Source organism: Symphalangus syndactylus, chromosome 5 (assembly GCF_028878055.3).
Source record: "Symphalangus syndactylus isolate Jambi chromosome 5, NHGRI_mSymSyn1-v2.1_pri, whole genome shotgun sequence".
NCBI classification, from domain to species: Eukaryota; Metazoa; Chordata; class Mammalia; order Primates; family Hylobatidae; genus Symphalangus; species Symphalangus syndactylus.
Window position 1 is genome coordinate 4,780,471 of NC_072427.2, and position 56,084 is coordinate 4,836,554.

Genomic DNA, 56,084 nt, shown 5'->3' on the forward strand with positions numbered 1-56,084 from the left:
ATTGTGATAAGCACTTAGAAATGGATACTAAAGAAAATCTCACCACCAAAAATGGTTGTAAAGTATAGAGAAGCTTTAAGCTCCTTTGGAAATCTGGGAATACATAAGGCATAACAAAAACTGAGGCATAATACAAGAGGACCTTTCCATACAAGGCTGCCAAATCACTGTGTCTTCCCCAAGGTCTCTGCCAATCATCCCTATCTCTGTTTCTGTCCCCTACCCCATCTCCAGACAGTTAAAAAATAAAAGCTCACCCAGTAACCTATCATAGATAGTCTATAAAGGTATCCTAGATTCTGTTTATTTAACCTAAGACACAGTTCTTAAATTGTACTTTCCATAAGAAGCAACGTTATGATTCTAGCACTGGAGTTGGAACAGAATAACTTCATCCTCAGATTAGGAGTAGTACACAAGGTCTTCGAAGTTACACAAGGTCTTTAAAATTACCCAATGGCAGGATTCATGCAGTTGACATCACCACAGATCTGGTTTTGCTGCTGCAAACAGGCTGACCTTAGCACAGGATGACTGTGTCTCGGATCCTGCTCTACATATAGCACCTAAAAGCTGTAAGAGGGAAACTTTAGGAAAAATGATAGGAAATCATTTTACCTCTCCAGATTCTCTTTTCTAAGTGAGGGCATAACAATGACTGCCCCATATAATTTTTATGTATACATTAGATAGTGCCTGGCACACAGCACTTAATAAATGGTAGCTGGAAGGAGGAGTGAAGCCCTACTGGTTAAATATACTAGCTAAGGAGGAAGGTTTTATATACACCAGAAAGAGCTATGCTTGAAGCTTAGTGTTTTTTTCTTCAAGCTCTTGTTGGAGTACTTTGGACATGTCTAATGGTGTAGAATCAAGAAGCAGTGTATCATTTGTTCAGTCATTTCCAGTTGTCAATTAGACAGTCATTAAAATTGGCTTATCCTCTGCCTGGACTAATGCAAACTCTCTTGTTCCATGAGAGTGAAGGAACCATATGAGGTGTTCCTGAGGCTTCATTCTTTTCCTGCAACAAAATTACTCTATCATGGATTAAGTATCTCCAAAGCACAAACGGTGCATTGTCTTTTACTTATGCAAAATTGTGTTTGAATGTGATAAAGTTATGAAATTATTTTAGTACCTAAGCTGCTTCTGAATCTTAACTCCTTTGAATAGCAAATATATGGATATTTTAATGATACATTTAAATGACAGAACACAAATCTTGAATAGCATTATATTTTATTGAGTTGATGCATATTTTATGCTACCATTTTACGCTATTAAGTATAGAAAGGAAAAATGTGTTCAGATTTTTGAAGTTCAGGAGAGAGGGTCTTTGAACCATCTTGGGAGGTAGCGGAGTGTGGTCATTAGGAGCAAGGATGTTGCAGCAGGAGCTGCTTGAATGTTTGTCCCAGCTCTACTGCTTACCGGCTGTGTCCCCCTGTGATTGTTACTGAATCTTTCTGTGCATTAGTTACCTCATCTGTAAAAGAAGAATGAGAATATTACCTACCCAGTTGCTGTTAAAATTAAATGAGTTAAGGTATGTAAACAACTTAGGGTAGTACCTGGCACATCGTAAGTGTTCAATTAGACAACCCTTGGTCAACAGTTAATTTTACTAAAAAGAAACATCTCTCACTTGGTTAAGTTAATGTCTTAGCATATATTTGTCCTAACAAATGTTTTACAAGGGAATTAACAGTTTTAAAGAAGTTCAAAATTTTAAAAAGAAGAAAAGTGAATATAAAAGAGTAAAATAACTTCCTAAAGGAATCTTGAAATATGTCAATGCTTTAAGAAGATGGATTCATTACAAGGTTCTACCAAAAATCACTAACTTACAGGGATATATGAGTATATATGTGACATTTTAAAGAATCTTTAAAGTAAGTAGGTATTAGTGTAATATCATCATAGTTATTCATTTATAAATCAAAAAGTGTGTTTATAGAACAGAAAGACTTTGTCTGTGTCTTATATTATTTTGGGGTCCCAAAAGTTCTAAAGTTCCCAATATTTCATTCAAGGAAACCATGATCCTCTAATACAAACAAAAAAGGAGTAATATTCATGCCTGAAATTCTTGAAGCTTATTTAAGATAACTAATAGATTTGGTAGCAATAAGAAAAGTGATGGCAGGCTGGGCACAATGGCTCATGTCTGTAATCCCAGCACTTTGGGAGGTGGAGGTGGGAGGGTAGCTTGAGCCCAGGAGTTTAAGATCAGCTTGGGCAACATAGTGATACCTCATCTCTACAAAAAATCAAAAAATTAGCTCGGTGTGGTGGCACATGCCTGCTGTCCCAGCTACTTTGGAGGCTGAGGTGGGAGAATCACTTGAGTCTGGGAGATTGAGTCGTGATCGCCACTGCACTCCAGCCTGGGTGACAGAGCAAGACCCTGTCTCACAAAAGAAAAGAAAGGTGATGGCAATGCTCTCTAGAGTGTTCAGCAGAGTAGAAAAGCAATATAGACAGAGGAATACTATTTAATTGTGGATTTTTTTTTAGTAAGTGACACAAATAAAAGCCATGGATGAGACCAGACATGAGTGATGATATAATCATGCATTTTGTAAAATAACCACAACCTGGTTCAAGAAATTTCTTGTTGGGCCGCAAATAAAGAAGGAACTTGGAAACAACAAATAACCATATGAAATCAGTGACAATGAAAAGAGTGCCATGCTCACTAGCTGGGTGATGGGATCAATTGTACCACACACCTCAGCTTCACGCAATATACCCATGTAACAAACATGCAAATGTACCACTGTATCTAAAATAAAAGTTGAAATTTAAAAAAAGAAAGAATAAAGAACTCTCTTCTGCTCACTGGTGTCAGAAATAAAAAGGCAGTAGAAGGGCAGAGGTACAGTTTGTTAGTGGAAAGCTCAAGAATCTAAATCAATAAGTGGGCTTAATTTTTTTAATCTAAAAGTGAGGAAACCAAATTCTCATTCCAAATCTATCATCTAACATCTGTGTCTGAATATAATCATCTATAAAATAATAGGTTGGAACAAATGAACTCTCAAATTCCAGTTCTAAATTTCCATACTTCTGTTATACAATCAACAGTTCTCTAAGTAGCCAAAGGATACAGGAAGCAAGCAGATACTAAAGCAAGAGTGAGGGAAATGAAAGCAATTAGGCATTATGACAGTTTGGTAGGTAGTTTGAGAAAAGGACATTAAGCAATTCAAAACAGGGAAAGTATAACAGTGAAGAGGAATAATACACTAACTTCCAACACTGAATTATTGAACATTCTCTGTTTGGCAACTTTTGACAGAGAAGATTAATGAAAGTGGGAAATTCGGTGAAAAATAGCTTAGGTTTGAAACACTTCACATAGTAATTATAAAGAGAATAAGCAGACAGTATGTCTTAACTTATAAAAAATATTATGGAGGTAAAAATACACACTGCACAGAGTTACCCTGAATATTAAACGATTTATATTAAACCAGCATAGGGTCTGAAACACAGACGCCTCCAATGTTAGCTCCCTTTATCATTATTGATTGGCGTACTAGAGATACACAATAACGTGGTAAATGCCTAAATGTAACCTAGTACACAAAAGTAATTGAGACATAAATTTCGATGACCTTATTTTTTCCATTGTCTTCGAGTGTGGAGCTACATTTTTGTTTGTCTTTAGCATAGCTAGGACTTCTTCCTGTAACTTACAAGTTGATGGCAAAGTTTCTTCATTGCTGCCTTCATCTCCTTGTTCCTGAATGTATAGATGACTGGATTCAGAAAAGGAGTGAGAACTGCATCAAAGATAGCAAGAAATTTGTCCAAATGTGATGAGGGGAAGGGCCAGATGTAGAAGAAAATTAATGGTCCAAAAAATAAAACAACCACAGTGACATGGGCTGACAAAGTAGAGAGGGCCTTGGATAAACCACCTGAAGAGTGCTTCTGAACAGTGACCAGAATGAAGATGTAAGAAATAATTAATATGGAGAAAGGCCCCACAAAGATGAGTCCACTGTTGGCTGTGACCATGAACTCCAGTCTACTGGTCTGTACAAGCAAGTTTAATGAGCTGAGGGAGATCACAGTAAAAGTTGTCCAATACATTATGGCCACAGAAGGGCAAGTCTATGACAAAAGCCAGTTGGGCCACTGAGTGAATGAAGCCAAGGATCCAGGCAGCAGCCAAAATTAAAATGCACATTCATGGGTTCATGATGGTCAGGTAGTGGAGGGGCTTACATATGGCCACATATCGGTCAAAGGCCATGGCTATGAGCAGCACCATCTCTGTGCCCCCAACAGCATGAATAAAGAAGATCTGAGTTATACAGCCCCCAAAAGAGATGGCTGTGCTTTTTCTAAAAGGGTCACAAATCATTTTGGGGGCTGCAATAGAGCAAACTCCTAGGTCAAGAAAAGAGAGATTGGCCAGCAGGAAATACATAGGGGAGTGTAAGTTAGAGTCAGAAGTTACAGAGAACACAAGGAGGAGGTTTTCCACCAGACTTGCCATGTAGAACACAGAAGAAAAGACGGAAAGAAGAAGCTGGATCACCCATGAGTTAGAGAGTCCCAGAACACAAACTCAGACACCACAGAGAGGTTGGCTCCATCCATTGCCTCTGTGAGCAGAGCGGACTCTCACATTACCTGAAAAGGAGAGTAAAGAGAAAGTCAAACTTTGTGGGGAGTCTCTGATTGCATGAGTTTCAAACTGCAAGGAAAAAATATTGCTTTAACTCAAAAAGCCAAAACATCTCTATGTAACTCCCTTAAACTGTAGTTGCAGAAAACAGGCAGTAACTCATTGTCACAAAGCACTGCTTCTGATTCCCTAGACTCCCTAACAATCTCCATGTTTTGATAAAAGAAGATCAGGCTAAAACAAACGCTAAATGCACTGGAATAACATGAGGGGAAAAAAGAGGACACGAAGATGAACTCATTGATTTCTCCCTCACAGTTTGTTATTCCTGGCCATAGTGCTCCCCAAACCTCAAGCAATTTCTGATGACCTTTATTTTTCTTACCTTTTTTATTTCTCCTATGTGCAATATATTACCGTTATTCATACTCTCTCATGTTCAGCCTCATGCTATTGCAGTTTTATCAGAATATATTCACCTTTCCCTCATAAGGAGAGAAAATAATATAGAAACCCTAAAATCATCCCACTTTTGTAGCCCAGCCCAGGGAGTGGAGGTGATCACAAAGCCTGAGCTGTGACAGCATATGGTGGAGAAGGACAAGGCCAGGAAAGAGATGTATGCTGCAGGATCTACACATGAATAGAGCTCATGCAACATAGCCAAAACAATTCCACATAACTGATATCTAAAATTCATTGGCCATGCTAACTTTTCATGGTTCATGGAATGGTGGAAAGACATTGCACTTGGAATCAGAAAAGTATGATCAAGTCCTAGCCCTAAGTCATGGAAATTTGACCACGTTCTTCCTCCCATTCCCTCTACACTTGACACACTTTTTCAACTCAGTTGTATTATTTATAAAATAAAGGGGTGGAGACAATCCTTCCAAGTCTGTCATTTCTATTATTTTATAATCGTATGCTATCCCAATATGTAATAAAGTTTACCATAATGATGGTATTTTCTGCATTGAGTAGCTCCCATATTCACCATTTCTTTCTCTTGTTTGTGGTTGGTTATAAGTCCCATATCCCATACAAGACTCTCCTTCACGTAATCTCCCTCTTATCTAATTCCCTTTATGACTCAATTAGCATGTTATATAAATCTATGATCTGCTAAACAGCAGATATAAATCTGCTGCATCATTTATTTTGCCCTTTATCAATAAACATTTACTAGATGCCTCCTGTGCACAATGGACACTATTTACTTATAGAAGGTTTAAAATATTGACTACTGTTAAGGATTTTACATCTGAGCACACACAAAAAATATAAACAACAAGAAATGTATAAAAATTTCTAATATAATATGACCCTAAAATTTTTGAAGTAGAAAAGATACTCATGGGCCAGGGTGATCAGAGCTGTCTTCAGAACGGAAACAGAATCTATGCTGCACTTGAAGAGATGGATCTAATTTATTTCAATATACAGCTTCATGTCTGAGCTTCAAGAATTACTTAGACACTATCAGGGAATACTCCCAGTCTGGAGCCTTGTTTGATGACCTTTCTGTGGAAATAATGGTAACCAAGGTAAAATGACAACAGTGGCCACCATGTGCAAGACACAACAATTGCTGCTTCACATACGCTATCTTGTTTGATATCTACAGAAACTATTGGATCCTTTTTACATTTAGGGAAATCAAGACCAAGAATGGAGAAGCAACAAGGTAGAACAATAAGAGGTAGAAATGAGATTGATACTCTGGTCTACCTCTCAGCCAGAATGGAGAGAAAACTGCTTCTTCTTGATGACTTTCTGATTGTATGATATATCCGTCCATTTCTGAATGTCCCATGTTCTATCCTCAGCACCCTAGGCAGATCTAAGTGAAAGAGAAGGAGATAGCTTTGTCCTTAAGTATTCAGGGCATCTACGTTTCTTCAGCTACTTCAAATGCATCCATAATCTATCCCGGCTTTTTTAATAAACATAGTAGCAGAAGGTGAATTTGCATAATACCTGCAGCTCAGAGCATCCTAGTTGAGTTCCCAGACTGCCACTATCTTGATCCACATAAAATCCTTCAGCTTTCCATAACGACTCAGTTTCTCCTATAATCTAATGAATGAAGAAAATAAAGGTGTTCTGTCTGCATGTCCAGAAATAAAGTAAAGCCCAGAACTGGAGCAAATCAGATTCTATTCCCACTTGCAAGCTTGCCTCCTAGCCGTGCTAACTGCCTTTTTTGGATTGCAACTTTAGATAGCAATGAGGTTTTTTTTAAAAAAGAAATAAAAGTAATTTTAGATTCTGATTTGATGTCCTTTTTCTTCTCATTTGTATTGATTCTTGCTCATTAAGCCCATCTGAAGCTGCTTCCTTTGTAAAAGGTACATTTAATTAATTTCTATACAAAACAAACCTGTCATCAGAAACATCTATTCAATACTGACCCTTGAGGACTTGAGCGCTATAAGCCAATACCCCTAGGCCATTTCTATATTTGCCACCAGTGTGCTTACTTAAAGACCAAAGGTGTGTCTATTTACAAAGATTTAACCACATTCAACTGTGGTTACAACTACCACTGCTTCACGCACAAACTATAAAAATGCTATAACTGTGAAAGATATGGCTAATTGGCACACAGGGAGTACTGCCAAATGATACTGTGGAGACTTGGGATCACCAATGTCAGTTCATTTATCCAAAGGAATTGTCACCCAGAATCCTGGCAAGCCAACAGAGAAAGCTAAAAATGAATTGTAAATGGTGGGAAAAAGAGATCAAAAACATAAGGCTAATATAAAAGGCCTAAAGAACATAAGTAATAATGGAGATCTAAGTAACTTCATACTCTGTAAAACAGATTATTCCTTTTTTTCAAGTATCCACAGAGACCATATATGTGACTATATATTATACCACAGGAAATCTCAAAAATTGGAAATCGTACAAATAACACACTCTAATCACAATCCAAGAAAACTTGAATTTAGTTTAAAAAGAGGAATAGAGGGGAAGAAATACAAAACATGAAATAACTGTTCATAGATATATCAAAGGTAAAAATAAAAGCTATAAAAATATCCTGTGAAAACTTGAAAATGGACTGTGTATCAGATGGTGTTAGTGACTTCATATGCGTTTTGTTAGACAAAATATTAATTTTTAAGATATTTGTAATTATACAAGATTGGAGAAAATGTTCATCAATGAAGAAGTAGCTAAACAAATTATAGAATATATAACAGAATAATTTGAAACAACAAGAAAAGCTAGGGAAAGCTCTCTTTGTACAGATATGAAATGCCTCAGAATAGTAGGAAATCATTTATATTTTTTAAAATGAAAGGACAAAACATAATATTTTATATATGTGAAAGCAATCAAATATAAAGAATAAAAAAGAAAAAATTACAATGCTTACCTCTGGGAAAAGGAATTGGATATCTGAATAACCTCTTACAATTTTTGAATAGAAAATTTTTATCTAAAAATTTTTATTTTAAAAATACAAAAAATGAATACTCCAAAGAGCTTATTTTATGATGTCATCCTCTCTAGTTAGTGCCAGAGCACTAGTATTTGAATTTAATATTTTCTCCAAACATTTGGAGGCCAGTTAGGGATGGAAGTAGACTCCAGAAAAGTCCCAGATTTAAGCATAAAATTTTAAAATGGGAAACATTTTGGAAAAAATACACACAAAAAAGCAAGAATTAAAAGAAAAATACAAAAGTGTGAATTTTCCGAGGGTTAATCTCTAAACTTAGCACCATTCCATTAAAGTATCATCAAGTTTCTTTGAGGCACTAAATTGATTATAAATTTCATTTGAAAGAACAAGTAAGAGCTGTGAAAACCTGAAAAGGGAAATCGATGGGGAGGAAGAGGAGGAAGGAAGCCTCAACAGATAATAAAGTATTTTAAAGACTCCTATAATGTCTTTTAAAATTACAGGAATAAACAAATGGATTACTGGGACCAAATAGAAAATGTAGAAACACCCCAAATTGCCACTGGAAATTCAGTATTCAATAAAGACAACCTCTTATATCAGTTGATATGGACATTTTAATAAATGACTTGAGGATGCTAGAGAACTATGTGTAGAAAATGTTATATTAGACCAACTCCTGGCACTACACCAAAATAAATTCCAAAGGATGCAGAAGTCTAACGACTTTGTAAATAACAAACAGGAATTAGAAGAAACGTAAGCAAATTCCTCTATAATCTGCAAGTAGAGAAAATATTTCCAACTCTAACTCAAAATCCAGACAGAAGACAGTGGAGACGCACCCTAACAATATTGTAAAGAAAGAAAAATGTGTCAACTAAAAATTATTTACACAGCAAAGATCTTTCAAAATTGACAGCAAGCTTTCAGTTCAAAATAGAATTAAATTAGAAATCAATAAAAGAAAGATAGCTGGAAATTCTAAAACACTTGGAGATTAAACACACACTTCTAAACAACAAAAGAGTCAAAGGAGAAATCTCAAGAGAAACTGAAAAATATTTTAAACTAAATGACAATGAAAATACAATGTATTAAAATCTGTGGGTTGTGGCAAAAGCCAGGCTTAGGGGGAAATGTGTTGGTCTTCACGCTTATAGTAGAAAAAGAAGCTTTAAAATAAATAATCCAAGCTCCAATTTAGGACACTAGAAGATGAGTAGATTAAATACAAAGTAAGCAGAAAAAGGAAATAACAAAAATTAGAGTGGAAATTAATAAAATTCAAAACAGGACACCAATACAGAAAATCAAGGGAAAATTGTACCCTCAAATTAGACAAATGCGCCGGGCGCGGTGGCTCACGCCTGCCATCCCAGCACTTTGGGAGGCCGAGGCAGGTGGATCACCTGAGATCAGGAGTTCGAGAGCAGCCTGCCCAACATGGTGAAACCCCGATTCTGCAAAACTACAAAAATAGCTGGGCGAGGTGGCGCATGCCTGTTGTCCCATCTACTCAAGAGACTGAGGCAGGACAGTCGCTTGAACCTGGGAGGCGGAGGTTGCAGTGAACCAAGATCACGCCACCACACTCCAGCCTGTGTGATAGAGTGAGACTCTGTCTCAAAAACAAACAAAAAAAAAAATAGATAAATGCTACATTAATGTTTGCGTGGTAAGATTCTGTTTTGAAATCCGAAGTTTGCAGATATGCCTATAGTTTTTTTGGAGTTTACTACTTTCGTATTCTGTATCATAATGTAATAAATTACTACATATTTTATAATTTTTCTGTATTTGGTAAGAAATTTGCATCTTTGATTTGATGTAACAAAGGTTTTAATGTAATTTGTTAGATTTTTGCATTTTTTTCATTACTGTTACACTTTAACCTGACTGAATGACTGATTCTCATGTCATTGTGTTAGTATTGTGAATAATCATGTGAAATGTTTGGAGACAGAATACTATATTTGTGAATATAATTTTATGGCTGTTTTTACTTAGTGAAAAGCTTTCTATCAGTGTGGGAAACTAAAGAAATTGCTTTCTGCTGTATAATCTAGCATTCATTGTAGATTAAAGCTTATTTTTCTGTGAATAAAACTTATTCAATAAAATACTATTCTTTAAAATGAAAAAAACCAACAAAACCAAAAGCTGGGTTTTTTAAGCACCAATAAAATCAAAAAGCCTCTAAGCTATGTTAACTAAAAAAAAGAAAGAGAGAAAGGACAGAAATTAATAATATCAGAAATGAAAAAAAAACTACAGATCCTGCAGACATTAAAAAAAATAAAGAAATACTATAAATAACTCTATGCCCACAAATTTGATAACCTGGATGAAATGAACCAATTCCTTCAAAGACACAATCTACAAAAACTCACACAAGAATCCGAATACTTCTATATCTATTAAAGACATTGAATCACATTTTTTATCCAATCATCCATGATGGACACTTAGGTTGATTGTGCGTTTTTGCTATTGAGAATAGTGCTGTGATCAACATGCAAGTGCAGTTATCTTTTTGATACAATGATTTCTTTTCCTTTGAGTAGTTACCCAATAGTGGGATTGCTGGATCAAATGATCCTTCTATTTTTAGTTCTTTGACATCTCTGCATATGTTTTCCATAGAGCTTGTACTAATTTACATTCCCATCAATAGCATATGTGCTTCCCCTTTTCTCCACATCCTCTCCAATATCTGCTATTTTTTAACTTTTTAGTAATAGCCATTCTCACTGGAGTAAGATGACAATGGTGGTTTTAATTTGCATTTGTCTAATGATTAGTGATGTTGAGGATTTTTCATATGCTTCTTGACCATTTGTATGGTTTTTTTTAATGTCTATTCATGTTTTTTGCCCACTTTTTATGGGTTTATTAGGTGGGAATATATATACATACACATATATATATATAAACTCACACACATGCACACACAATGGAATACTATTCAGCCTTAAAAAATAATGAAATCACATCTTTTGCAGCAATTTGTATGGAGCTGGAGCTGGAGACCATTATCTTAAGTGAAACAACTGAGAAACAGAAAATCAAATACCACATGTTCTCACTTAAAAGTGGGAAATAAATAAGGTGTACACAATATAGAGTGTGCAATAAATAGACAACAGAGACTTGGAAGGATGGGATAGTGGAAGTGGGGTGACGGATGAGAAATTACTTAATGGGTACAATGTATATCATTCAGGTGATGGTCACTCTAAAAGCTCAGAATTCACCACCACACAATATGTCCATGTAACAAAACTGCACTTGTACCCCTTAAATTTATACAAATAAAAAAAAAGAAATTCAATTAATAATTAATAATCTTCCAAATCGAAAAGTTTCAGATCCAGACAGACTCACCGGTAAGTTCTACCAAACAATTAAGGAAGAAATTATACCAATGCTCTACAATCTCTTCCAAAAGATAGAAATACATCCTAACTCATTCTTATAAGGCCAGCACTACCTTGGTACTGAAACCAAACAAAGATATTACAAGAAAAATACAGACCGATATCTCTCATGAACAAATATGCCAAAATTTTCAGAAAAATGTTTGCAGATTGAAGCCAGTCGCGGTGGCGCATGCCCGTAATCCCAGCACTTTGGGAGGCTGAGGCGGGCAGATCACGAGGTCAGGAGATCGAGACCATCCTGGCTAACAGGGTGAAACCCCGTCTCTACTAAAAATACAAAAAATTAGCCGGGCGTGGTGGCAGCACCTGTAGTCCCAGCTACTCGGGAGGCTGAGGCGGGAGAATGGTGTGAACCCGGGAGGCGGAGTTTGAAGTGAGCAGAGATTGCGCCACTGCACTCCAGCCTGGGTGACAGAGCGAGACTCGGTCTCAAAAAAAAAAAAAGGAAAAGGAAAAACAGAGGCTGAGACGGGCAGATCACGACGTCAGGAGATCGAGACCACAGTGAAACCCTGAAAAAAAAAAAAAAAAGAAAGAAAGAAAGAAAGAAAGAAAGAAAGAAAGAAAGAAAGAAAGAAAGAAATTTGCAAATTGAATCCAAAGTACAGTCCTTCTTCTTTATCCATGGATTCCACATCTGTAAATTCAACCAACCTCAAATCAAAAATATTCAGAAAGAAAAACAGCAAAAAATAACAATACAACAATAAAGAGTAATACAAAATTTTAAAAAACAATAGTTTAACAACTATTTACAGAGCACTTACATTGTATTAAGCACTATAAACAATCTAAAGTACAGTCACGTGTTGCATAACAAGGGGGATGCATTCTGAGAAATGCATCATTAAGCAAATTTGTCATTGTGTGAACATCATAGACTGCACTTACAAAAACTAGATGCTATAGCCTACTGCACACCTAAGCTATACATTAGGGCCTATTGCTCCTAAGCCACAAACCTGTATAGCATGTTACTGTACTGAATATTGTAGGCAACTGTTAAGCATTTGTGTGTCTAAACATAGAAAAACACCATAAAAATTTAGAATACAAGGTACCATGAATGGAGCTCACAGAGCTGGAAATTGTTCTGGGTATACCACTGACCAAGCGGTAAGTGAAAGTGAAAACTCAAGACATTAGAATACACTATTGCATATTTTATAAACATTGTACACTTAGGCTACACTAAATTTATTTTTTAAATATTTTTATTTCTTCAATAATAAATTAATTTCAGCTCACTGTAACTTTTTACTTCACAAACTTTTCCATTTCTTTTCAACTTTTTGACTCTTGTAATAACAGCACAAACACATTGCATAGCTCTACAAAAATGTTGTTCCTTTATATTATTATTCTGTAAGCTTTTTATTTATTTATTTTTACTCTTCAAACTAGAGAGGTAAAAGAATTCCAACCCTATATGGTAGGTGGTTTCTGAGCACAGTCATATTATCAGATTCACATTACAGAAAATCCCTCTGGTGGCTTTGGTGGAGAGATTCTGAGAGGAAGGGGAGGCTCCATGCCCAGAGACTGATTAGGAGGTGAGGAATAAGAGATCCTGGGCCAAGGAAATGACACTGAAAAGAAAGAGAAAGGGACAAACGCAAGCAATATTAAAAAAAAGACAAGATTCTAGTAGATTGGAATAAAATCTCTGTGTCCCCAAGATTCTAGCTTTAAAAAATTGGGTGGTATCACCCATCTAGGTGAGAATGCAGAAAACCCGTTTCTATGGGGAAGGTGACGAGTCTCCTAAAAGTTATATATGGAATTGCTCTTTCAAGTTATGGTGTCTGGAGTTCACGAAACAAACCAGGACTAGTGTTGGAAATATGGGAAGATACTTCAGACACATGCAACACTTAGGATGAAAGTTTTCAATGCATAAAATCAAGGGGTACAAAACAGGAATGCCAAGACATCTTTTCTCAAGTTCAAGAGGGTTTCATCTTATAGCTAAGATTCAGTGGCAAATTTGGGTGGAGGAGAGGGTGAAGATTTGTCAGAAATATTCATTTCAGCCTTGAACATTATGCTTCCAATTTCTTACTAACAGCCTATTGCTGCTGCTACAAGGATTTATCACTGCAGGTCATCCTGGAGCTGATGAAGAGCAGGCCAGTTTCCTAACAGGTTGTTTAATCCACGCTTGAGTAATAGTAGGTTCACATGACAGCTGCTCCTACTCATTTGGTAACCCAGAGAAGCACTGAAATACTCTCTTTGAGCAATTATGTATACTATTTTTGAGTAGTACACTTTTTGAATAATTATATAAAATAAGTTTTATCTTGTGGAAAGTTTAATGTATTTCTTCATTATAGCTGTATGTCTCTTCATTTATAGACAGTTTTGTAATATATTTTGTAATTTCTACACTTTGTTTTTGCTTTTCTTTAAGACAAGGTCTCACTCTATCGCCTAAGCTGGAGTGCAGTGGCACAATCATATGTATCATTTGCTTTTTATTTAGTTATGAATCTGGTTCACACAAAATGGAAATATTTTGCATTTTTATTTATTAGTAAATCAGTGTTTCTTCTTTTCATCTCCAAAATATTTAATCCATTCATAATCATTTAATATTTATATACTTTTCAATATAAAAATAACTATTGGTTATAAAATAATTGGGAAAAAATAATTATGCACATTGTGTGGTATAGGAATTTACATCTTCTGGTCTCAAAACGTTTTCTTGGTTAATAATATTAAAGTTTCCTGAGTTGTCGCTCTATGATTTTCCTCAAATTTTACCTTCGAATTATAACTAAATCTAAAAATCTTAGTGTTAACTAAATCTGTGTGGTGGTGAACAAATTAAGATGGTAAAAGCCTCAAATGCTAAAAGCTGTCTAAGCAATTATCTTCATTTTGTTTTTTCCTCAGTATATAGACACTGAGAAACTCCAAAGACATGAATATAGGTACACATGTGAATTAGAAGAGATAAGCCTTTGAGAATCCATGCCATGGAGAACAGTGTCCAAAATTTGGTATTAATGGGAAATGTGCCCAGTTTGTGAGATTTTAGCAATCGCCATCAACAACATCTTCAAAAATAAACAAGGATGCTACATTCCAAGAGTGAATTCATTCCTCACCGATACTTTCAGGATTCTTAAAACAAGGTTTCCTACGAAGAACTGACCAGATCAGAACAGAATCCTTGAGGAGAGATTTCACAGTAGATACTGAAAACACTAACTCAACTAAAATGATTTGTGAAACGTTCCATCAAAGAGATTAATTTCCAAGAACAATCAAGATGAATCTGAATTTCTTGGACTGGGTGAAAAAGAATTCTGCCTGATACTTAAAGCCCTAAGAAATAGTCTCTCCATTGCCACCTTCATGTCCTTATTTCTAAATGTATAGATGACAGGATTCATAAAAGGAGTAATAACGACACTAAAGATAGCTAAAAATTTATCTATAGGTAAGGTAGGAAATGGCCACACATAGCAAATAATGCAAGGACCAAAGAAGAAAGCCACAACAGTGATGTGAGCTATGAGAGTGGACAGGGCCTTGGATGAACCTCCTGAAGAGTGTTTATGAACTGTGACCAGAATAAAGATGTAGGACACAATCAAGATGAAGAAAGTGCCCGTGGAGATTAAACCACTGTTGGCAGTGACTGGAAACTCCAGTCTGTATGTGTCTGTACACGCAGGTTTGATAAACCGAAGAAAATCACAGTAAAAACTATCAATTTTGTTGGGGCCACAGAAGGGTAAGTTTACAACAAAAGCCAGTTGGGCCACAGAATGGATGAGTCCAATGGTCCAAGCAATGGCCACAAAAGAAATGCACATTCTTAGGCTCATGATGTTCAGGTAGTGGAGGGGCTTACAGATAGCAATATACCGATCACAGGCCATGACTATGAGCAGCACCATCTCTGTACCACCAACAGTGTGAATAAAGAACATCTGAGCAATGCATCCTTTCAAGGAGATGACTTTACGTTTTCTGAAAAGGTCATAAATCATCTTTGGGGTTGCAATGCTGGAAACACCTGTATCAATGCAGGAGAGATTTGCCAACAGAAAGTACATCGGGGAATGTAAGTGATGGTCTGAGATTATAGTAAGCATAATGAGAATGTTTCCCAGCATACTTGCTACATAAAATACTGTGAAAAACAGAAAAAGGAAAATCTGAATCTCCCAAGAACTCGTGAGTCCCAGCAAGAATAATTCAGACAAAACTGAGTGATTTTTCTCCACTCATCAACTTCATGTGCAAGGCTGACCCTAAAGTTACCTGAAGAAAGAAAGAGGAAGAAAAACATAATTTTTAAGTTGAAATTGACATTCTGGCTATGTAATAATGACACAAATGTCTATTATTCTCCCCAAGATTACTAGAATTTACATAGTACAAGATTCATGCAGAGCCAGCCCCAGAATTTTTTGCACACCTAGATATTTGGTATTCTTTAATCATGTAGGCTCAAATTTAGTTTGGGATTTAGCATATAGTCAAGAAGAGAAAATGTAAACAAATTCATCTACAAACTTAAAGAGAGATAAATCAGATTGTAGAGAGACTTGTGCTTCCTCATTTCTACATGGAAAAAAATGCCACAGAATGAAAAGTGCAAACATTGGGAAAAGTTATTTATTTTTGTTGTAAAAGTTACTTATTTTGTATATATGTAGCCACCTTACTACACTTTGTAGTTTTTTACTCAAATGTCTTGGGTTTTCTAGCTTGACAATCATGTCATCAGCAAAAAGAGATAACTTATTTCATTTTTTAATTTTTGTTGGTTTGATTAAAACTATATTCATTTCATTACCTCCTGATTAACTTGGAAGTACTATTATACTTTCCTATTCTGTTAATGGTTACTATCCCTTTTCTAGTGACACAATGCTCCACTCTTATTTTAAAATACATCAACTATTTTCCTCACCAACATATTCTGTTTCCTTTCTACTTTCCTCCAACACCAACGATGATGACACCTTTAAAATACTTTTCTCCCCGGTTTACTTTTCTCCTCTCTCCACTTCAATTAAGTCAATTCTTTTTTATCCTTCTGGAATTACTACCAGTTTTACATATTGATTTTCATACCTCCTGTATCTCTCTTTCCTCATTTGTTTTCTTTCATCATTTTCATCTCTTATCTTTATCCTATGGGCTTTAAGATAAACATTGCACCTAATCTTCCAGCCTCAAATTTGGATTTCAGAAATAATCATCTGGCCAGGTGCAGTAGCTCATGCCTATAATCCCAGCACTTTGAGAGTCCAAGGCAGGAGGATTGCTTGAGCCCAGGAGTTTGAGACCAGTATGGGCAACATAGTGAGACCCCACCTCTACAAAAAATAAAAAGATTAACCAGGCATGATGATGCATGCCCGTAGTCCCAGCTACTGGGGAGGTAGGGTGGGAGAGTCACTTGAGTCCAGGAGTGCAAGGCTGCCCCCGCCTGGGCAACAGAGCTAGATGCTGTTTCTAAAATAACTAAACTTAAAAAAAATCATCTAAGCCAAGCACAGTGGCACATGCCTGTAATCTCAGCTAGTAGGTAGGCTGAGGCAGGAGAATCACTTGAGCCTAGGAATTCAAGGCTGTAGTGTGCTATGATCACACCTGTAAATAGCCACTGCACTCTAGCCTGGGCAACACAGAGAGACCTCATCTCAAAAAAAAAGAAAAAAGAGAAATCATACTGTCTTAAATCCATCTTCTGAATTGCTCTGCTCAAAAGAATCTTGTCTACGTCGCACTTGAGTCTCTTCACATCTATTCTTATGTTTTATTAAAATAAGTACCTGCTTCTACCAGCAGCCCTGTATCAAAGATCAGCCTAATACTACATATATTTAATATATGCTTTATGCATATAAATCATAGGATTTGAGAAGAACATTCAGAAATCTATACCAACTACCTGATTTCAACAACTATTCAATATATCCAGCTTAGTCTGTTATTTTGAACACTCTAATCGCTCCAGAGATGTAAATGCCATCTAAAATACAGTGGCAGACTCCTTGATGTGTAGTTGTAATAATTACTTGAGTTCTACAAAAGTGCCTTAAAACCTTTGAAATAAATAAATACCATTGTATTGGGTTTGAAGCAAACTAATTCTCAATGACAATATTCTTACTTATTGCTTGTGATGAAGCACTTAAAGAAAAGCTGGTGAGAATTTGATATTTTTTTAAGGATCCAAACTTAAAATTGATCTCATCTCAAATATTTTCCATCACAATACAGACTGACCTTGAAGACAAGTAAAATTTTCTCTACAAGATAATAGAGAATGACAATTTACAATAAAAATTCAATCATGTTAGTCTTTTCAAATCTCAATTTAGGATATTAGATAGTTTATTTAAACCTATGTGTTTTCCTCCTTATTTTTATTTTTTTTTTTTTTAGACGGAGTCTCGCTCTGTCGCCCAGGCTGGAGTGCAGTGGCGCGATCTCGGCTCACTGCAAGCTCTGCCTCCCGGGTTCACGCCATTCTCCCGCCTCAGCCTCCTGAGTAGCTGGGACTACAGGCGCCCGCCACCACACCCGGATAATTTTTTTGTACTTTTAGTAGAGACGGGGTTTCACCGTGGTCTCGATCTCCTGACCTCATGATCCACCCGCCTCGGCCTCCCAAAGTGCTGGGATTACAAGCGTGAGCCACCGCACCCGGCTTCCTCCTTATGTTTAATAATCTGGGCAGACAGAGGTAATATATTTGTTAAAAATGAACAGCAGGTCAAACTCCTGTGTTTAAATATGACTTAACCACTTACCTTCCCATTTTTCCCTAACCTTGGACAACTTATCTATCTCATTGTATCTAAAATACTATCAAACTGAGTAATAATAGTTCTGGCCTCACAATTTGCTATGGGTAAAGAGCTTAGAACAGTTTTTGACACAGCAAGAACTCAATACTGTTAGCTGCAATGATACTATTATAAACATCCTGAGTGGCACTAAATTTGCCTGGTAGTCCACTTAACTCTCAAACTTCTCCTTTTGTCATTCCCTAGTTTTTCATCATTCCTTCACTACATAAATAAGAGCGTTATTTAAGATCTTGCCTCGTTCTCCTCCTCTAATGGGCTTTCTGTTTCGTCGTATCATACCCTCCCCCTAAAACTTGACCACTATGTGAAAGGCAATATATATGGAAAGAACTAGTAGTATTGCTAGCATATAACTTCTAGTTGAATCTGAGTAAGTGTATCATTAATCTCCTAATTTTTTTTTTTTTTTAAGATGGAGTCTCGCTCTGTCCCCCAGGCTGGAGTGCAGTGGCGCGATCTCGGCTCACTGCAAGCTCTGCCTCCCGGGTTCACGCCATTCTCCTGCCTCAGCCTCCCGAGTAGCTGGGACTACAGGCGCCCGCCACCACACCCGGATAATTTTCTGTATTCTTAGTAGGGACGGGGTTTCACCGTGTTAGCCAGGATGGTCTCGATCTCCTGACCTCGTGATCCGCCCGCCTTGGCCTCCCAAAGTGCTGGGATTACAGGCGTGAGCCACCACGCCCAGCCATTCATCTCCTAATTCTTTCCTAAGCAATACAGCCATATTTCCCTCAGCCTACTAAGCACTATACCTAGATGTTTATATATTACCTGCATGTGAAATTTTACATGACTACAACAAAACCCAAAACTACCTCTCTAATCCCCAGTGCAGCTTTTCCTCAAGGTCTACTATATTATCACAAGCCTCTCATCTGTCCTGCTCCTCTCAAATCTCTCATTTGTTTTCACTAACCACTGAAATTCTATAATTCAGGACAACTGACCTCTCCTCATTTCTCCTAAATATGGCCATGAGATTACTTCTCCTAAGTAGCACTTTGATTATATAACTAGCACTGCCAAAAACTGTCCAGTGGGTCTCATTACCTCTGAAAATACCAATTCCTAATCTAGAATCTACTGCTGTAATTTGGCTTTATACCATATTGCTAGTATAATCTCCCTTTATGCTCCTACTGTTCAGAAATATTTATTCCTCCTAATGCTATCTGCTCCACTGCCCATCAATGACCCCCTTGCCTCCACTTTCCTAAAACTGGTCTCATGATAGCCACCAAATACCTTAGAGTAGCTAAATCTTCATCCTCATGATCTCTCTGCATTATTTCACACTGTTCACCCTTTCCTACTGTCTAACAAATCATGTAGATAGTGAGATATGCAAAACTTTTATCATCTTCCCCTATAGGTGATGTCTATTCTACAGGCTGAATCTAAAGAGGATACCTCTTCAAATAAGAATTCTAACTAGAGTCATTCACATAGAGAATGACAGAGTCATCATTGCTTAGAGGCCAAAGAACAGATCACACCTAAATGCACAGTGCACAAAGTGACTTTAAATATATGCAAATTATAAAGTTCACAATCTGCTTCGGCATTCTCTTGAGTGTTTCATAAATGGTTCTCTTTACTCCTTTCCAAACCCTCAGACATAATCTACTAAGGATGATTATTTAGGATTATTTGCTTCTGCTAAATCCTCAGTCGAGATAGAAACTCCTACTATTCACCAGATAGTGATCTTTCATACAAGTGAAATCATGCCCCAAAAGATATCAGCTAAACTTACTAGTCAATGACTCAGTCATGGAGTTATTTTTTAACTATTTACCTCTCCTTAATTTTATGATATCCATAATAAATATTTTTCTGTTACTAATGGCATCTCCTTTCTCAATCCTTTTAAACACGTTGGTCATTTTTCTCTGATTCTCTTCACTGTCTATACATCATTTAGCACCTTAGCACATTAAGGAATATGCTAATAAATCTTGCTTATAAAACATTAATAAGGGTCTGTCTAATTACAAATATATTCCAATTATTTCCTGAATCTTGAAGGTCATACTTCTGTTAATTCTGATCTCATATTGGGCTTTAGAAAACAATATTGCATTATAGATGTACTATATCCTCTGGAAATCAAGATGTTTTATGTTAGAATATCATTAGTCCTGATGATTAGCCCTATCAGTTAAAAACTCATCTGAACTGAGAATGCTCCTATTCTCTCACATAACCACAACTGAGTCAATGCCTTCAAGCTCTGTCCTACCATAAATGCTGCTTGTTACTTTTTATCCTTTTCATCAACATTTCCTCCAGGAAACAAATACCAAAATTTATAGCATGGATTTGCTTTTTTCCTTACAGTTTATAGCATTTAAAAATCTTTCATATCTTTTGTTATAAAATAGTCCATGAAGAATGTAGGAAATGTAATATGATCCACATTTTACAGATTAGAAAATAACGACTTGAAGAGATTATATGGATTGCCTGATTTTGCACACCTAAGTATCAAATTCAAACCCAATTCTTGCAATTGTTGTTTAAAAATGTAAATGAATAAAAAAGAGTATCTGAAGGAAATGTCAAAATTTTAACAGTTGCCATTTTTCTATGGAGGGACTATGGGTGTTTTTTCCTCTTCTTCTTACTTTATTTTATAAATTTTCTACGGTACACATGCATTTCTCTTTAGAGAAAAATATTAAAGAGCAAGTTGACTTCAGATTCCAAGCATTCTTCACTATGCTACTCTGTAAATCACCAACAATCTAAAGTCAAAGATTATTTTCAGGGGCAGATAGTTTTCAGAAGAAGTATCTTTTACTATCCGAGTACTCAACAAAATTTCAATAAAGGCAAAGTGGGGCTTGAGTGTCTATCACCTTATCTGCGGCTCCTCTACCATCTCTTGCCATACCATCATCCACTCTTTTTCTGGTACCTACTACTTTCATACTTCCCTTTGGCTGTCTGGTAACTTCCACTACAACTTCCTCTCACAGATCTAGTCTCCTCTAAGTGCTTAGCCTTCAGAATTATTCTTTCCAGATACTTTCAATTAGCCCACTTAATATTGAGCCAGTTCTACATGAAGTCATAGGAGGAAATCAATGCAGTTACCTGGGTTTGTGTACATTTGATTCATCACATTTTTATTTTAGTTATATATGTCCCTAACTGTGCTATGCTTCCTGATTATTCCAGGCTGCTATAACTCTCCAGCTCTCACCCTGCCCTCCTTGCACACCAAAATAAGGGACATCAACAACTCAGAACTCAGATTCTAAAATGTTGCCTATACCTGATCTCAGCTCCCTGTGGTAATGTTTTTAAATGAGAATTGACGTTTACCCTATTTTACTGTCTTCTTCATCTGTATCACATCAAAAAAACAACAGATTAAACTTCTCTGAGCCTTGAAATGATTCATACTCAATGATGAAAATGCCTTTAGTCCTCTTTGCAAAGAAGCGCTGCAAGACCCAAAACTGTCTCTTACCTGAGTTAAGCCAACGAATCTAATCTATTCTCCTCAGGTGATGGGTTGATTCCTTTTGTGAAAAGATAAAAAGCTTCAATTATATGACAGTTACAATTTCTAAAAAGAAAGAAAAGTAGTTTGAGTAATGCTGAGAACTAAAAATGACAAAAATTGGAGTTTATAACACACAGAAACTGATAACATCACTTGGGAATTTATCTACCATGAAAACCTAAAAGGAAATATAGAGTAAAAGAGTTGAAAGAAACAAGGAATAGAAAGAACAAAAATATTATGGTGCTTCTTCCACCTCCTGGAATACGTTCTTCTGTTTGGAATCCCACTCTTCATTCAAGACCTAATTTAATGTCACCTTCCCCAAAAAACAGTTCCCCAAAACCATCAGCAGCAGCCATAGTCTGTTCATTTTGATACTCTCCTCCCTGCCTTGCCCAGAATACATTTGCAGTGAACCTGTTGAATAAGAATTTAAATTATAAATTAAATTAAGAAGGGAAATATTTACTGAGCAATACTCGGAGATAGATCAACTATCCAAGGTAGGTTAGATTAATGTCTGGTCAGCTAAACTGTAAAACATTTGTTTTACATACATTTTACAGGATAGTACATGAAGTAGGAGCATTTTTCTAGGTTCAGAAGATGACAATTTCACATTCTGACTGAGGTTGTAACCTTGTCCAAAACGAAGAGTCTTATGTTGTTTTTCACAAGTAAAAAGGATTCTAATCAACAACCTTGAATATCAGTGACCAAATGATGGTACTGAGTCTTGGGACTAGCCTGTCCTCTCTTGATTGGGTTTTCCTGGGAATTATACCTCAGAGTCTACACTGACTTTCGCCCAGGGAATAAAAAGGACAAAAGAATTGAAGAAAAGTACCTGCTGGGTATCAAGTGTAATGGTGTCTTGGATGAATGTACAGAAATATTTTTGCTTTAAAATAAATCAGTAGGAGTAACTGACTGAGAAATCCAGCACTTTCAAATACTTGGGAAGCAGAGCTGGAAGGAGAAAGAGTAATTATCTGAGAAACCACAGAATACAAAATTAAATTTAACTTTAGCAATTTTGATTTTTTAGATGCTTTGAGCCCCACAAGGCCCCAACCCAGGCCCTTAGATTACAGAAATTTTCCATTAGTGAGCACTGTCAAGTTATAACATATTAATTATTAAAGTATAAGAGGATTGTGACATCGCAAAGCTTTCACATAAATACACATTTTCTGTAAAATCGTTCCTGGACTATATTTAATAAGAAGCTCATATACTCTTCTTTCACGGTCCTCTGATCTTTACCTCTGTTTTTATTGTTACCATCGTTCCTCAGGTATTATTGCTTCATATTAACTCTTACCAAGGGCTGGCATTCATCAGCCTCAGGACCATCACCACACAACACCATAACCTGGTCAGTAAAGGCAAGCAAGCAGCGGGGCACAATGCAGAACACAGAGTCAATATTTAATAACAAATCATCTTTAAAATCTATTTGACTAATTTTTCTAATCTAGCTTAAAATAATTTTACAATCAATAAATGTAACCAAATGGTTGATCCCTCTTAAACACAGCCACTACCAAGCAGCAGCTGTTACAATAATTCAATAAAGTAAACTATTGTCTGGGATTTACATATTTACATATTTTTAGATAATATCAAAATTGACTTTAAGATCCACCTATATGCTATTTACAAGACACATACTTAAAAACATAAAGATATACAAAGGTTGAAAGTAAAATAATAGGAAAATTATATACCAAAAAGAAAAGTAACGTGGCTGTATTTATTTCAAATAATAAATAAATTAAGTAAAAAAGTATGAGTGTAAATGACAAAAGACTCAATTCACCAGTAACATTCTAAACTTGTATACAATTAATATAAGAGCCTCAAAATGTGTAAGGAAAACATTGATCAAATATAACATTTTTTTGATATAAGAGAAAACTGAAATATATTTCTTACACCACTTATAGGTCAAGCAGAAAAAACTAGAAATGCTATGGATTTGAACAATCATGAGCAATGTTAATTACTAAATAAACAATCATGATCTAATTTAAATATATGGAATTCTATTCCCAACAATTAGAAAATATACATTTTTTAAACACACGTGGAGCAATTACAAAAACTTACCAGGTAAAAGAATATAAATCTCAACACATTCCGAAGAATATGAACTCAATCTCTGACAACAGTACTATCAACTTAAAAGTTTATAAAAGATACATATTTTTAATTCCCATACATTTGGAAATTTTAAAACTTCAAAATAGTTTGTGTTTTAATGAAGAATTTGTAGAAATTTTAAAAAACACTTAAAACTGAACATGTGGTTCAATGAGATACCATCTTATGCCAACTAGAATGGCAATCATTAAAAAGTCAGGAAACAACAGATGCTGGAGAGGATGTGGAGAAATAGGAACGCTTTTACAATGTTGATGGGAGTGTAAATTAGCTCAACCATTATGGAAGACAGTGTGGTGACTCCTCAAGGATCTAGAACTAGAAATACCATTTGACCCGGCAATCCCATTACTGGGTATATATTCAAAGGATTATAAATCATTCTACTATAAAGACACATGCACACATATGTTTATTGCAGCACTGTTCACAATAGCAAAGTCTTGGAACCAACCCAAATGCCTATCAATGATAGACTGGATAAAGAAGATGTGGCACATATACACCATGGAATACTATGCAGCCATAAAAAAGGATGAGTTCATGTCCTTTGCAGGGACATGGATGAAACTGGAAACCATCGTTCTCAGCAAAGTAACACAAGAAGAGAAAGCCAAACACCACATCTTCTCACTCATAAGTGAGAGTTGAACGATGATAACACTTGGACACAGGGAGGGGAACATCACACACTGGGGCCTGTCATGGGGTTGGGTGCTGGGGGAGGGCTAGCATTAGGAGAAATACCTAATATAAATGATAAGTTGATGGATGCAGCAAGCCAACATGGCACATGTATACCTATGTAACAAACCTGCATGTTGTGCACATGTACCCCAGAACTTAAAGTATAATAAGAAAAAAAAGAAAAGAAAAAACTGAACATGTGGTTGTGAAATCTTATGTGTACCTCAATGGAAATGCATATATGAGAAAAGAAAGCCAAAAAAATAAGTATCTAACTTTCTAACATAGAAAGTTGGAAACATAGAAAGTAAGAAAAAGAACACAATAAATTCAAATAAAGTAGACAGATAAAGAGTAAAATCAAAGACACCAAAACTAAAGAAAAAATAGGGAAGACTGACAAAGCTAGAAGTTGGTTCTTTGAAAAGACGAACAACTAGGCAATCCTCTACTCAATGTAACACCCACATAATACAGGAAGAGACAGAGAGAAAGAGAGTTAGAAAGAGACAGAACGAAGTAGAGAAAACCAAGAAGGGAATATATCTACATGGTATTGCAGATTTTTTTACAAAAAGAATTTTTTTAAATACTATTAAAAACTATAATGCCAGTGAGTTTCAAAACTTAGATAAATAGACAAATTATTCTATTCTTAAAAAGGTATAACTTAGCCAGGTGTTGTGGTGGTTCATGACTATAATCCCAGTGAACGGGAGGCTGAGGTGAGAGGATCACTTGAGGCTTTTGTGAAGTTTAAATGAGATTTGTTTTGTTGTTTTTATGTTAATCCCTAGTACCTGGCCTGCTGTAAACACTCAGGACACCCAGGATATGGTCATTGCTGTTTGATTTTCCTCATCCCCAGTCTGAAGGGGAAGCCAGGACAATGAGAACAGCCACTTGCCATCAGGAGTCACTGAAAGGGCCCCAGGGTGGGATGGTGGGGAGATAAGAACCATGAGAGAAGTTGTTACAAAGGAGTTTTGGGAGAAAAGGTCCAAGATAAGCAGAAAATGTTGCCAGTTGATGGGGAAGAAAGGAAGTCAGAGGGCTTAGACACTGAGGGGGACAGAACATCTCCATGTGCACTCTCATCTCTTGTAGTCAGCACCAGGTATCCACAGGGAGGGCCCTACATCATCTGCTACCCTGAAGGATCTGGATGCAAGAGGCTCTGGGCGGAGGTGCAGTGACCCTGCAGGCCAGCCCTCTAACCTTTTCCCACAGCGGGGACCAGGTGCCCCTCTGCCAGCTGAGACAGTCCACACACACTGCAGCCCTAATGATTGTTCTACCTCTCCCCCACTCCACTCCTCCTCCACCTCCTCCTTGCTGCATGTGCCGCAGAGCCCGTGCCAAGAACCAGCAGTAGTCCTGGACTCCAGGACTGTAAAAACCAGTCAACTGAAGAACACCATCAAATCTTTGGTAAGAGTCCAGTGGGGTCCCCTGATTCCACCCTGCCAATCCTGGGCTCATTTCCCCTTGGGGCCCTGAAGAAAGGGGCCGGGGGCCCCTGGTGCCAAGGGCAAATAGGGATCTGGGGCACCCAGGCCTCACCTGGAGGGACCCCAGAACACGAAGCACGGCTCTTCTTTTGCTGCCCTTTGAGGACTCTCTCCTCTCCAGACACCCCTGCTCCAGTCCTTGCTACACACGCTCTGGGATTGTTGCCTCTTGGGGAAGTGCTAGCCTGATTGGTTGTCAGGGGCCCCGTATTTCTGCTGTGACTCAGTCCCTAACTTGCTCTTTGATTCTGGACAAGCCACCTCTCCTTTTTGGGCTCGTGTTTTGAGAGGAGGTAGTGAGTATCAAAGGTCTCTGTCAGCTCTGAGAGTCCGAGATTTAAAGGCCCCCTAGAATGGAAACCTCAGGGCCAAGGGCTCCTGTCTGTCCTTTTCCATCCTATATCTGCTGTGAAGAACCGTACCTGGCCTGTACGTACTCAGTAAATGTTTATTGAATGAACACACTTTTCTAAATCACAAGCTGGCAGAAGGGGGGCCCTTTCTCAGACTCCATTTCTAGAGGTTTATGTTACTCTCAAGAGATTCCAGATTCAGACTTCGCGTTTTGTGGCTGTGGGCGAAAACCAACAAAGACCCAAATCCTCTGTCCTTGGGAGCTTGAAGAGAGTTTACCAGTTCGTGTTCCCATTGGGTCTGAGAACTTTTTCTTTAAAATCCATTCCTGGCCCCTGCCTACCGCTTCCTGGTCTGGGGAATAGAGCTGAGGGGGCCACCCTCCATCATCTTAATTTGACTATCCCCACAGAAAGAACAGAAGAAACAAGTGGAACATCAGCTGGAAGAAGTAACGTGATTCCTTTGTTTGCTCATGACATGACTGCTGGGTTTGGGGGGCACTCAGATGTAGAGGCCCCAGTCTTATCTCATCCACTCCCAGCCTGGGGAAGAAGGCTCACCCCTCAGATTCCACCCCATCCCCACAGGGTCCCTGATAACCTGGTCCCATGGATGGGCCTGTCCTGGGGCATTGGTGGCATTCTGGGGGCATGTCTCTTGCTGTGCCATCTCTGCCTCCCCCTGGTAAGAGCTCTGTCTTCCTCTTCCCACAGGAAAAGAAAGCAAACAATGAGAAATGGAAAGCCAAAAAAGAGTTAGAGGTGAGTGGAGGGTGTGCAGTTCCCTCCTGTCCTCCGGAGAATGTTTCTTTCCTTCTCTTTCAGCACTTGCTTGGCTTTTCTCCCAAAAGTTCAAATCCAGAGATTGAACACACAGAAGGGAAACTAAATACGGACCTTTATCACACGAAACGTTCTCTCAAATATTTTGAAGGTAGGAATCTGGGCACCCTGTCATCTTTCAACCTGGCACTTTGACATGTCTTTAGGGAGAGTCTTTCGGGTCCCATCTCAACTCTCTCATTAGAGATGAGTCCAAGGATCTGGCCATCTGCCTGCAACATTCATTGCAGCGTATAGCAGAGTTAGGGCTCTCTCTGCTGTCACTGCCACACAGGAGAAGAAGGAGGACAGTGTGAGTTCAGCCATGTGCCCCATCCCCTGGCAGCTTGGCTTCCTAGATGGAGGAGTGAGCCTAAAGGTCCCTTCTGCAGGATGGAGTGTCCTGCCCAGAATGCAGCATGGCCATTTCCCGCTTTTGTGTATGGTTGTTAGAGCAGCCTGGGGCTGAGTCAGCTGCTCTGAGTGAGTTGGGGGCCACTGTGGGGAGCAAGCACTGGACGCAGAGCTTGGAGGCCAAGTGCCTGCCCTGCCCTTACCTGGCTGTGGTCTTGGCCAAGTCCTAGGTGGGTTATTAGGTACTTGTACTGTGAAGGTACAGAAGAGTACATTTAATATGTTACCATTTCTGTAGACAGAGGAAACTGTGTGTGTGTGTGTGTGTGTGCATACTATGATAATATACATAAAACATGTATGCAAGGGTTCATAAAAAACTCAGGAGAGAGCAACAGGGTGGCTGGGAGATACTTCCCTTCTGTACCTTCTGAGTTTTGGACTATGCGAATGTATCATCCATTCAAAATGTGAACAAAAGATTAATTTTCCCCTTCCTATCTGTGCCCCCACCCCCAGCAAGAAAAATGGGCTTAGAGAGTCACATAGATCTGGGTGTTCAAATCCCAGCTCTGCCTAAGTGATCTTAGGCAAGCACTTAACCTTGAATACTCCGTTTTCATCTACACAATAGAGGTAATCATAGTAACTGTCTCCTAGGCTGGTTGCAAGGATTAAATGGGATTGCTAGCATGGTACCTGGTGAAGCACTCCATAAAGGTTCAAACAGTGGTAGCAATAAAAGTCATAACAAAGCAATATTATCTGATCTCTCTGGGCCTCTCTTAGCCAGCTGTAAATTCGATCTCTTTCCCTGTCCCTTCCAACTTGACTGAGTTCTTTTAAAAACCAGACCACGGGCTTGGAAAGGCCTTGCTCTTTACTGAGCTGTATATTGAGCCTAGCCTGACCCTTTCAAGGGGAACTGTGGAATGGCCCGGGTTCTCCAGATCGAAACTTCTCACTCTTCACCATCAGACCTCGAGCCGCAGTAAAGCAGTTATCGAGTAGCAGTTAGAGCGGTCCATACAGGAGCAGGCACTGCTGAATGCACAAGCGACACGGGTGAGGTTTTGCAGAGGGAGGGATGTGGAAGGAAGATGACCCCAGGTGGCCAGGAGCAGGTGAGGACCAGTGACAGCCCTTCCTAACTTCTGTGCCCTTTCTTGCAGTTGAAGGAGTTGCTTAAACAAATCCGGCTAGAGAGAGATGAATATGCTCAACATATAAAAGAAGAGAGGGCCCAGTGGCAGCAGAGGATGAGGAAAATGTCACAGGAGGTGAGATCTGACCCTTCAGCCCCCCACCTTAGATAAGTCACTGGATGTTTCTGGGCATCTGTAAAATAATAGTACAGCCGGAGGTGGTCCTGGGTCTGGGCTTTGTGGAGGTGGGGGCAGAGAGGGAAACGGCAGCCTGTCCAGCCTCCAGCCCCTCTCTCCAGGTCCCTTTCCCCTGTGCCTTGGGCAGGTTCGCACATTAAAGAAGGAGAAGAAGCATGAAACGCATCGGGTAGAGAAGCTGGAGAGGAGCTTGTCAAACTCAAAAACCAGATGGGTAAGATGGGGCTGGCGTGACCTGGGAGCAGGACTGGCATCAGAGGACTGTGGGGGTGGCTTAGAATGCCCCAGGGAGGTGGGTGGATGGAAGGGCTTTGAGGCACAGGGAAAGAGGTCTGTGCCAGGAGATGGCAAGTCTTGTCATCTCCATGAGCCTCAGTGTCCCCATCAGCAAAGAGGGCCTGTTGTCAGCCACCCACAGTGCTCTCTATCTGAAAGTGGCTTGGAAGATAGGCTACTATCCAGTTGTGAGGAATCAGTAGCAGTGAGGCCAAGTTTGGGGAGCCTGAGAGGAGCTGTGCACCAAGAGGAGGGTTTTTGCTTGTTTGTTTGAGAATCCAGAGGCCCTTATTGTCTGCTTCCTTTCTCAGCTGAACCCCTGACCCTGGAGCCTCCAGCAGTGCCCTCTGAGGTGGAGCTGCAGCACCTGAGGAAGGAGGTTGAGAGAGTGGCAGCAGAACTCCAAGCCCAGGTGGACAACAATAAGGGCATGAGTGTCCTGATATCGGGGCAAAAGGAGAGGCTTCGGGAGCAGGACGCGAGGCTTCGGGAGCAGGGGGAGAGGCTTTGGGAGCAGGAAGCGAGGCTTCAGCAGCTGGCCGAGCCACAGAGTAGCTTCGAGGTGCTGGTGCGTTGCCCCACCTAGGGAGCCTGCCCTCCTCCCTAGCCCTCCAGGCCTTCATTTCCCCACCTGTAAAATGGGGCAGTGTAGCCCTCACGTGAAATGTTACTTCTAAAGGCACCTGTGAGCCAGAGCCATGCTCTGGTGACTGTGGGAGAGAGGGGATGATTTTTCTAACCTGCCTCCACCCTTCCCAGTGCCATGGGAGGCAGACACCAAGTTCTGGGGTCTCCAGCTGCAGTGAGCGGCTGCCGATTGCTTCTCTCTGTCCAGAACAATGAGAACAAGAGCTCTCTGCAGTTGGAGCAGCAAGTAGAGGAGCTGCAGGAGAAGCTTGGCAAGGTGAAGGAGACAGTAACCTCTGCCCCATCCAAGAAGGGCTGGGAGGAGGGCACCAGCATGTTGGGAGGGGAGGTGCCAGGCCAGAGGCAGCTCTAGCCTGTGGGCAGGTGACCCCAGCACCCTCCAGGACAGTCCTGTGACTATTTCTTGCTTCCTGCCTTCTGACTTTTAGAGGTGGGTAGCCCTGGGCTCCTCCCAGGTCTGGACATCATCATCCCAGCTAGCGGCATGGAGTCCCCAGTCATAGGGGAAGAGACAGTGGTATAAGAGGCTCCTTATGCCAGGCACGGTGGCTCACACCTATAATCCCAGCACTTTGGGAGGCTAAGGCAGGAGAATCACTTGAGGTCAGCAGTTTGAGATCAGCCTGGCCAACATGGTAAAACCTCATCTCCACTAAAATTACCAAAAAAAAAAAAAAAAAAAATTAGCCGGGCATGATGGCACATGCCTGTAATCCCACCTACTCAGGAGGCTGAGGCATGAGAATCGCTTGAGCCCAGGAGGTGGAGGTTGCAGTGAGCTGAGATTGCACCACTGCACTCCAGCCTGGCCCACAGAGTGACACTCTGTCTCCAAACAAAACAAAAAGGCTTCTTAGATTAAAACTGGATTCCAGCCTCGGTTCCACTGGTCACCAATCAAGTACTTTGCATCTCTAAGTCTCTGTTCGTTTAACTTCAAAAGGAAGTTAACATTTTCCTTACAGAGGTGCTGAGGATTAATTGAGATAACACTTGGAAAGCATTAGGCATGTAGCACACTTAGCAGATAGTGGTTGGCTTCCAGTGCTTTTCCACCAGTCTGTGGCCTACAGTTTAAATGGTGAGAAGAGGGTATGAGATTTGAGGCTGGGGAAGGAGGCATGGGGTTCTAGGAAAAGGAGGCAGTCACTTAGGCCTGGAGCAAGAGGCCAGGGGCCTGGGCAGGCAACAGAGCCCCACAATGCCCTCGCTACTCTATTAATGGGCCCAGAATCTGGAAGCCAGCAACCATGTGCCCTCATGCCCAGGGTCTTCCTGCAGGTGCAGCTGAAGAGCCAAGAGGCTCAGAGTCTGCAGCAGCAGCTAGACTATTACCTGGGTCACCTGCAGCAGTACGTGGGCACCTATCAGGAGCAGGTGGCCGCCTGTCAGCAGCAGACATCTGAGACGGAGGCGCTGCACAGCCAGTTACTGCAGCAGACCCAGCTAACGAACCAGCTGCAGCAGCAGGAAGCTTGTGGCAAAGCGGTAGCTAACCTGGCCCGCCAAAAGTTGCAGGAGACCCAGGGGACGGAGCTGCTGAGGCCAGGGCCCTAAGGGGGACAACCTGACAAACTCTGTGCATTCTCACCCTTTCCTGGCCCCTTAGGAGTGCCTGGAAGCTGCCAGCCAGCAGAACCAGCCCCTACAGGCCCAGTTGAGCCTCATAGCTCTCCCTGGGGAAGGTACAGGAGACTGCCCAGAGGAAGAGGAGAGAGCCCCAGGAGGAAGCGGGGACTGTTAGCAGCATAGGATTGAGGAGTTGGAAGAGACCTTTAGAACAGCTGGTCCTTATGCCAACCGGGTGCCCGCACTAAGTTCGGCAACAATATGGTGACCTCCTGGGAGCGGGGGGGCCACCAAGTTGCCTAAGGATGGCTGAACTGGCCCAGGTCAGAAAGGGAGTGGGTCAGAACTCCCACACCGACCAGTAGTGGGACTATGCCTGATCCTGGTTCTTAAAAGTAAAAATAACAGCAGCTCATTGCTGTCTGGGTAGTGGCTGGCCCAGGGTTACACAGTGAGGGTGGAGGCACAAGTGGGCCCACAGTACCTCCCTTGTTGGGTTGTCTGAGGACCCTTCTGGCCACCCCCCACAGGAGATGAAGGAGGACATCTGGACAATGAAGATGAGGAGGCACCTCAGCCAATGCTGAGCAACCCGGAGGACCTAGAGAGCTGGGAGGCCACGGTGAGCCTCACTCCCCCTGCACCCATTTTGCCACCTTCCTCTGTGGTCCCTCCAAGACCCCTTTATGCTCTTGGTTTCCCTGCCTTCTGATTTCTCTGGACCCTCACCCCTTCCGGGAGCCAGTGGTCAGACACCATTTCACCTGTGACCAACAGGTGCACTCTCTGAGGCCCCAAAGGAAGGGGCTGCGCTCCACCTCTCTGCCATTTGTTCTGTGTATGCCCCTACAAGAATGCTCACCTCTTGCCCTCAGGTTGCATTTTTCAACTCCGCTGGAGCCAATGCCCAGGAGGAGCAGGAACGGTTACGAGAGCAGGTGAAAGAGCAGAGGGTGTGCTGCCAGCGCCTGGCTCACCTGGTGGCTTCGGCCCAGCAGAAGCCAGAGGCAGCGGTCCCAGCCCCAGTGACTGGGGGCGAGTCTGTGAGTGGGAAGACCCACCGGGCCGTGCAGGAGGTCATGGAGAAGCTGGAGGTGAGTCCTGGCATGGGCCAAGAAGGGCAGGGGTGGGGCAGGTCGCTGCCGAGATGTGACCCCATTATTTTGGCTCCAGAGCGGCCTTATGGACCTCCTGGAGGAGAAGGCGGACCTGGGGGAGCGAGTGGAGAAGCTAGAACTTCAATTCCTCCAGTACTGGAAAGACAGAAGCCATCAGTGAGCGGGAGGCCAGGGCACGGCAGGGAGAGCTGCAGGGCCATCGGAGGGGCCTCAGCGTCTGAGCCCTGTCCTCCCACAGGAATGTGCATCACCCTAGAACACAGCCAGGGGGCAGTGCCCAAGATGCGGCAACAGGAGGAGGACATCATCAGGCTGGTCCAGGACAAGGAGGAGATGAATGTAGGGTGTACAGCATCTCTGCAGGGGTGGGGGTGGGCGCGACTGTGGGCGCCGGTAGGTGCGTAACAGCTGAGCACCCCTCCCTCCAGGTGAAGCTGCTGGAGCTGCCGGAGACGATGTTGTGGCTTGTGATGACTACAACGAGGGACACGGCAAATTCCCGGCCACTGCCCTGAACCCTGCTGATGAGCCCGGTCCAGGCGCCCCAGCCCCCCAGGAGCTTGCGGGTGCTGACAAGCATGGTGGTGAGTAGAGTCCTCAGGCAGGGTGGGCAGGCAGGGGCAGGGGAGGCTCACACTGCCCTCAGATCCCCACCTCCATCTCTCCAAAGATCTTTGTGAGGTGAGCCTCACTGACAGTGTGGAGCACCCAGGCTTGGGCAGCAACTCCTGTATGCTGTTCTTTTGCTGGGCTTGGCTGCTGAGAAGAAGGAGATAAACATCACCATCGTCAAAGAGCTGCTCAAGAAATTTTAAAAGAGGAAACAAAGTTATGGGGTTAATCTCCTACCCAATTCATTTACTTCAATGTTAGAGCCACTCATGATTATTTGTGTTTGTAATTTATAGTTTATTTGTAAAAAGTTAAAGGAGAGTGGGTCTCTGTGGCTTTCACTGATGTTCACTCTGGCATCCTTTAGCATTTTTCTTTTTTAGTTTCATAATTGTAGGTCATTAGCATGCATATCGAGTTTGCCCTTATGTGGTGGGAGTTCAAATACACAAAGACCCACTATTTGCACAAAATTATTGTTGCTAGTTTGGAATAGGCTGCCATGCTTTTTTAATGTTATTGCAGCATGTGTATTCATTACAGAATTCAGATAAAATTTGCTTATGTTCTGCTATTGTTTCATCTGATCTTAATCACAGTGAGCTCTTCATTAGCTCAATATGTGGTTTGCCCCCAAGTGTGCACTGTTTATTACTTTGTAATATGCCACTATGAGTACTGACATTTAGAGTTGTTTAAAGGCCGAGAACTGGAAATGCCTTTCCCCTATTTTCTGTGTATTGGTGATGGGAGTAGTAACATTTTGGGGGAGCTTTTAAAATCTCACAGAAGAGGAAAGTGGCCTGCTCTGGCAGGTATGTGCAGGATAGTGTGTATTTCATTTGTTCCGGTGCCAAGAATTAGCGCTGTACTATGGTAGTTCCCTTCGGATTTGTATATGCTCTGGGCTCATGAAGATATTGCATCATGAGCTGCAGCAGTTGTACTCTTTCTCGATGACCTAAAAAGTGATTATTTCCGAGGAACGAAAGGCTCTCATCGTTGACTGTAGATGTGGAAAACCTTTCCTAGCTTAGAGCATTTGTATCTATAATACATTTTAAAGTCAGAGTTGATGTTACCTGTTTTAATCACATGAGCACATGTCCCAGTACACAAAAGAGTGCTGGTTGGCATTCTTCTTAATGTATTTAGTGAAGATCATAAGAAATCCTTTAAGAGTTTAAATGTCCCTGGAACAGGCATACAGGCTCTAGTCAAGAATGAATTAGAGTGAAGGAAAGCTGTGTGACACCTGGCATTCCTCTCTGTTCATGGAGCTTCTTTGAGGCTTGAAGACTGATTTTTACCATCTAGACCTCTCTGGCTAATACCTATTCTTCAACCACCTTGGTTACTCTGACATAGGAAGTTACTTCTTTTCCTTGAATGGAAAACACTTTAAAAAATAATAAAATTGAGGGTGGAGCCAAGATGGCCGAATAGGAACAGCTCCGGTCTCCAGCTCCCAGCCCCAGCGACACAGAAGACGGGTGATTTCTGCATTTCTGCTTGAGGTACCGGTTTCATCTCACTAGGGAGTGCCTAACAGTGGGTTCAGGACAGTCGGTGAAGCGCACTGTGCGCGAGCCGAAGCAGGGCGAGGCATTGCCTCACTCGGGAAGCGCAAGGGGTCAGGGAGTTCCCTTTCCTAGTCAAAGAAAGGGAAAACAGACGGCACCTGGAATATCGGGTCAGTCCCGTCCTAATACTGCGCTTTTCCAACGGGCCTGGAAAACGGCACACTAGGAGATTGTGTCCCGCACCTGGCTCGGAGGGTCCTATGCCCACAGAGTCTTGCTGATTGCTAGCACAGCAGTCTGAGATCACCCTGCAAGGCGGCAGCGAGGCTGGGGGAGGGGCGCCCGCCATTGCCCAGGCTTGCTTAGGTAAACAAAGCAGCCAGGAAGCTCGAACTGGGTGGAGCCCACCACAGCTCAAGGAGGCCCGCCTGCCTCTGTAGGCTCCACCTCTGGGGGCAGGGCACAGACAACCAAAAACTCAGCGAGAACCTCCACAGCCTTAAATGTCCCTGTCTGACTGACAGCTTTGAAGAGAGTAGTGGTTCTCCCAGCACGCAGCTGGAGATCTGAGAACGGACAGACTGCCTCCTAGAGTGGGTCCCTCACCCCTGAGCAGCCTAACTGGGAGGCACCCCCCCAGTGGGACAGACTGACACCTTATTCAACCGGGTACTCCTCTGAGACAAAACTTTCAGAGGAACTATCAGACAGCTGAATTTGTGGTCTCACGAAAATCCGCTGTTCTGCAGCCACCGCTGCTGACACCCAGCCAAACAGGGTCTGGAGTGGACCTCTAGTAAACTCCAACAGACCTGCAGCTGAGGGTCTTGTCTGGTAGAAGGAAAATTAACAAACAGAAAGGGCATCCACACCAAAAACCCATCTGTACATCACCATCATCGAAGACAAAAAGTAGACAAAACCACAAAGATGGGGAAAAAACAGACCAAAAAAACTGGAAACTCTAAAAAACAGAGCACCTCTCCTCCTCCAAAGGAACGCAGTTCCTCACCAGCAACGGAACAAAGCTGGATGGAGGATGACTTTGATGAGTTGAGAGAAGAAGGCTTCAGACGATCAAACTACTCTGAGCTACGAGAGGAAATTCAAAACAATAGCAAAGAAGTTAAAAACTTTGAAAAAAAATTAGAAGAATGGATAACTAGAATAACCAATGGAGAGAAGGGCTTAAAGGAGATGATGGAGCTGAAAGCCAAGTTTCGAGAACTACGCGAAGAATGCAGAAGCCTCAGTAGCAGATGCGATCAACTGGAAGAAAGGGTATCGCTGATAGAAGATGAAATGAATGAAATGAAGAGAGAAGGGAAGTTTAGAGAAAAAAGAATAAAAAGAAATGAACAAAGCCTCCAAGAAATTTGGGACTATGTGAAAAGACCAAACCTACGTCTGATTGGTGTACCTGAAAATGATGGGGAGAATGGAACCAAGTTGGAAAACACTCTGCAAGATATTATCCAGGAGAACTTCCCCAATCTAGCAAGGCAGGCCAGCATTCAGATTCAGGAAATACAGAGAACGCCACAAAGATACTCCTCGAGAAGGGCAACTCCAAGACACATAATTGTCAGATTCACCAAAGTGGAAATGAAGGAAAAAATGTTAAGGGCAGCCAGAGAGAAAGGTCGGGTTACCCACAAAGGGAAGCCCATCAGACTAACAGCTGATCTCTCAGCAGAAACTCTACAAGCCAGAAGAGAGTGGGGGCCGATATTCAACATTCTTAAAGAAAAGAATTTTCAACCCAGAATTTCCTATCCTGCCAAACTAAGCTTCATAAGTGAAGGAGAAATAAAATACTTTACAGACAAGCAAACGCTGAGTGATTTTGTCACCACCAGGCCTGCCCTAAAAGAGCTCCTGAAGGAAGCACTAAACATGGAAAGGAACAACCGGTACCAGCCCCTGCAAAAACATGCCAAATTGTAAAGACCATCGAGGCTAGGAAGAAACTATAGCAACTAATGAGCAAAATAACCAACTAACATCATAATGACAGGATCAGATTCACACATAACAATATTAACGTTAAATGTAAATGGGCTAAATGCTCCAATCAAAAGACACAGACTGGCAAACTGGATAAGGAGTCAGGACCCATCAGTGTGCTGTATTCAGGAAACCCATCTCACGTGCAGAGACACACATAGACTCAAAATAAAGGGATGGAGGAAGATCTATCAAGCAACTGGAAAACAAAAAAAGGCAGGGGTTGCAATCCTAGTCTCTGATAAAATAGACTTTAAACCAACAAAGATCAAAAGAGACAAAGAAGGCCATTACATAATGGTAAAGGGATCAATTCAACAAGAAGAGCTAACTATCCTAAATATATATGCACCCAACACAGGAGCACCCAGATTCATAAAGCAAGTCCTCAGTGACCTACAAAGGGACTTAAACTCCCACACAATAATAATGGGAGATTTTAACACCCCACTGTCAGCATTAGACAGATCAACGAGACAGAAAGTTAACAAGGATATCCAGGAATTGAACTCAGCTCTACATAAAGTGGACCTAATAGACATCTACAGAACTCTCCACCCCAAATCAACAGAATATACATTTTTTTCAGCACCACACCACACCTATTCCAAAATTGACCACATAGTTGGAAGTAAAGCTCTTCTCAGCAAATGTAAAAGAACAGAGATTATAACAAACTGTCTCTCAGACCACAGTGCAATCAAACTAGAACTCAGGATTAAGAAACTCAGTCAAAACCGCTCAACTACATGGAAACTGAACAACCTGCTCCTGAATGACTATTGGGTACATAATGAAATGAAGGCAGAAATAAAGATGTTCTTTGAAACCAACGAGAACAAAGACACAACATACCAGAATCTCTGGGACACGTTCAAAGCAGTGTGTAGAGGGAAATTTATAGCACTAAATGCCCACAAGAGAAAGCAGGAAAGATCCAAAATTGACACCCTAACATCACAATTAAAAGAACTAGAAAAGCAAGAGCAAACACATTCAAAAGCTAGCAGAAGGCTAGAAATAACTAAAATCAGAGCAGAACTGAAGGAAATAGAGACACAAAAAACCCTTCAAAAAATTAATGAATCCAGGAGCTGGTTTTTTGAAAAGATCAACAAAATTGATGGACCGCTAGCAAGACTAATAAAGAACAAAAGAGAGAAGAATCAAATAGATGCAATAAAAAACGAAAAAGGGGATATCACCACCGATCCCACAGAAATACAATCTACCATCAGAGAATACTACAAACACCTCTATGCAAATAAACTAGAAAATCTGGAAGAAATGGATAAATTCCTCGACAAATACACCCTCCCAAGACTAAACCAGGAAGAAGTTGAATCTCTGAATAGACCAATAACAGGTTCTGAAATTGTGGCAATAATCAATAGCTTACCAACCAAAAAGAGTCCAGGACCTGATGGATTCACAGCTGAATTCTACCAGAGGTACAAGGAGGAACTGGTACCATTCCTTCTGAAACTATTCCAATCGATAGAAAAAGAGGGAATCCTCCCTAACACATTTTACGAAGCCAGCATCGTCCTGATACCAAAACCTGGCAGAGACATAACCAAAAAAGAGAATTTCAGACCAATATCCTTGATGAACATTGATGCAAAAATCCTCAATAAAATACTGGCAAACCAAACCCAGCAGCACATCAAAAAGCTTATCCACCATGATCAAGTGGGCTTCATCCCTGGGATGCAAGGCTGGTTCAACATATGCAAATCAATAAATGTAATCCAGCATATAAACAGAACCAAAGACAAAAACCACATGATTATCTCAATAGATGCAGAAAAGGCGTTTGACAAAATTCAACAACCCTTCATGCTAAAAACTCTCAATAAATTAGGTATTGATGGGACGTATCTCAAAATAATAAGAGCTATCTACGACAAACCCACAGCCAATATCATACTGAATGGGCAAAAACTGGAAGCATTCCCTCTGAAAACTGGCACAAGACAGGGATGCCCTCTCTCACCGCTACTATTCAACATAGTGCTGGAAGTTCTGGCCAGAGCAATCAGGCAAGAGAAGGAAATAAAGGGTATTCAATTAGGAAAAGAGGAAGTCAAATTGTCCCTGTTTGCAGATGACATGATTGTATATCTAGAAAACCCCATTGTCTCAGCCCAAAATCTCCTTAAGCTGATTAGCAACTTCAGCAACGTCTCAGGATACAAAATTAATGTACAAAAATCACAAGCATTCTTGTACACCAATAACAGACAAACAGAGAGCCAAATCATGAGTGAACTCCCATTCACAATTGCTTCAAAGAGAATAAAATACCTAGGAATCCAACTTACAAGGGACGTGAAGGACCTCTTCAAGGAGAACTACAAACCACTGCTCAATGAAATAAAAGAGGATACAAACAAATGGAAGAACATTCCATGCTCATGGGTTGGAAGAATCAATATCGTGAAAATGGCCATACTGCCCAAGCTAATTTATAGATTCAATGCCATCCCCATCAAGCTACCAATGACTTTCTTCACAGAATTGGAAAAAACTACTTTAAAGTTCATATGGAACCAAAAAAGAGCCCGCATCGCCAAGTCAATCCTAAGCCAAAAGAACAAAGCTGGAGGCATCACGCTACCTGACTTTAAACTATACTACAAGGCTACAGTAACCAAAACAGCATGGTACTGGTACCACAACAGAGACATAGATCAATGGAACAGAACAGAGCCCTCAGAAATGATGCCGCATAGCTACAACTATCTGATCTTTGACAAACCTGACAAAAACAAGAAATGGGGAAAGGATTCCCTATTTAATAAATGGTGCTGGGAAAACTGGCTAGCCATATGTAGAAAGCTGCAACTGGATCCCTTCCTTACACCTTATACAAAAATTAATTCAAGATGGATTAAAGATTTATATGTTAGACCTAAAACCATTAAAATCCTACAAGAAAACCTAGGCAATACCATTCAGGACATAGGCGTGGGCAAGGACTTCATGTCTAAAACACCAAAAGCAATGGCATCAAAAGCCAAAATCGACAAATGGGATCTCATTAAACTAAAGAGCTTCTGCACAGCAAAAGAAACTATCATCAGAGTGAACAGGCAACCTACACAATGGGAGAAAATTTTTGCAACCTACTCATCTGACAAAGGGCTAATATCCAGAATCTACAATGAACTCAAACAAATTTACAAGAAAAAAACAAACAACCCCATCAAAAAGTGGGCAGAGGACATGAACAGACACTTCTCAAAAGAAGACATTTATGCAGCCAAAAAACACATGAAGAAATGCTCCTCATCACTGGCCATCAGAGAAATGCAAATCAAAACCACAGTGAGATACCATCTCACACCAGTTAGAATGGCCATCATTAAAAAATCAGGAAACAACAGGTGCTGGAGAGGATGTGGAGAAATAGGAACACTTTTACACTGTTGGTGGGACTGTAAACTAGTTCAACCATTGTGGAAGTCAGTGTGACGATTCCTCAGGGATCTCGATCTAGAAATACCATTTGACCCAGCCATCCCATTACTGGGTATATACCCAAAGGACTATAAATCATGCTGCTATAAAGACACATGCACACGTATGTTTATTGCGGCACTATTCACAATAGCAAAGAGTTGGAACCAACCCAAATGTCCAACAACGATAGACTGGATTAAGAAAATGTGGCACATATACACCATGGAATACTATGCAGCCATAAAAAATGATGAGTTCGTGTCCTTTGTAGGGACATGGATGAAACTGGAAAACATCATTCTCAGTAAACTATCGCAAGGACAAAAAACCAAACACCGCATGTTCTCACTCATAGGTGGGAATTGAACAATGAGAACTCATGGACACAGGAAGGGGAACATCACGCTCCGGGGACTGTTGTGGGGTGGGGGGAGGGGGGAGGGACAGCATTAGGAGATACACCTAATGCTAAATGACGAATTAATGGGTGCAGGAAATCAACATGGCACATGGATACATATGTAACAAACCTGCACATTGTGCACATGTACCCTAAAACCCTAAAGTATAATAAAAAAAAATAAATAAATAAATAAATAAATAAAATTATTATAAACTAATATATGTGAGAGTGCTTAGTTGAAACAAAAAGGAGTTTTAGTAGACAGTATTATACTATATTTGAAAATCAAGGAGAAGTTTATGCAATTTAAAATGTTTACAAACTGCAGTGCAATCTACTGTTTGTGAATGCCAATGTATTATCAGGAAACGTGTCTATACAATCACAGAATTACATTTCCTCACAAACTTGTTTACTAAGAGTGAAATATGTTTTTGCACCTCTCAGTTTCACTTAGGGACATATTTTGTGCAATATTTATGTGATTGTGCCTATGCATGATGAATGAATGATTTCAGTCATACATTGCCTAAATCATAACTTGATGATGCTTGGGAAAGACTCAACAGTTCAAACTTCATGAAGTTCTAATGTCTGTGTTCCAAAACACATCACATTATTAGGATGTAGGGAGATGTGTACGTGCGCTCCCTGAGGTGGGGATTTCTAGTTACTAGACCATCTCCATTTTTAGCATTTGGCGTCCTCATGATACTTTTCTAAATATGACATTAACAGGAGAGCAACAATACGATTCTGCCGATGGAATAACAGATTTGCCTGCATTCACTGAAAGAGCGCAAATATTGGGTCCTTGTGACTTCAACTGACTCTTCCAAATTGTATGAATGTATCAGTGTATTAGATAAACCCAGTTTCAGAATGCAAAAGAAAAAATGTTAGACCAAATAATGCAGCTAATTAACAGTGGTACGATTTCTAGCCTGTGGGTTTAAAACGGACTTAAAGTCCTGTTCTTGCCTTTTATTTTCTGAACTTGCTGCTTTTTGCATTCTTTGAGTTCAGTTTAAAGACAGTTACTTTAAGTCCATTTTAAACCCTCAGGCTAGAAATCGTACCACTGTTAATTAGCCACATCTATTTGGTCTAACGTTTTTTCTTTATCATTCTGAAACTGGGTTTATCTAATACATTGATAAACTATTTCAAAGGTACTTTTATTGTTGAAATCATTTCACTTTTACCCGATAAATATCAATGACTAGGAATGACCTTCGGATAGCATTTAGCATCTGTAACTAATCTGAGAACAATGTGTTCATCAGGTGCCTATGGATTAAATCACATACTGGCATGTTTAAGCTGAATGTCAGTCTGGAAATAAATTTACTATATTAACTGAAATACCACTCTTTGTGTAGGTATTTGTCATATATTTAAGAGAAAGCTAAAAAGAATGGAAATCATATGACTAACTTAAGTCTTTCTTCAAAGTGCATACAGTCTTTTGCGATACCTCATTCAGCCAAGTATTTGTGCTCTTCCTCATTCAGTATAATGCAGCTTTTGATTTGCTTAGAAGGAAGGTTAGAGTTCATCAGAAACAGAATTTTAAAATGCTAGTTCAACTGAATAAATTTGAATTTCTGCAGGAAGAATCAAAACATCTATTTAAAGATTGCAATATATAATAATTATTTTTTAAGTATTTGATTAAACCTGATAGGTTTTCCAGACATGAAAAAAAATCAGTTCTAAAACCAAAGCTGATTTTTAGAAAATTTGAAAATGTAAATCAGCCCTATCCATAATACAGTTTCTCTAAAACGTTATCTTAAAGAGTCATTTAAAAATAATGTAACTATTAAAAAATTTAACTGCTATCTTATAGTTCTGAAATAAGTAAAACATTCTAAAATATGACTACTATAGTTTAAAAGAAAGAAACGGTGGGAAGGAAAAGTAGAGAAAGAAATGCCAATTCCAATCCAAAGCTTTATTTGCCAAGTTTTCTTAGAATGAATTTGACCAATTTATGAATTCTTGTAAACAGAATGTATAATGGAAATACTGAAAAACTTTTGCCTAAAGTGACATTATTGACTGCCAATGTGATGCTACTGTAATGTAATAAATTATTAAATTGTTGCAAAGTGCTGTTTTTGCCTTAAAATTTTATTTTGCGAGTCTTGAAAAACTATAGTATTAAAGGTGTTGATACTGTGAGAATGCTGGGCATGCTTGGCATGAGATGATCTGTTTCATTTTTACAAAATTGTAATATAGCCATGCAAGTGTTTGTTAAAAGAACACAAAATGAAAAAGTTACAGGATTAAAAAATGTTATAGAGTGAAAAAGTTATGGGATAAAAAATGTAAAAAAAGTTGTGGCAAAAAAGTAGAGAAGAATTTTGTGAAAAGTTACAAAAAAAGTTACAAAAAAGAAGTTATGGGATTTTTTAAAAAGTCATGGGATAAAAATAAAAATTAAAAGCAGGCCTCTGTCAGCAAAGCCTGGAGAAGTAGGGCTGGAGTCTCCACTGCCACCATGAGCCTACCACCCCTTCCCAGGGCCCCCTTTACAATTAGGGTAGCCACACAAGACCTCTGTCTAACGGGCAAAGACAAACAGACCCTTTGCCACCTTGACCAGGGCTGAGTCCTTAAATTTCTGGATGATGATGATTGTTATTTAAGAGCCAGAGGCTGGCAGAGGTGGTTTGTTTGGAGGAGGTCTGATGGCCTCCTTACTCTCACCATAGTAACTTTTCCCTCAGGGGGGCTCCCATGTTCTTATTCAGAGAGGTAGCTAAGGCAGGACAGTGGGGCTAACTGTGGACCAGGCGAGGGCATGGGCTGCTGCGGTGGCCCCCTTCCCCAGTGTACATATTGTGTCTGTGTAATGTTTTGTATATTCCAGAGGGTACGGCCACCCCTGTATCGTACCTAGTGGAGGTTGGAGCTGGCACATGGGGAGGAGGGTCTAATAATTATTTGTGGCTGGGAAACTTATTTATTGCCAGCATAGGACAGAGAAAGGAGGCGGGGATGGGGTCATGGCTCCTGGTGATGTGACTCCTGTTTATTTTGCTTTTTATTTTGGAATAAATGGATTTAGCCATACTGCTCAGCCTGGTGTGTTCCCGTTTCCCTCACTGGGTCCTGGTGTTTGTGCCACTGAACGAGGAGCCCCGGAGTGTCTGAGCATGTCCAGCTGGGCTGTTGGGGACCTTGCAGGCCTGTTACCTGTATGCTGCCTGGTGACACCTGGGGGATTCCACGGGGACTGCCATGGACCTATGGGGTGCAGTCCGGCCCTGACTGCCAACAGACTCAGAAGCCTGATCTAGCCATGGCCGGGAAGACAGGTACCAGCACCTAAGGGCACTGACTTCCACCCACCCCAGGCATCTTCCGTTCCATCCCCTTGCCTCCCTCTCCTGTCTGCACCTGGTGGCCTGTTCTGTCTGTTCCTCCAGAGTGCCGGCTGCTCCTCAGGCTCCCTCCAGGCTGAGTTCATGGCCCTCCCCCCTGGTGGCCAGAGCCAGCTTCACAGGATAAGAGCCAGCTAAGCTCCAGGGGCTTTCCAGGAAAAGCGTCCCTTGGAAAGGATGTGGCCTTTTCACAGCTCCCAACAGCGCCCTAGAAATATCTTGGCCTTTCCCCTCCTCTGAGCTCCACACAGAACACAGCCAGCAGAGGACACACTTCCCCGCCATCCAGAAATGGGTTTGATTCTCAGCCGAGGGACAGCAGGACTGGTAGAGACTGTCAGGCCACACAGAGGCCTGCACAGCACCCCCATGCTTGGTGGGGGGCGGGAGGGATGGCGGGGCTGGCTGTCCACAGGCCGGGCATGACAGGGAGGCTCACTGAAGGTGGTGCACTTTGGAGGGGCAATGTCAGGGGACAGCTTTCTCTTGTTGGGCCACAGACTCCAAAAGTACAGCACGGTGACTGATTCCCAGCGCTAGAGACGAGGCGGTCGGCCACATGTTGATGTATGTGTATATATATATGTGTGTGTATATATGTGTGTGTGTGTGTGTGTATTTATAGATATTTATAGAACAGGACAGGGGCATATGACAAAGGGGGCACAAGTTTTCAGCAGTGGTCACACCTGGGTGTGTCAGCTCACCACTACAACAGACTAAGTCACAGATGTAGGGGGCTGGCTTTGGATTTGGGGCTGGGGCAGCCACTGTCAAGTCACAGAACAGCCGCTCAGGTAGGCTTGGAAAGGGAGGTCTCTGAGAAGATGAGGGATCTGTTTAGAGGTCGAAGGGGGGGCTGGGGCTCTGAGGATGGGATGGTCTTGCCTGACCCAATCAGCTGGCAGTTGGAGAGAAAGCAGAGAGGAACAGGAGAGAGAAAAGCGAGCAGAGAGCTGATGAGGCAAGTGCAGAGCACAGGTGTGCCACAGCAGCTGTGGGAAGGCTGCGGAGGGGAGGGCACAGGTGCGGGTGTGGCACGGTTCCTGGGAAAGTGGGGCTGGAAGGGAAAGGGAAGGAAGACGGAGGGAGGAGCCAGAGCTTAACGGTTAGTGCCTGGGGGCTGCAGCGGCCCTCCCCACCCCACACACACTGGCCTCTTTCAGGTCACCCAGGGCAGTGCACCCACCGTTCAGAGCAATGCTCAGCCCCCTCCAGTTTCCCTCTTCTCTGGTCACCCTGTCTTCAAACTCACTGGCCCCGGGCCACCTCTCGCTTTTGGGAACCCAGCGCAACATCCACCAGGCCTGATAGAGAAGGAACACCGCTTGAACCAGGATGATGAAGCTAAAAGGGATGGATGGCTGGAGTGATCGCCGCAGCCCCTCTGGGCAGTCAGAAAGCCCAGGACCCTCTGAAGGGACCCTGGGGGAGGTAGGGAGGACAGGCAGCTGGATGCCACTGGCTATAGACTTACAAGTCTAAGAGGGGAGCCTCAGCTTGTTGGGGGTTGCAGGTCACATAGGTGAGGCTGGCCCTTCCTGCTGGGAAAAGCCGAAGAGGGAGAGTCCATGGCAAGGGAGGTGGGCGAGCTTGCTGAGTGGAGCTCAGCCGGGCCAGCAGGCACTGGGGTCCCCTTGGCTGAATAGCAGAGGCGACATCTAGAAGCAACAGGCCAGGGTGCATTAGCCTGCTGGCTGCTGGTAGTGCTTCAGCGGGGGCCAGGGACCCTGCCTTCAGCCACACGCTAGCAGCTATGATGGTACGTCCCTGCCTGGCCTGTGAGGTGTGTTGTGGGTTGACCGTGTGTATGGGACTCTCAAGGATTCATCCTAGATCACCACTGGATTGTCATCAGATAAAGGAGGTGGGACCTGACTATCACCCCTGCTCTGCAGTGGATTTGGCTCTCAGCACTCCCAGGCTGGGAGCTGGATGCCCTCCCCTGGCAGCATGACTCAGACTTCACAACAGGTACAGCGTGCCCAGGATGACATTCCTAGGCCTCTGGCCGCCTCAGAGTACAGCCCCACACACAACCCCCTCCAAGCTCTCAGCCCTTACACCATAAGCCACGAGCCCTCTGACAGCTCCATAGAGCACCCAGGTCTGCGTGTTTGGGTGCAGAGCCTGTTCCAAGAGCCCACAAGCTCAGCCATGGAGGCTGGGGGGCTTTGGGGCTAGTGGGGGCCAGCCCTGGTACCTGCATCCAGCCGGGACGTTCTGTACCTGAAGTTAGGAGTCGTCCACGGGCCCCCGTAGCTGTGCTGACGGTGGTCGTGTTGATGTCGCGGATGATGCTGAGCCTCTTTCAGCATGTGGTGCACGCGCAGCATCTCGTCTCACCGCTGTGCCTGCTCTGCCGACTCCTCCATCAGCGTGTTCTGGTCCCCCTGCGAGTACAGGTTGGACAGCAGCTCTGAGAAGACGAACTCCTTGGTCTGAGAGTGGGCAAAGAAGGAAGGAGGTTGGGTCCTGATGCCTGTGCTGCCCTGGTCTCCCGCTGGCCCGTGCTGGGACTGTGTGCTGGAGTTGGAGCCCTGAGTATGGCTTCTCAGATGCGGCTTCTACACAGCTTAAACTCAAAGATCTGCCTCCCCACTGCCCTTTTCTCACTCAGATAGGGACACTGAGGTCCAGAGGGAAGGTCAGCTGTCCAACTCACAGATCTGGGAGGGGACCCTGGACCTATCATGCTACCAGGACACCTGTCTACTCAGTTTTTTCAAATTTTTTTTGGAGATAGGCTCTTACTCTGTCGCTAGGCTGGAGTATAGTGGGCGAGATCACCGCTCACTGCATCCTCAACCTCTTGGGCTCAAAGTGATCCTCTAATGTCAGCCTGTCGAGTAGCTAGGACTATAGGCACGTGCCACCACCAAGCCCAGCTATTTTTAAAATTTTTGTGTAAAGGCCAGGTCTCACTATGTTGCCCAGGCTGGTCTCGAACTCCTGAGCTCAAGCTATCCTCCCACCTTGGCCTCCCAAAGTGCTGGGATTACAGGCATGGGCCACTGTCCTCAGTCCCACGTTATATTTCTATGAGACAGCTCTGGTCTGGACCGTGCCTCCCTCCCTGGACCTGGTCCCATAGGGCTGGTCGGCATCTCCCCCAGGCCAACATGGCCACCTGCATCCCCAGTGCCACAGGAGCCCCCACCCCCATGAGGCGGTGCATGTACGTTGTAGATCGTGATGTGCATGATAGTCTTGGGCTTGACACCAACCATGAGGTCCCACACGGTCTTGTTGACAATGGCCATGTAGGAGTCCACCAGGTTCTGGGTGGTTTCCATTTGCTGCTCCAGCTGTGGGTCCATGGAGTGCATGAAGCTGTAGGAGCCATTCTCCTCGGCCTTGCTGTCCTGTCACGGAGAATGCAAGGTCATCAGGGTGGCCAGGCCATGCAGCCAGGCTCCAGGAATCCTTAGGATCTCAGTCCCTCCAAGGGTACCTGGAACATTGAAGCACAGAGAGAAGCAACTGGCCTGAACATGCACCCAGCTCCCCACACACTCTAGATGGTTTCAGTCCTCTGCCTCTCAGGACCCCAGACTCCCCTGATTCAAGTCTCCTCTTAGTTCTGACTATAGTGCCCAGAATTTGTCTCAAGTTACCAATCCAGAAATTGGAAAAGAACATCTCCAGGTCCCTTGCTTGAAGACCTGGCCAGAGCTTGTGCCAGGCTGCAGATGCCTGGCAGGAGGCAAGAAAAGGGCATACTCACTTTCCCCTTGTCCTGGGAGGCCCACACACCAACATTGCCACCGCCACTGCCACCAGGGAACACAGCAAAGTAGACACACAGAGAGAGGAAAACGGGAAGGGTTGAGTGAACCTGGGATACTGCACACCAACTTTAATGTGTTGTTGAATTCAATTAGCTAATACTTTGTTGAGGAATTTGCATCAATATTCATCAGTGATATTGGCCTGTAGTTTTCCTTTTTGGATGTATCTTTAGTTTGGTATCAGGGTAATATTAGCCTTGTAGAATGAGTTTGGAAGTATTCCCTCCTCCTCTATTTTTGGAATCGTTTGGGTAAGGTTGGTATTAGTTATTCTTTAAATGTTTGCTAGAATTCAGCAGTGAATCATCAGGTCCCAGGCTTTTCTTTGCTGGGAGACTTTTCATTACCGCTTCAGTCCCATTATTTGTTATTGGTCTGTTCTGGTTTTGGATTTCATCCTGGTTCAGTCTTGGTAGTGTGGATGTGTCTGGAAATTTATTCATTTTTAGTGGGTTTTCCTATTTGTTTGCATATAGTTGCTGATAATAGCCACTAGTGATCCTTTGAGTTTTTGTGGTATCAGTTGTCATGTTTCCTTTTGTTTGTCAATGTTGTTTACCTTTTTTTTTTTTTGAAATGGAGTCTTGCTCTGTCGCCCAGGCTGGAGTGCAATGGCACAATCTTGGCTCACTGCAACCTCTGCCTCCCACGTTCAAGTGATTCTCCTGCCTCAGCCTCCTGAGTAACTGGGATTACAGGCGCATACCACCACCCCGGGTAATTTTTCTATTTTTAGTAGAGACGTGGTTTCACCATGTTGATCAGGCTGGTCTTGAACTCCTGACCTCATAAGGTGCCCACTTTGGCCCTGCAAAGTGCTGGGATTACAGGCGTGAGAATCCGTGCCCAGCCCACATTTCGTTTTTAAATTTTACTTATTTACTTTTTTTTTTCTTTTGCAGACAGGGTCTCATTCTGTTGCCCAGGCTGGAGTGCAGTGGTGCAATCATGGCTCACTGTAACCTTGAACACCTAAACTCAAGAGATCCTCCCACCTCAGCCTCATGAGTAGCTGGGACTACATGCCTGCACCACCACACCTGGCTAATTTTTCTAGTTTTGGTAGAGAAAGGGTTTTGCTATGTTGCCCAGGCTGGTCTTGAAATACTGGCCTCAAGCAATCCTCCTGCCTTAGCCTCCCAAAGTGCTGGGATTACAGGCATGAGCCACCATGCTGGGCCTATATATACATTTTATTTTCCAAGTTATATGAAGTATTCTGTATGCATCCTTCTGGAATTTGTTTTTCTTACTTAATATTATATTGCTAAAGTTCTTATTGTTGTTTATCGCTGGCGTTCATTCTTTTTGAGTGCTTGTGAAATCACCAGAAGATAGAGATCCTGAGATCTCTTAAGAACTGCTGCTGGGAGTATACACTGGTATGACCACTTTGGAAAACAGTTTGGCTCCATCTCATAAGGTTCAATATTCACACTTCTCCCAGCCCAGCAATTCTACTCTATGTGCAAGAGAAATTCTTGCCTATATAAAACAGGGGATGTGGACAAGGAATGTCCACATAACATAACAGCTCTGTTCAAACATAACATAACAGAACATAACAGCTCTGTTCAAAATAGCAAAAACCTATTGCCCATCAACTGGAGAGTAGGTGATTAAATTGTGCTTTTTATTCCCTTTGATTTCCTGTAGTCTTATGATGCAAGTGGCTTTCCCATGGCTAGTTTAGGGAGGGCGATACTCTTGGCAATCGAGTCTGTGGTGGCAGTCCTGCTTAGCCCTAGGGCAATCGGTGCTGCCCAAAACAAGAGTAAACAGAGCAAGGTGCCCCATTGAGCCAATGCCTTGGGTCCCTGGAGGTACAGTCTTGTACCTGGAGGAAATAGCCATCATACAAATCAGTGTTTTCAAATGCTCTGTCACTGGGCTGAGTCCAAAGGACATCCTCCCTTAAAACATTACAAAGTTTATTGGGGCTACCATTTATCGAGCATTTATCATGTGCCTGATCATGTACTAATTGCATGCATTATTTTATTATTTTATTTATTTACTTATTCATTTATTTGAGATAGGGTCTCTCTGTTTCCTGGGCTGGAGTGCAGTGGTGCCATCACAGCTCACTGCAGCCTCAAACTCCTGGGCTCAAGTGGTCTCACCTCAGCCTCTCGAGTAGCTGGACTATAGGCCTAAGCCGCCAAGTCCAGCTAATTTTTAAAAAAACATTTTCATAGAAATGTGCTCTGGCTTTGTTGCCCAGGCTAGTCTCGAACTCCTGGCTTCAAGCGATCCTCCTCCTTCAGCCTCATTATTGCATTTACTCTTCACCATCACCCTGTGAGAGTGCCTGGGGGTAGGTGCTCCACACAGTAGCAATGTAGCAACCTCCACTCATAGGTGACAAAGAGACTCAGTGTAGTCAAGCAACTTCTCAAAGGTGGAGGGTGCTGGAGGGTGGCTGGGCCAGGATGAAGACCTAGGACTCTAAAGCTGGTGCACCAGTAAATGAGAAAATCTCTGGGGGTTCAGGATCGCTTCCTCCCAAGAAATCTTTCTCCAAAGGTTCTCAAAACAATGACAGATCCATCTTTCCTAAAGCAAACAAAACTAGCAGCCCCTTCATTTTAGAGGGGGGAGGGGGGATAAAGATTAGCTAAGCTCCAGGGCATCCCATTTTAATCCTACACATTTATCAGGCAACTGCCAGCACAGCACCCCAAACCTAAAGAACCATGCACAGCTGTCTCTGTGGGGCATGGCGTGTCCATGCACATAAAGATTTTCCAATGTGTGTTTACAGGCCAGTGGCATCATCCTCAGTCACAGGTTAAAGGGCAGCTAGGCCTGGCCTGCTAGGCACCACCATGAGAATCTGCTGAGCTTTCCAACTAGTTTCTCTGTTGTTTGCAATGAAAGACGCCCTGAAAAGAAGGGGTGTGGGTGGGAAGAGTTCTGATTTGAGGTCCCCTGATCCGGGCACGATCTCCTTCCCCAGTCGCCAGTTTAATCAGAGGACTCCATCCATAAACACAGGCTCAAGCTCTGTCCCCCAACCCCCTCTTTCCACCAGGTGCCACCCTCTGCTTCTCTTCCATAGAAAACAGCCTAGGCTGACAGCATTCCCTTAGGATCTGTGCCCTCGGGCCTGGCTTAATTTTTTCCTCTCCAAAGAGCCATCTGTAGAGCCGGAAACCAGCAAAGCCTAACTCAGTACTGGACGCCAGTTCCTCTGCCTTTCAGTGATTCCTACCTTACCCTGGGGTTTTATGTTTCTTGTCTCAACCCTAACATTTCTCACTCCTCCACAAGTCGAATTGCTCACGCCAGCCAACTGAAGCATGCTCTTCTTGACACAGTTAGCTCTCGGCACACGGTTGGTGCTAAAAAGAAAAATGAGCATTATGTCAATTTCATTGATCAACAAAAGTGATGGCTCCATTGCAAAGTCAAGTTGATAGTGCCTGGGCCTCTGAGTTCAAAAGTCTTCTAGACAAAGGGCTCTGAGCTGAAACACGAGCATGCACACATATGCATCTCTCTCAGTCTCACGAGATAATTCGGATACTTGGTTGTTATCCTTGAGCATTTTCCTACCTCATTAATGCACCTGTAGCCAACACAATAATAATTACAGCTAATAACGGCTAAAGCTGAGGACTTTCCTGAGCCAGGCAGTGGCTTTAAAAACTTTAATGTTTTCACATGGACTCTCATTGAATAATTTCTGTTTTTCAGATCAAGAAACTGAGACTTACTATCACATTTGGGATTAAGTTTAAAAAAAAAAAAAAGAAACTGAGGCTTAAAGCTGTCTAGTATTTCACAGCCAGCAAATGGCTAAGTTGGAACTTGAACCCAGGCAGTAGCGCCCCAGGATCCTGTGCCCTTACCCATTACCTAGTGTTGGCTACACAAAACTAGTGTGTACACATCTTCAACTACGGTTTAAGCTATCGTTTAAGTGGGTGACATATTTTTCACTACACTTTATGTAGGTGACTTTCAGTTTGGGGGTATTCTACTTACGCTATCTATTGAGCTGGATATTAACTGAGAACAAATAGAAACTAATGAACTCTGAAAAACATAAAACATGAGCAACATGATGTCACCGCAAAAGACAAAACAGCCCACAGCCTTCTTGTGACTGTATTTTGCTGACAGTCCATGACCTAATAATCAACCTGAACTCAGCAGTGCTCTGTTCCCTTGGGACACACACACACACACACACACACACACACACACACACACTCACTACAGTTGGTGGTTGTGCCGCCCTGAGCCTCCAGTAGGCGAGTGTGAGGAATGTAGGGACTAGGTGGGTCGGGCAGAAAGGTGCTGGGTCAAGGGGAGGAGGGGGCAGCCGGGAGCGCGCGCGCTCTGGACTCCTGCAACCGCCAAAACGGGTGCGCGCCGGGGTGAGGGGTGAAGGGGTGACAGGGAAGGTGGCAGGGTTGGGGCAGCCCTTTCCCAGGCGGTAGCGGGGTGGTGGTGCTGTTGCCCTTTTTTTTTTTCTTTTTTGGAGACGGAGTCTCGCTTTGTCGCCCAGGCTGGACTGCAGTGGCGCAATCTCGGCTCACTGCAAGCTCCGCCTCCCGGGTTCCCGCCATTCCCCTGCCTCAGCCTCTCCGAGTAGCTGGGACTACAGGCGCCCGCCACCACGCCCGGCTAATTTTTTGTGTTTTTAGTAGAGACGGGGTTTCACTGTGTTAGCCAGGATGGTCTCAATCTCCTGACCTCGTGATCCGCCCTCCTCGGCCTCCCAAAGTGCTGGGATTCCAGGCGTGAGCCACCGCGCCCGGCCGCTGTTGCCCTTTTAAGCTGCGGCTGACAGGAGCCGCCCGTCCTGTCGGCGGAGTCGGTTACACAGGGAGCAGCCCCCGAGGCCGCCACACCGCTCCCCGCCGAGGCCTCGGTGCCCCTCGCCATTTTCCACCCGCGCTCCCACGAAGGTTGAGGCGGCGGGGAGAGGCGACGCCGCGAGAGCTCGGCCGGGCGGTCCCGCCGGTGGTCGCAGCAGTGACAGCGGCTCCGGACCGGCTCCCCTTCCGCGCCCCTCCCGCCGGAGTTGAGGGGAAGATGTCCCCGTCAGGGTTAAGGCCAGGCGGAAGGTGCTGGCGTCTACCTTCCACGAGAACCAGGAGCCGCAGCGGCGGCTCACGCACCACCGCGACATCGCGGTGAGGACAGGGCCGGGGCGGAGAGCGGGGCGTCCCGGGACAAACGGCCGCCTGCCCAGTAGAGGCCCCGGTTCCCCCCGCTTCTCCCTCAACGGGCCGGCCCCGCCCCCGGGACTGCGCGAGGCTTGGGCGGGAGGAGGCGGAGGGCGCGTCTCTCACGCTCCGAGCGCGGGGCTGGCTTGGGGGCTGCTGGCCCTTCTTGGCCCCCGTCGCTGCGCACCAAGGTGGAAGCCCGCGGCGGCCGGAGCCCTCCTGGGACCGGTGGTCGCCCTCAGTCAGCGGGACTGCTCCCGGGACCGCGACAGGGCGGGGCAGGGCGCTCCAGCGTTAAACAACGAGCCCAGGCGCCCAAGGGAAAAGGCCTCTGAGATGTTCGGGTTTTTTACCTGGGCGTGGTGGCTCACGCCTGTAATCCCAGCACTTTGGGAGGCCGAGGCGGGCGGATCTCTTGAGGTCAGGAGTTCGAGACCAGCGTGGCCAACGTGGTGAAACCACGTTTCTACTAAAAAACACAAAAATTAGCCGGGCGTGGTGGCAGGCTCGCCCAGGCTGGAGTGCAATGGCGTGCAAAGTCTCACTCTTGTCGCCCAGGCTGCAGTGCAATGGCGTGATCTCAGCTCACTGCAACCTCTGCCTCCCAGGGTCAAGCAATTCTCCTGCCTCAGCCTCCCAAGTAGCTGGGATTACAGGTTTGCACCACCACGCCCAGGTAATTTTTGTATTTTTAGTAGAGATGGGGTTTCACCATGTTGGCCAGGCTGGTCTCAAACTCCTGACCTCAGGTGATCTGTCTGCCTTGACCTCTCAAAGTGCTGGGATTACAGACGTAAGCCCCCACACCCGGCCTTTTTTTCTTCTAGGCACCAGCTTTTATTTATCAGTTTGGTAAAAATGTTAGAAAATGGGCATTCTCACAGTTGTGGCACAAAGTATAATTATCTTTGACTTTCTAGAAAGCAGTTTGACTTTCTAGAAATTTGCCTAACTTCTCCCCATTTAGGCAAGATGAATTCTGACTATCCCAACGTGGCCAACCTTGTCCCTGTGATTCCAGATCTCCCAGAAAGAGAGGTCTAGTCTCAGAGAAAACCCAGATTTTCTTGGCTTAGCCCACCTTGACAGCTAATCACTGGAAATGGGGTGGGCTGGTAGAGTCCTTTGGTTAGGTTTTGTGTCAAGAGAGGGAGGTGGAAAGATGGGAGGGAAGTAGCAAAACTGGCCTCAGTGGAACTCTGTAAGTTAATACGGAATGGCAAAGGGAAGTTTCTTCCAAGGAAGAAATTCTAGGGAAGGAAGGAAAGTGGTGGGGAAGGCAGCAGTTCTCAAAGTTTTGGAATCAGGACTCCTTTATACTCTTAAAAATACATTGAGGACCCAAGGAGCTTTGGTTTATGTAGATTATATCTATTGGTATTTATCACTAGAAATTAAATCAAATATTTAAACTATTCTTTAAAAGCTCACCACATATTGTTACAAATGCTTTTATGAAAACATTTCTAAACCCGAAGTAGCACAATCTTACATTTTTTGCAAATTTCTTTGATGTTTGGTATGTCATTTTCATCTGCATTCAATTTATTGGGTGATATTTGCTTTAAAAATTGTGAACAATGTCCAATCTCATACAGATAGCCATTTTAGATCATTGTGGAGATATATATATATATGTATTTTTTAAATGTTTTTTGAGATGGGGTCTTGCTCTGTTGCCCAGGCTGGAATGCAGTGGTGTGATCACAGCTCACTGCAGCCTTAGTTTCCAGGGACTCAGGTGATCCTCCCACCTCAGCCTCCAGAGTAGTTGGGACTACAGGTGTGTATCACCACACCTGGCTAATTTTTTGTATCTTTTTGTAGAGACAGGGTTTTGCCATGTTGCCTAGGCTTCTTTTTTGATACTCCATCAAAACTTGGTTTTTCTTGAACTTTGGATCTTTTACCCTTGCATGATATTATAACATCATGCATTGGTCATTTAGAAAATAATCGTTCACTAGAATCTTCTACATGTTGATACATTTGATTATACAGTATCAAAATACATTTATCAATGTTACCAATCTCATCAGAATACTTCTGGAAAGCTATGGTGGATACAAGTTTTCTAAAACTAATTTTTTGTTCAAAAGCTTGAATTTTATTATTAGCAATTTTATTATTGAATTTTATTATGGCCTGTCTGTTGTTTTTCTTGAAATGACAGAATCTCATTTTTTGAGAAAATGTCTCCCAAAAACCCAAGTTGAAATAACATTGTTTGTCAGTCATCCTTTCAAGTAAAAATGGTATTCCATTAAAGTGGTTAATTCACTTCACGACTTAGTCACACGAGGGTTTTTTCTCAGGATTCTGCAGAAATGCTCATGTGTACTTCCCATTTCATCACTGGAAATATTAACAAGATGTATTCAAGGATGAAGATGTAGTAAAATTTTCACTGCTTCATCATAGACATTCTTTTTATTTTTGAGACAGGGCCTTGTTCTGTCACCCATGCTGGAGGGCAGTAGCATGATCACAGCTTACTGTAGCCTCCACCTTCTGGGCTCAATCCTCCTGCCTCAGCCTTCCAAGTAGCTGGGACTACAGGTATGCAACCACCATGTCCAGCTAAATTTTGTACTTTTTGTACAGATGGGGTTTCACCATGTTGGCCAGGCTGGTCTCAAACTCCTGACCTCAAGTGATCCACCTGCCTCGGCTTCCCAAAGTGCTGGGATTACAGGCGTGAGACACCATGCCCGACCTGCCCTTCCTTTTTAAACCTTTCCTGTGCATAGTGAAGAATACCATGACTACTAGTAGTTTGGTGTTACTGCCTTTGTGCTAACGTACCAGCATTTTTACCCACTATTGTATTTGCATCCTTACAGCAAATGTCACCATGTTAGTATTCCTGTTAAAATAGTTTGGACCTGGGCGTCTGAGGGCCCCACTTTGGGAACCATTGAAATAGGTACTTAAACCCACTATATATCGTATCTTTTCATCTACAAGATTTTTAAAAACAT

General features: G+C 42.5%; 4 protein-coding genes and 1 pseudogene across 4 annotated transcripts; 2 read left to right on the forward strand and 3 right to left on the reverse strand.

Moving 5' to 3' along the window:
* Positions 1–3,511: 3,511 nt before the first annotated feature.
* Positions 3,512–4,977, reverse strand: LOC129481972 (olfactory receptor 4F15-like; annotated as a pseudogene).
* A 9,807-nt stretch (positions 4,978–14,784) lies between these two features.
* LOC129481983 (olfactory receptor 4F3/4F16/4F29-like) lies at positions 14,785–23,233 on the reverse strand. The gene is made up of 3 exons (XM_055277039.2): positions 23,202–23,233; positions 22,194–22,294; positions 14,785–15,752 (listed from the first exon to the last, which is right to left on the reverse strand). Exons 1-3 carry the CDS (start codon positions 23,231–23,233, stop codon positions 14,785–14,787), a joined length of 1,101 nt encoding a protein of 366 aa, XP_055133014.2.
* Positions 23,234–25,703: 2,470 nt separating this feature from the next.
* Positions 25,704–34,152, forward strand: LOC129481971 (golgin subfamily A member 8A-like). Its single transcript, XM_055277024.2, is given in 19 exon segments — positions 25,704–25,823; positions 25,870–26,161; positions 27,008–27,046; positions 27,312–27,363; positions 27,449–27,475; positions 27,478–27,531; positions 27,627–27,683; positions 27,686–27,732; positions 28,752–28,838; positions 28,946–29,053; positions 29,244–29,310; positions 29,313–29,330; positions 29,704–29,960; positions 30,228–30,333; positions 32,615–32,652; positions 32,783–32,883; positions 32,966–33,066; positions 33,156–33,311; positions 33,398–34,152. Coding segments are annotated over 19 exon segments (1,791 nt in total). The 5' UTR covers positions 25,704–25,746; the 3' UTR covers positions 33,505–34,152.
* LOC129481979 (golgin subfamily A member 2-like) lies at positions 30,635–31,846 on the forward strand. Its single transcript, XM_055277032.2, has 2 exons — positions 30,635–31,565; positions 31,648–31,846. The coding sequence occupies exons 1-2, from the start codon at positions 31,262–31,264 to the stop codon at positions 31,782–31,784; spliced, it is 441 nt and encodes a 146-aa protein (XP_055133007.1). The 5' UTR covers positions 30,635–31,261; the 3' UTR covers positions 31,785–31,846.
* A 10,254-nt stretch (positions 34,153–44,406) lies between the features above and the next one.
* LOC129481977 (putative GED domain-containing protein DNM1P46) lies at positions 44,407–51,483 on the reverse strand. The gene is made up of 4 exons (XM_063640016.1): positions 51,138–51,483; positions 47,293–47,497; positions 46,362–46,573; positions 44,407–45,793 (listed from the first exon to the last, which is right to left on the reverse strand). The coding sequence occupies exons 1-3, from the start codon at positions 51,324–51,326 to the stop codon at positions 46,368–46,370; spliced, it is 600 nt and encodes a 199-aa protein (XP_063496086.1). The 5' UTR covers positions 51,327–51,483; the 3' UTR covers positions 44,407–45,793; positions 46,362–46,367.
* Positions 51,484–56,084: the final 4,601 nt, after the last annotated feature.

Excerpts from the sequence above, each read along its gene's own strand:
- LOC129481977 (XM_063640016.1), bottom strand. The coding sequence starts at position 51,326 with ATGGAGCCATCACTTTTGTTGATCAATGAAATTGACATAATGCTCATT. Across the intron at positions 47,498-51,137 it reads ACATAAAACCCCAGGGTAAG|GACAGCAAGGCCGAGGAGAA; the intron begins GTAGGAATCACT and ends TCTCCGTGACAG. Across the intron at positions 46,574-47,292 it reads ACATGCACCGCCTCATGGGG|ACCAAGGAGTTCGTCTTCTC; the intron begins GTGGGGGCTCCT and ends GCCCACTCTCAG.
- LOC129481983 (XM_055277039.2), bottom strand. The coding sequence starts at position 23,233 with ATGGTCCTGAGGCTGATGAATGCCAGCCCTTG. Across the intron at positions 22,295-23,201 it reads CTGATGAATGCCAGCCCTTG|GTTCACTGCAAATGTATTCT; the intron begins GTAAGAGTTAAT and ends CTTATTCAACAG. Across the intron at positions 15,753-22,193 it reads GGAACTGTTTTTTGGGGAAG|TGGAGAAAAATCACTCAGTT; the intron begins GTGACATTAAAT and ends GAAGTTGATGAG.
- LOC129481979 (XM_055277032.2), top strand. The coding sequence starts at position 31,262 with ATGGGCCCAGAATCTGGAAGCCAGCAACCATGTGCCCTCATGCCCAGG. Across the intron at positions 31,566-31,647 it reads CCAAAAGTTGCAGGAGACCC|AGGAGTGCCTGGAAGCTGCC; the intron begins AGGGGACGGAGC and ends TCCTGGCCCCTT.